Source organism: Aphelocoma coerulescens, chromosome 1, assembly GCF_041296385.1.
Source record: "Aphelocoma coerulescens isolate FSJ_1873_10779 chromosome 1, UR_Acoe_1.0, whole genome shotgun sequence".
In the NCBI taxonomy this organism is placed as follows: Eukaryota; Metazoa; Chordata; class Aves; order Passeriformes; family Corvidae; genus Aphelocoma; species Aphelocoma coerulescens.
In genome coordinates, this window is record NC_091013.1 from 26,063,606 (window position 1) to 26,135,694 (window position 72,089).

Genomic DNA, 72,089 nt, shown 5'->3' on the forward strand with positions numbered 1-72,089 from the left:
GTCTCTCTCATTTCTTTCATTTTTAAAAGGTGTTGAAAAGGAGAGAGTAGGCAATATCAAAATAACAGAGCACATAGAAATGAACAAGCAAGCAAGAAAGCAGCAGATATGGAGAGAAGAATGAATTAACATGAAAGTGGAAAGGAGGGAACATGTTACTGTAGTCTCTGCAGCTGCAAAGCAAGAGCAGTGCTGTGTTGAAGGAATGGAAATTCTGCCAAACTAAGTAGAAGAAGAGAGGGACTTTCTTGTTTAAAATTGTCCAAAAATGCTTAAGGGCCAAATGCCAGCCAAGAATAACCATGGCATTGTGTGGTCCTGCGTAAAGACAAGGAGGGAAGAAAAGAAGCATATCCTCTAGGCTGATGTTGGCATTGGAACATACACGTGTAGACTGCCCATGGAAGAAGTTTTTTTAACAATTATGATGTGTAACCATGAAAGCAATTCAATGGCAGATGGGTCTTCTAGTGAGATCAGTGGGAAGAGACAGCATTCATTGCTCTGAGGGTCAAGATCACAAAATCATAGAATATCTCAGGTTGGAAGGGACCCATAAGGATCATTAAGTCCAACTCTCTGCTCCTCACTGGACTAAAACTGTTTACCTGAAACTAAAACATATGTCTAAAGCATCCTCTGGATGCTCTTTGAATTATGAGTCAACTGAGGGAAGAAGATCCTTTAACACAACAGTATCAATAGAATGGATGCACCAACAATCTCTTTCAAAGTCTGTCCTCCAACAGCCTCCAAGTCCAGATGACAAGGTCCCCTTTGGGATAGCAGCTTTAAGCCCAGACCTGCACTCCAGAGCCCAGACTACATGTGCAGAGATTAAAAAAAACCTTAAATACAACTGCAAATTTAAATCATTAGCAAAGCTTGGTGAGTATCCCTTGAATGCTGAAATTACAGCTCTCCAAATCAGTTCCTATTAAAGGCCCAGTTCCACACTGTGTAGCAGGAAATCTCTGAGCATATGACATGTGAAAGAGGTATGTAGGAAGACAGCAGTGATCTCCCTCTGGTTTGATCCTCTCTGTAACTGTGGGTAGGCTGTAAGGACAAGACGGAATGCGCCTGCATCTCACTGAATCAGATAATTAAAACAATCAAAACTGCCACAGCCATAAAAGCAGTTCTAGAGAGAGTCTACAGAGATACTCCACAGCATATTAATTTGCAATGACTTGGAAGTTCCCTTTGTTGCTACTGAAATCAAAAAAATGTTGCTGTTTCAGGATTTTCACTCATTCAGAGACACTAACAAAGTGAAAAAGAAAACTTCCTGTCAATGTCAAGACAGATTACTCAAGATTACACAACAACGTCAAACACTCCATAGGATTATCAGCAATGCAGGATCTTCCCCTCTAACATATGGATTGCATGATTCCCTCCGGATAGGAGGAACATGAAGGCTGCAGATATGTATGAAAACACCATATAACAGTCTCTGTGGCAGTCTCTGATTTCATATTGGTTGGGGCAGCATTGGCTTCAGTAGCTACTTCAGTGATGTAGAAAACCACTGATCCCCTCCCCTCACATATAGTTCTTTATTTGGTGGTTGATATTAGCAATTAAGTGTTTGCAGTCACAGGATTCACCACTGAACATTGGAGTACGTCATTAGCTGGTAACAATACTGAGATCTTTGATGTAATTTTATTTTAATTGGCCTCTTATATCAGTGAGAATTGAAAAGGATGGATAAGACCTCTCAGATCATTGGGTCTACCTGTTGTCCTTTTCTGAAACATTTTTACTATTATAGAGGAAGAATAATAACTAATACTGATAGTGCCCATATAAGAAAAGAATCAAAATCAGAAGAATACAGACAAAACTCAGGAATATAAGCAAAAAGAGGATGCGATTGCCATACAAAATACAAATCTCAACAATAGCTGCAGTCAACTATCCATGACTTCTAGGAGAGAAGTCCTAGGGCAATGGTATGGATTCAGTGGCTTCAGAAGAGCAGCCTGATCATGAGACATCCTACACTAACCCAGCACCAGAAGCAAAGGATAAGAAGACCAGAATTTCTGTAATTCTACTGCACCCCAAAATCATAAGCAACTATCACAAATACCTGTTATCCACAGCTGCTGTTCAGAAATGAAAACTTAGAAGAACCACTGTGCCTGCCTCCCAACAGTGGAGTTGGTCATTTACTGGTCATGATACTAGTTTAGTACAGTCAAACATGCAGTACTCAAACAAACTTTAGTACAGACCAGCAGTCTAAGTTGCAGGTTCTATAACCCAGATTCTTCTAGTGAAAAATACTGGGCACATTGTATTGGAGCTGGGAGGAGGCCAAAGATTGACTTTGCCTCAACTACAGAATTTGTGAAGTCTTGTCAGCAGATTTGTTTCAAGGGATTGGCAGCCTGCTAAGAAGTTAATCTACTCCTTTTGATTTCAATTTAAAAGGCTTCCTCTTGAGAGTGATATGTCTAATTGTCCAGAAAGAAAATGACATCACAGCTGAATCCCCACCTCCCTTGCCCTGTGTCCAACCCCCTCCTGGGGCTGTCTCACTGCCTGAACGTTACCTCTTCTCTACAGTTTCATTCCTCTTACACCACGAAGTGCAATTGAACGGTCTGCGTCCATCCCCCCTGGGAAAGGCAGGTTACCCTGCAGGATAGCCCACTGGGAAGCACTGCTTTCACTGTCAGCACTGTCAGATGGCCAGAGGACAAACCTCTTAGTCTGGACCTGCAGGTCTGAAGCATCGCCCTCATGAATCAGAGCAGCTTCACCTGCATGGCCTGGAAGGTGCCTCTGTGTCCCAGGGGTTCAAGCAAAGTAAGGGCAAAGGACAAAAAAAGTCACAGATGCGGTTCATTTGAGAACAAATTTAATTAACAAATTCCACACAACTATAACCACAGTTAATACTAGCACCAAAGCCTTGTAATGGGTTTGTTTGCTAGAGAGATTTGCAAACCACTTGATCTCAGAACTGGAGCCTTCTCCTCACTTACCCTGCTCAAAAATTAATGTCTTTCTATTGCAAAAGGCAAAACAATTGTTTGAAAGAAAACTGTTTTTTTCTAAATTTGTACTTGTAAAACGTGATACATGGATGCTTCAATTACCTGACATAATGCCTTTTTTGCAAACAAACTCAGAAACTTTCCCTCCTGCAATATCTGGACAGAACTATATAAACATATAGCAGGAAAATAAACAAGGAAAGAGAAATAAAGTAAATCTCGATTACTCGAGATATATTCTAACATCAGTTTCTGAAAAGAAACAATACTTTCCTTTGACACCATTGGGGTTTAAACTTTAGGCCATAGGATACTTCATAAGCAGTAAGGTCATTCCTGATCTGCTTCTACAGCTCACTCCTGTACAGCAACCACAGAATTTCCTTACTAAATGACTACTATTTGTAATACTAACCTTGAAAACAAACACAGAAAAAATTCAAAGTATATAAGTTTGTTATAAATATATCACAGTATTGAAAGTTAGGATAATTAAATGGTTTATATAATTTCTTAAAAAGAACATTCGGTCTGAATCCAAAACTCTTGGCTATAACCAAAGTGATTTAAATTAGAACAAGAATTTATTAAAAATGATTTATGTTTTCTTGTTAAAAAAGGAAATGGTGCTTTCTATAAACAAAAGAACATGTGATTCCTTTGACACAGATATAAGTTACAGTGGAAAAAGCTCAGAAAGCTTCAAATAAAATTGGCGTTTGTTTAAAAGGATGACTTAACAAGTTGATTGCATGAGGTTCAATCAGCCCATACAGTCTGGTAATTCTAGAAACATCAGTGTAAAAAACCCTGCTTTTTTTGCTTTCTGCTAGACAGTGTCACACAATCACATGACTGAAAACATGTTGCCTGCAGCAGTGGCAGGCACCGATGGCACCGTCTGCTTGCACTGTCCCCACCGGCGGCCGTGCGTCCAGCGGGAGGTCCCGCCCCCTTCGGTGCCGCCCTCGGCAGCTGTGTCACACGTGAGAGCTGCGTCTGCCTCGTGTGCCCAGCGACACACGCAGCCGTGGCTCCCTGGCCTTGTAGTGCTCGTTGAAGTCCAGTCTAAAGCTCAGGAACCGAAGGCTCTCATCAGAACTGGTTGTCAGCATTTTTAACTTTCAATGCCTGCCATGAACATCAGAGTCTCCAGTGGAAGCAGCTTGGTCTTTTAAAGCATGTTCCCCTTTGCCACTGCCTTGGGACAGCATTCAGGATCCAACCTGTGCCAACAGGAGACCTCACCTTGAGCCCATGTTGCAGGTCCAGTGCCATCCAGGCCAGCATTAGAGCACTGTTTGCTTCACACAGACCCCTCTGGTGTGGGTTGTACAGCAGCACATGGCACCCCAGAACAGCAGAGGCTCTGCCCATCTGCCCCAGCCAGCTTCTAGCCATTTCAAGTAAAACCTAACTCTAGTCTAATAATTGGTAGAAGCTGTCCTAAAATTTGACCCAAGATTTCCCAGGGACGGAGATGTGCAACATTTTGACCCAGCCAGCAAATTTCTTACAGATTTAAAACCCCCATGCCAAAGGCTAGGATCACCAGAGCCTCCAGAAAGGGTCACCAGTATTTTTTATTGGGGGACACTGTTACCTTTTCCATTAGACCTCCACATGAAGCAGTGAGAGCCTTTTGGCAATGCAGCTGTTCATTCAGTGAGGCCATGGCTTAGCCAGATGGAAAGTAGAATTCTTAATGATAGAAAAAACTACAATATAATTAAAAATACATGGCTGATACAAGTCACAACCTTGTCTTGAAAAAGCACAGCCTATGAACAGCACACATTATTATTTTGTCTCCACTTTGAATCAGAATTCATAATTCGTATAAAAACCAAAGTATCCCGGATTATGAGGCCACAGCTGAAAATGCATCATTTGCAATTCTCCGCTGTCCTCTAAAGGCTGCTTCAGGAATTTCAGTCTCTGAGTTTGAAAAGCAAGCTGCTTCTGCTCTGTATCCATGTACTAGAGCACAGGTCAGTGGGTCCAAGAAATGTGAGAGGTTTATGAAGAGCTTCAGCTGCAGCTCTGCAAGTCACTGCAAAGGATTGGTCTGACATGGGACACAGAGTGATCACATCTGTGGCATGTGTGACACTGCACTGTCAGCATCACTGGCTATGGCAAGGTATGGGATCGGCAGGATTTCTATTCTTCTGCATTCTGATACAGTTAATTCTGCTGGTGAGGTTTGGAAGTCCCTCAGCATGGCCAGGTGCCTGTTACAAGTAATAACGTGCATCCAAATCAGCTTGCCAAAACTGAACCAAAAAACTGGATCTTGTTTGGTACCTTGCTACCCCTTTAAAGGTGATTTTGAGGAGTTCTTTATAAATAAAGGAGAAAGGACAAGCATAAAATAAGCCTGCAGTTATACAACTGCCCATTAAGAAACTCTCTAGTTTAAGCCACAAGCAGCTGTAAACTTCTTCTACACAGCTATTTCTTCTGAGTCACTTAGTGACTCAAGGACATGGTAACATTTATTGATTTTTTTTTGCTTCCTGGCTAGCATCCAATTACTCATTTTATTGTAATTATTTCCTACTCTGTTATTAATGTCTGTTTTGATCTTTTCATTTGAAGGAGATTTCTTTAGATTTCCAGAACATTTTGCCTGTGAAATACTGGAACTTGTGCACATATTCTAACTCTGGGTAAGTCTGGATCTGATTCTGGTTTTGTCTTAAACTTTAGTTGTGTTAATAAAGTTGCAATGAGTGGAAATTATTCTTTTCTCATTTATCAAATACCACTTTCACCCCACATTTTATGTTCTCTTTATGCTTTCTGGTCACCACTAAATGGTGCAATTTCACTTCTCTCCATCTGATGATTCAATTGCTTGTTGTCTAGAGAGTTTTAGTTTTTTCCTTTTTTACTCATCATAATATGCTCCTAATCTTATTTTTACACACTAGGTTGTTAAAGAAAAGCTCCCATTTGCCTTTTTAATTACTGTTGCAAGCCTGTCTGTAATTTCCCTGTTTCTTTATGCTCTTCAGCACAGTTCAACAAAAAAAAGAGGTAAAAGTCAGTACAAATATCCCTCTTTTAAGGAGTGAAAGCAGTGCCTTGTTAGAAAGAAAGGCAGAATACTATGTTCTTTGCCTCCCTCTTGGTAATTTTTGCAAAAGCTTTAAAGGGTGATGAAGTGGCCTTGAGCAGCTTTGGGAACGTTCCCATTGTAGAAGTGAGAGGCATCCTAGAGGCCTAACTACCTTGTTCTTCTGGCAGGTAACTCAAATGCAAATAATTAATTTTCATTTTCTGTGGCACTGGAAGAATTCATACATGGGGTAATCACCTTGTGACAGCTTTTTGCTATCATATCTTTTAATGTTCTGACTGATGATAATAATCATTCCAATTGCATTTTCTGTACCCAAATGTTTAGCTAACTTAATTGCTGTTCTGATAACTTCTGAAGGAAAACATTTAACATAATTTGCTCCACAAAGAGCTAAAGTAAATTAACTGCGCAGTGATAGAAATTTCACCTCCTACACTCCTCAGCTTTTCTTGGTATGTTTTTCTTTGTCTACTATTTCCTAAGCATCTCCTTGGCCACCATTTGATGCCTTTCAGGATTCCTGCTCTCTTCTCTGCTTTTCTCTCCTTTTGTGAATGAATATCCATCACTTTGGTTTCTTTAACTCTCCTGGCCTCTGTGTTCTCTCTGACCCCATACACCTCTGGTCAGCTTTGGCTTTTTACCTGCCCTTGAGTTTCTATTTCCACTCACGCAGCACTCAGGATTTAGTCCAATGATGTTATGAAAGAGTGTACAATATTGGGTAGTCAAAGTGTATTAGCAAAAAAGCTAACTTTGGAACAAAAAGAAAGAAAATAAATACTGACTGAGGTACCTTTCCTGCTCTTCCAGTGAAAGAGAGTAAGCACCAAGTTAATCCTTAGGAGCCATACTTACGGCTTAAAGACCAAGCTAACAAAAATAGTTAAAATACTACATCAGGGAGCCTGTTACTTTAGGGAGTCCGAGTGGTTCATACCTTAAATTCATAGTATTCCTTGTCAACATAAAAATAACATGTTTTCATTTATTTTAAAATTGTGGTTCAGCAAGCCCTCAGAATGATATATGATTTGTTAAATCAATGGCAGTAGAAACTTTTCACTCTGAACAACTACAGATTAAAAAAGTATTTTACTTGTAATTGTTTATTGTTACCCTTGGTATTGTAAGTAATTTTGTTTTGTTAAAAAGGGTAGAGCAGGCAATGGTTACAATGCCCTTGTAGAAACCAGACAGAATTAATTCCTCTGACTTCTGAAACAGCAGGTTCTTGTATCTGTCCCTGCTCTACTTGCCAGTATTTGCACATCTCATGCAGCTCTCCCAACTTTTTCCTCTCTCCAGTTAGCAGAATCTTATTAGAGGCAAGAGTGGCATTTTAGGTTTCAAGTAGTCAAAAGATGATTTTCAAAATTAATGAGGCACTTTGCAGAAGTCCCTGAGCACCCTTATGTGAGTGTGAAATATATTCTGTCATCTCTGAGGCTGCTTATTGAGGTGAAAGTTGAAATGAGTACAAATGTGCACACCCACAGCTTGTTTCTAAGGCCAGCTTTAGGAAACATTCATGCAAGATCACAGACAACTCCAATATTTAAGTCTAGAAGTTTAAAATAAAGCTTCAATTTTCTGTCCAAATACCTCCCTTTTTTTAATCACTTATTACCTTTCAACTCTTAATGTGTTTAAAAAGTTACATATGTACTTAAAGAGCATCCTCAATACTGAATGGAATGGTTAGATCTAGCATACTGGAAGTTATAGCTTCACAGTGACCAAAGATAACTGGCTATTCTTGATAGAAATGCTATTTTAAAAGGTTGAAAAAGTTCTTGTCCAAAACATTAACATCTTACATATGTGACAGGAAGAAGATAAAATCCTTCCACAACTAATTTTAACAGAATAAATCTTGTAGCTTCAGACTTTTTAAAAAAATAGTTTGCTCCTGTGTAAGGCTGAGAGACCTTGGCATTTATTCACTGCATCTGGTATAAGAGGAGAAAACACACAGGGCCTTGAGCAAAAAGAATCACTTAAATAAAACTGGATTATGATTCTATTCTGTCCTTGATCTCCTACCCTAAGCTTATAACTAATTCACTGGAAAATACATTATATCATGAGCTTCTGCATGTCCTAGTGGATGCTTCTAAAATACTAAGCTGCCTCATACTGTACCTTGGTGCAGTCAAGCTATTGTAACAGAGGGAGATCAAACTTTCAGGGGTTGTTTTTTAACTTTTTCTTCTTGAAAGTTCATACTGGTTAAGATATTATTTTCCTTCAGTTACCAGAACAATATCCCTTGTAGTTTAAAAGCATTAATATTTTCCAGCTCTTTTCCTTTTAAAGTATTTGTGATAGTGGTAGCACCCCATTGATAGCCCTTCACCCAGAAGAGTGTCCCATATTGTCTGGCATCCTAAGTTGGGTGACAGTTTTATTCCCAGTTTCTGCATTTCTACTTTTACTACAGTTTCTCCAAAATTTCTTCAGGCCTTGGAAAACCTGAAAAGGAAGGGGCTGAGGGTGCAGGCTGAGTTAGCAAAGGCCCTGGGACAGGATACAGTGACAAGGAGCTGGGTTTTTTCCAGCCTGGAAACATGGCTGGAGACACAGACCCACAGCACTATTTGTATTTCCAGACACTGTAACTCTAAGAGAAAAACACTGAAATTACCAGCCAGAAGTGTGCATTAAAAGTAAAGAACAGCCTTGTATAGTTAATGTGTTGCTAAGAATTATTCTTTAACAGTGACTGTAGTATATAACTTCAGTATTGAAAAGTAGAGGTGAAAATCTCATGTTTCTCCTCAGAGATATACCTTAATGGTGTTGCTGCCACCCACTACAAGGAAAGCCACTTGTGCAGTCACAGCAGCAGGAGCCTGTCACTATACCTGTTTATGTAGAATTCAATATTGGTCTTTGGGCACAAATGAATAAGATCATTTCTCTCCCGCTTTTTTTCGGAATTGCTGGATCCATTCGTCCAACAGAGGTGAGGTGGTCACAAGAAAACCCACATAGATTGAAATAAACATAACAGCTACCAGGTTCGAGGATAAGAGACTGGTGTCTCCCCACAAAAGAGCATGAGGACAATGGGGTCCCCACTGGTCCCCTCAGCCTGGCAGTCAGAGCAACTCCGGCAGCAGTGAAGACTTTTCCCAGATCAACAGCTTGCTGTAGAACCACCTCAAAATGATCATCCACAGCATGGCCACTACTGTGGGTTTCCTGGGTACTGCTGGATTCATTTTAGGAGCAAAGAGAATTTAACTTTCCTCTGGAACTTGTCCTCTAATTCCAACATTGGTGCTGCCTCTCTGGCCTCTGACTTGTCTAATGATGTGATCATGCAACACCTATCTCTCAACCCAACAGCCGAAAGAGTGCCCATGCAGCTAACTTTCTTCTGAGTTTTGGTCAAAACACAAATAATCTTTGCTGTTCTTCCAGACTTTCCAACAATATGCTCCTACCACACTGGCAAACATGGAGTTATTTCTGGCTGTCAAATGATCCATGACCTTATGATGCCAAGCTGAGCACCCTTCAACTTCCCCTTGGCTCACCAAGTAGCACTGGCTTCGGAGTCCATCCTTGCTCACAGCTGAAATGCTGCCTGCACACGACACCCCGTGACAGTACCTGCACCAGCAGGGCACAGGGTTAAAAGTCTCACATGTTTTAACAAAAGCAAGGATTCCAAGGCCTGCACAACAGGAATCCTGGTGTCCAGAGAGCAAAGCAGCTAGTCCAGGGCTGCAAGTCAGCACATGGTCCCCATCAGAGCTCACTGCCATGATCACTCAGAGCAGCCTTACCTGAATGGCCTGACAGGTGCCTCTGTCTCCCAAGGGTTCAAGCAGAGTAAGGGCAAAAGGCAAAAAAGGCCTCGGACCTGGTTGATCTGAGGGTAATTGTTAATTAATGAACTGCACACAACTCTCAGTAAGACTAGTACCACAATCCTGCAATGGGAAGGGATCTGTAAATCAATATGCTTCTGACTGGAAGATTCTCCTTTCCTAACCTGTGAAAAAATCATAAACTTCCAATTACAAAAAGCAACACACTTGTTTGAAAGATATTTGTGTTTTTATTTTTCTAAGCTTGCACTTGTGGAACATAATAAATGACCTGATATAATGACAACTTTGCAAAAGAAGAATCCCCCTCCTCTCCCCAACATCTGAACAGCAATATATAAATATTTACAATGAAAAAAATAGGAAAGAGAAGAGAATGAAGTTAACATTAGCCAAGTCAGTTTGTTTCTACATATCTGATTTTGAACACTAAGTATTCAAGCTTAACCAACACTTCCCTTCAGTACTGAGGCTCTAACCTCATTTTTAGATCTTATGCGCAACAGGTACACTCCTGACTCTGCTTCTATAGTTTGCTCCTGTACAGTAACCATAGAATTTCCCTACTAAATTTTTATTTCAGGTTTTTAACTTTGAAAACAACAAAAAAATTAAATATAAGTTTATGTCTCCTGATACGAAGTTTCTCACACAGTCAAACACATCACAACACTGAAAATCAGCATAACGAAATGCTGTATAGCTTCTTAACAAGGACAATAGGTCTGGGTCCTGATCTGTTGGCTTTAACAAAAGCTCTCTTCAAATAGAACAAGTACATATAGAAAAAATAACCTTCTTATTTTCTTGTTAAAAAAGGAAATGGTGCTTTCTATAAACAAAAGAACATGTGATTCCTTTGACACAGATATAAGTTACAGTGGAAAAAGCTCAGAAAGCTTCAAATAAAATTGGCGTTTGTTTAAAAGGATGACTTAACAAGTTGATTGCATGAGGTTCAATCAGCCCATACAGTCTGGTAATTCTAGAAACATCAGTGTAAAAAACCCTGCTTTTTTTGCTTTCTGCTAGACAGTGTCACACAATCACATGACTGAAAACATGTTGCCTGCAGCAGTGGCAGGCACCGATGGCACCGTCTGCTTGCACTGTCCCCACCGGCGGCCGTGCGTCCAGCGGGAGGTCCCGCCCCCTTCGGTGCCGCCCTCGGCAGCTGTGTCACACGTGAGAGCTGCGTCTGCCTCGTGTGCCCAGCGACACACGCAGCCGTGGCTCCCTGGCCTTGTAGTGCTCGTTGAAGTCCAGTCTAAAGCTCAGGAACCGAAGGCTCTCATCAGAACTGGTTGTCAGCAGGACCAAGAACTGCTGGACGATTCCCTGAGGGGGAAAGAAAAACCCAAGAGACAGCTAAGAAAACACCCCTGGTGCATTTTGCACAGGAACATCAGATGGTGCACAGACCTGGTAAAGAGGCAGAGAGAATCTGGGGAAAGGCAAGCACAAGGGTTCATATCCAACAGTTAACAAATCAGATATGCTGGATTCATACTTTCTGCAAAAACCCAGACCTTCATTTTTATTTTTCAAGTATCTGCTGTGCATGCCAGAGTCTCCAGTGCAAACAGCTCGGTCCTTTAAAGCTTGCTCCCCAATCCCTGTGCCCTGCTGGCACACTCCAAATGTCTGAAGACTCCCAGGCTGCAGAGCAGCTGCCTCTGTGTGCCACTGCCTCGGGACAGCATTCAGGATCCAACCTGTGCCAACAGGAGACCTCACCTTGAGTCCATGTTTCAGGTCCAATGCCATCCAGGCCAGCATTAGAGGACTGCTTGCTTCAAACATACCCATTTGATGTGGGTATTACAGCAGGACCTACACCCCAGAACAGCAAAGCATGTGCCCAGTAGGGCAGTCAGTGCTGCAGACCCAACGAGACTGTGCATTTGGAGTGATTTGATGGGGGATTTGCACTTGGCATGTGGGAAGCACACCTCTGCATCCCATCTTCCCATTCGGCCCTAGCCATGCCACTGCAAGAGTCCTGCAGGACACAGGAAAGCAGAGGACTTTGGGAGGATGGGAAGACTCACTTGAAGAGCTCATTCCTAATCTCCACTAAATATTAACATGAACACACCCACAACTAGAGCATTCCATTATCTCCAAAGATGACCAAGGCTGGCCAGGGGAAATCCTGTATGGAAAATCCATAGTAGGGCTCAGCATGAATACAGTCCAAGCGGGCAACACCTACATTGCCAACTTGTAGCAATCTTGTAGAGCACATAAACCACAATTTATTTATAACCTACACTTAAAGACTTAGGCTCATTTTTCTGGGGAATGGTAGCTTTTGCATCAGATATAATAAATTAAGACAAAGCCAGAGTAAACTACTTATAGCCTGCATATGTTCTCTCAAACATCTTATCCACTGCCCACCTCAGTGAGCTTAAAATTAAGTGTTAGGCCCTTAATAAGAAACTTTCTGCAGTATTTAATAACAATAACTTGCAAAGTGAGGAAAACATGGAATGCAGAAGGAATTCTATCTTTTTCCCCCTCAGACTACACCAGAAGAGAGATACTACTTTCACTACTGGAGGGAGAAGACAGCTTATATGAAATGACTCTTGTCCTTTGTCAGGGAACATAAATGATCATAAAACCTTTGACTACTAAGGAACAGTGAACACAGGCTTACAAGTAGAGAAGGAAAAAACAAAGATCTAGATCCACAAACTGCACACACAAGAACACAGAAGTTACACCTACTCAGTATTTGAAATTAATTTCTACACAAAGCTCAGCGTATTTTAGAAAAATATAATTTGAGAGGCACCTGGTAAAAGTGAGTGAGTATTCGCAGCTGTGAACACATTTTAGGTATTGAGTCTTGAAATTCTTTCATCCTCTTGTTCTCTTCTTCCTCTTCTGATGCAGTTACACCCCACTTGCCCTACATAGAAACCAAACAAGAGGTGAAACATCATATGATTCAAGTTGCTAACTGGGCCACCCTCTGCCCACCTACATCAGGTTTCTAAAAATCAACCATTGCCACAGAAAGACAAACATAGAGCCTCCAATATGGAAACTATCAGACCCCCCTTGGGGGTTGTACAGCACATGAAAGAAAGGTCAGCAAAGCAGGCAAGTCTCACACCAACACTGCATGTCACAGTCTTGCAGCAGGGAGGCAGACATGGAGTTATGGCAGTTTTTGCAAAAGAGTTCCATTTACTTCATCTAAGAGCCCTAAATTTCTCATCCTCCAAAGGCCACTAGAGAAATCAACTTAAATTTTGGGCAAGACAGAAATCAAAAACACCACTCATCAGTTTTCCTTGAAGTCACTAGCAACTGCTGCTGACTTTTACATCTGTCCCAACTACATTTTTCATTTTTGCTGTTATCTCTACATGGTATCTACAATCCTCCACATATAAAAGGCCTCAATTCATTTTCACATTCTAGTAATATCCTTATTGCACCTCAAGCTCACGCTGTTTTTTCCTCTCTTCAAATTGCAACCTCAGCTGCAGCTCCTCCAGAGCAGCTCTGTACATTGCATCTTGGGCATTCTGGAGCTCAATGATCTGGTCAAAAACTGCTCGAAGCTGGTTGAGAAGTACCTGTGAGACAGTCAACAAAACAATTGATTTTACTTAAACAGCTGCACAGCACAAGAGTTTTAGGTTACCACCTTTCTCCAGAATAGGAGTAAATAAAAACCCAATCTTTTTTATGCAGCCGGAGAGACTGTTTTGCAAAGCCCTAAGGCAGCTGTTGCATGATCACACAGCTTCTTAGGATGAAAAACTGGCCCACACTGCAGCAAGTTTTTTTATCAACATGTGTCACTATGTCTGGACAGTAGGTACAGAACCTACCATTATAAAATTATATATCAGAGGAATAAAAATGATTTTTCCCTTTGCTCCTACCATGTTAAAGAAGGTGGTTCCTAACATATATGCCAAGATCATAATGTTACAATTTCATGCAAAGGAGAAGACCTACCCTGGAATCACTATCCAGCAAGCACCGAGCTATGATTGTGTCCAGAAAAACTTCATGAGCTGCAATGATGTGATCCAAGTCCTGTGCTTGTTGGACCTTGTTCCAGAGTTCATCCCATGAACATTCAAGAACCTGGAGCAATGATACAGGATTGGGCCATTTTGATTTGCTAGATGACAAGCTCTTTGAAATTTAAGACACACAACACATACAGAATATTAAAAGTGCTTCATTTTCCAAGTAACTAATTGCATGGGTAGAGTATACCTCAAATGTAATGTAATACTGCATTTGATGAATGAAATGGACCATTTCTGATGCCAGAACGTGACACTGATGCAGCACCCCAGAAAGCTCTGTAAAAAATCCAAAGAGATGGCATGTTAAGGACTGCAAGGACAAGCACAGCCAACAAATCAGCTTGGTAAATTTTTTGTCACCAAATTGAATACTTCATAACACAGCCACTAATTTTAGATGGTAGCAGCAGTGACCTTCTGAGGCCAGGTGTCCTCTTCCACCCACCAAAACTTCTTAATTATAAAACAATAAACTTGAAAGTATTACTATGACCTAAAGAAGTGTAACTCTCAATAGGTATTTTTTACTGAAAGTAATGTAGATTGATTAAAAAAAAATTCAAGAGTGAACCAGTACAGATGCTCACAAATATGACTATATTCTCTAACTGAGAAATAGGATCAAAAAGTCCCAGTCCATGAAATATACACCAAAACCACTACATTTCAGAGCTTTCTTATTTCTTCTAAAATATCTTTCTCTTCTCAGCCTCTTCTGTTCTTAGCTGAACAAAAGCAAAGGGAGTAAGTGAAGGTAAAACTAGTAAATTCAGAACTGTGCATGTATGAGACTAAATAGTTAACAGACAGCACAAGAAAGAGGGAGACATGGGGTACAAATAGGAAGGCCTAAAGGAATATGAATATGAAGGGATGGAAGAGTTACAGTCTCACAACTGGGCCAGCATAAAGATACTTGTTTTAGTGCAACTTTTCAAGAAAGGGACCAAGGATTAAGTAAAACAACAAATAGGAAACTTCCATTTACAATAATGCTGTTTTACCTTCATCATCACCATTACCTACCCATTAAACAGCCAGCCAAGAGGAGCAACAAAATACAAAATTAATCTGTACATCATTCATCAGACCTTTTTTTCCCCTCTTAACACACATAAAATAAGATGCAGTCATCTAAATCCATTTTACAAGCATGTCATCCATCTGGACACCTCTCACCTGGCATACTTTTCAGAAGTTTTGCATTGCACATATGTCCTTTCCATATATCAGTAAGAATATACTCCATTCTCTTCGCTCTCCAAAGGAAATTAAATACTCTTAAGTAGTGGCTCATGCATTCACGTGTAAATACCTACAGAATAAAGAAACCATCAGTACAAATTAATAGACATACCATATGTCCTGAAGTACCAAGAACCTCTTCACAGTCCATCTGACCTGATCCATGCAGTTTATTGGTAAATATGGCAAAAAAAGAAAAAAGTTTCCTGGAACTCCCAGAGCTTTTGGAAAGATCCTCCCTTGAAGGCTGTACAATTACCTAGCATTTAAGTAGGCAGAGGGCACTGCTGGAAGCATAAAAAGGGGTGAACATAAAGCCTTAGCCTCTTTTAAAGTTGCACATGAAAATGCCTTCTGCTGGTCAGACTCACAGTTTGTCCTGCTTAAAAAAAAAGTTCTTTACAAGTTCTTTATCGAAGCTAAATACATTCTGATAAACAGTCCAACTACCTATCAAATGCCATTTAGACAGCATAAGTAAGTTCTCCACAAATACATTCTTCAGTTCCTTGCAAATTTTCCCAAATTAACATCTACAGACTAATAATTATCAAAGAATAGGAGCACTCAATTTGTTAAGTACTTCCTAAAACTGCTGGAACAAATGAATTACTGATTTTCAGTAATGATTGTTTTAAATGCAGCTTTTCAGCACTCACAGTTAACTGCTAAGAATTGAGATTTTTGCTTAACTGTTAATACACTGGGTACATCCTAGATGCCAAAAATACCATCTCTGATCTCACACTGCAAACAAAAAAAAAGGTTACCTCAATTTAAAAAAAAAAACACTTAGCAATTTAATTCAGCACCCAAGACACATTCAGAACCATTCAGAACCAGTGTATGACATTACCGTTGCTATTGGCCCATCAACATGATAGTCCAGGCTGAAGACATCCCATCCAGTGTCCCCAGGAGATACCTGGATTAAAAAGATATGCTATTGTCAGTGTATAATCAGAGCATACTAATGCTGAAGACCAACTCTTGCTTAACTCTTTCATTCTGAAAGGCCTATGAGCAAACAAGCATCCACATTGAGATACAGGAGGTTTTTGCTGAAAGTAGCAGATTTAGCAAAAATTAATCAAACCCTGTGATACAAGGGTGAGACTCATCTCACACAAATATTGATGTTTCTAATGTCAGTGTTTCTCCACTGAACACAATAAAGGAAAATAAAGGTAAGGAAAAAATTCTTTGGCATCTGAAATAGACTTATTTCAGATGCTATAGCTCATCACTAAAGTCTCACCTCTGAGAATGAAGCTTTCAAATTAATTAAAGTTTCTTACCACAGGTCTCTTTCATGAAATGTGCTTTCAATGCTTTTCTTTCTTTAACTAAAGGCAAAAAGAAGACACACACCCCAACCTGCCCCTTCCTGCTCCAATTCTTGTAACAGCAACAGCAGTAAGAGCTGTTTGGAGAACCTCAAATCAGGACCACCAGCATAAATTTCTGTTAGGCCCCAAACAGTCAACCTTGTACTATCAATGGCTGCAAACCCACATCTTGAAATACAAATAGACAACAGACAAGGAAAGAGAAAATAAGAAGACTTACTAAATGGCCTTTATATTATTCAAAGTACACTTCAGTGGTAAGGAAGGGGAGAAATGTACTCATATACACACACAAAATAGATGTCTGCATGTACACACACACACACACACACACACACACACAAAGGTGTGTTTCAGGTCAGTCACCACGATGCAACAGACCTCCAGAAGTCGAACATCCAATCTCTTGAGAATCTCAGGATTATCGAACTGGGCATTCGTTGCCCTCACTGCTGTTTCCAGTATTCCAGTTAGATTATGCTGGTATAAGGTGGTAGCTGGTCGTGCAAGCTCTGGCCTGGTGGTTATGAAACAGTCATAGCACATTACTGAAATACTCTGCAGCAGCAATTCAGTAGTTACTGCAGCACACAGCAAAACTCTTTTCTAAGAGACATTAAAAACTTCTCATATTATTCTTTCAGTCTTAATCATGAAGAAGATCAGTGAGCAAAATATTTGCAGAGAGTATGAGCAGAATATGTCTATTCATATGCAGCTATACTCCTGAACATTAGCATGAGGAGTAACTTAATCCTCATTTAATGCCAGTAATTTGAAGTTAGCAGGATTGCTAGTTTAGCTAGTCTGTAATTTGAGTTGCATTCATATCTAAAATGAGGCAGATTACATCATTAGCACATCAAACCAATAATTTCACTTCAGTTTTCAGAAACTTTCTGATCACCATCTTGCAGGCTCAGAAGTGCTGGAAGAAACACAGAAACCCACTCCCCCTCTATGTAACTTCAACTTTCCAAAGAGTTGCAACATGCAGCTCTTGTACTACCTCTCTCTTTCCCTCAGGATCAGTAGTGGAAAGCCTCTCACTCCTTCTGCCTCAAATGTAGTACTGACTCCACAAACCAACCTCATTCTGCTTCACATTAAAAAGCATGGTCATGTACAAACTGCCAGCAGACAATCTTGATTTTGAATTACAAACAAGTTAATGAAAGCTCTACTACAAAGCCTGACCTCTAGACCAAAGAAAAGCTTTGCAAACAACCCTTCTGACTGACTAAATTTCATCAGTAGCACCACCATGTAAAAGTGAGTTTGCAATACACTTTAAGAACTGGAATCAGTATTTGTGGGTGCACCTGGGTGCTTAAAACAGAAGCCAGTGAGGAATCAATTAGATTTTTTAAATTGCATTGAGGGATTTTGACACAATGTTTTGGACCAAACACCTCCAAAATACAGAGGCCTAACAATCCCAGCAGTGCTAACCAGCAGCATCAAGAGCAGCAGAACATTTCTGCTTAAATTTGCTGACAGAAGTAAGAGAAGTGCCAACATCCTCGAGGCTGTCACAGGGCTGGCATAAAGATATCTACGTTAGTGCAACTTTTCAAGACTTTGTGAAATGGTACTGTAAGTACACCTAATCAAAAAGGAAGAACAAATTTTAAGCCTCAGGGTCAAAGAAATTAAATCCAAAATAGAATTTAAAAGTTATTACTCAAAGGTTTAATTGAACAAGGTACTTGGAGGGTCCTCTTCAAAAAGCAAAAAAGTTCCTGTGCTGATCATGCACAGAATCATCAGAAATTCAACATAATTACCCTTCCTATTGTCTTACTTGAGCAAGTCCATTAAATGCCTGATAAAGTCTCCTTGACCAAGTAACAAGTAGCGCCTCATGGCCTGCATGTGTTCCAGCAAATTGTACTTCTTATTGAGAACATCCAGCAGGTATTTGCTGGTTTCAAAATAAGCTGCATCAATTTTCTCTTGAAATGCGTTTTCCAGATCTGTGAACAAATCAGCAGCTAAAAGAAAATAAAAATTAAAATTAAATTAGTAGTTTTCCAAAACTGAGGCAAACAAGGAGTTGAAACACACAAACAGAAAAACTGCCATTTCTTCTGATCCACTCAGCTATACATTTGCCATAGCCAAAGCAAAAGCAAGTCTAAAGCAGCCTATACTTCAACAATATTACTTTTAATCTGTGCCCAGTTTGTACTTTCCAGTAGAAGCTCATATTACGTCACTTTTACAGAAAAAGGTGGGGATTTTTAGGCTTGCTGAAATATTGCAGTTTAGACATTAAATAATTTATGGAGATCTAAAATCTCAGAGTTAGGAAAAACCTTTGTTGGGGAGAATCTAAATCAGAAGGCACTTCTAAGGATGTGGGGAAAAATAAATCAAAGAATCAGGATGTTAAAAAACTCAGAAGAGAGTTTCTATATATAAAAGAATGAGAGAAAAGGGAATATGCTTGATTTACCTGGGGGACAGCCAGCAACCTGATATTTTCTCTCCATCTTTAATGCAAGGCAATTTGGGGACAGAAAGCAGTAGAAAGTAGTAGGAAGCTTATTTCACTGTTTTCTATAACTCAGGTAAAGCTGTCACAAGATAGCAAGAACTGCAGCCTCTTCAGGCAACATGGAGCAATACTCCATATACTGGATTGCCAACTAGCACAAAAATCAGATCTTCAGCATTGAAGGATATACTCTCACTTTAATTACTCAATTAATAAAATGCTTACAAACTGAAGAATTAAGCAGTGGTTCTAATAAAGAAGTCACTCTTTAAAAAGGGAAAATTCAATGTCTGGTTTACTGACATTCCCAGAGGTTTCCAAACTATGATTCAGTAACCAGTGAAACTCTCCATAAGACACAAAAAGTGCAAGAGATGTCAACAAGATGACACTTTTATAATACATTGCTGTATTTAAAATCCTTACACAAGAGAAATACTACTTAGTCAAGTAACACACATCAACCTTGCAGATGTGAGAATTAATACAGCCTGCAGTAAGTGCAAGTGTCCTTCCTCAAGATGCTGCGAGCCTTACAGGCAAAACAAGAAAGGGAACAAGCCAATCCAGGGAGAGTTACCAGCCAGTATCTTCAGCCACAGAGGTTGGGCCTAGCACCAGCTCAAGGTGCAGACAAAGCCAGAAGGCAACTCCCTGGCTTGTCTGTAGCCAGCCCACCATGTCAGGCATGCTGGTCCTCACACAGGGGTGAGCATGTCTAAGGCAGTACCTCAGACACACAGACCAGTCTCAACTTCTTACTGTCTGAAGCAGAAAAAGCAGCCTTTCCCCTCTCCTTAGTACTGATCCCCTTCTCTTGAAGGAAGTGACCTGGCCACAGTCCTTCAACTCAGACTGGAAAGTTCAGTTTTACCAATGTAGTTGTAACACACCACCTCTGCATAGACACACGCCCCAGCACAGGCAAAACGCAGCATTCCTGTTTGCCATGCAAAACTGCTAAAAAGGTTGTTTACATCAACAAACAAGAGGCCTAGGCACAAGTTTTGAAAACTGTGCAAAATGATCTCAGAACACTGAAAAGCCAGAAATGGATAAAGAAAGGGTCAGACTAAAAGCACTGACAGGCAGGTCCATGAGCTGCTACTAAATGTAGTGTCATTCCTGGTCCAGAAGACCCCAAACTATGGACTACAACTAACCCCAAACTATGGGCTACAACTACATGTTGGGGCTGAGGTCACTTTATCTACCCTTTTTACTGTTCCTCTCTCCCAGAAGCTGCAAAATTCCCTGCCAGGCAAGATGACCAACTTCTACACAGTTATGTCAGACCTCTTGTTTTAATACATGTTCAGACAGTTTTCTACACCCTGATTACTTCAGCATCAAAAGGAAGCTGGAGAAACATGATCGTTAAGGTCCCAAAGCAAATGAAAGAAATAACACAGCCAAACCCATGAAATACTGAGATTTAAAATGAGAAACAGCATCCAGAACTCAGGCTGACATCCTAGCTTTCCATGATCTTAATAATAAGTAATTATCTAAAAGGACTTTCAGGATATTGTCAGATGGCACAAACAAGCATGAAAGGAAGCATTTCCAACATCTCTGACAGAGGATGTTCTTTCAGGATTAAATGGGTAAAATGCCCTAAACGCAAATGCAGTTTCATGCAAAATTAAAGCAACGCAATACCACGAGGTATTTAGGCTGCCAACCATAAGCTCAGCATGCCTTCAGCACACTGCAGATAGAGTAACATATTTCTAAAACTATGCTTCTGTCTCAGTTATTCTCAGCACTTAAGATAATGTAGGTGCTTTGAAGCTCTCATCCCCTACATAATAGGAAACCTGCATTTGCTCAGATCTTCCATTCAGTCAAGGAGAGAGAGAAACAAGTGCAAATTTAAAGTAATATTGGAAAAGCGTGGCCATAAATGCTGTATAAAGTGGTGAAAATAGTGCAGCCAAAGAATGTTTTTTCCTTTTTTCCAGGAGTAGCTGGCATGATGATTGTTTAAATGCATTTACAGCCCTTATTCACTTAACCCTGACCCCTCTCTGCACTTTAGGCTTATCTTTGACTAAGCAAGCACTGAACATGGTACAAGAATCACATTATTAGATGACTTATTCTTCCAGATGTGGGTGGGATTTTATTACTAGAACATTTTTCATGGAGGTACTCATGCCAGAAATCCATACTGTGAAGAGTTACTATTAAAACTAATCCAAGGTTATTTGGGGGGAAAAAAAACCCCAAAGCCAACAACCCCACATGCACAAGCTTTGAAGTTATTATATAAGTAATACTATGTTCTAAAGTGTAAAGAATAATATTCTTTGAAAACAAGAATTTGACAGAAAAATATTTAGATGATTAGCATCAGAAAACTTACAGCTCACTGGGATATCTTAACAGTTAGACTATCTTTGGTATATTAAACAAGTTATCAAAAGAAGTTACAGAGGCAAAATACCACTTTTACCAGAAGGAGGCAATCATTCCTTTCTCTGAGATGTAGCGGTATCCTACACATTTTTTGCTTAGTATTCAGACATAAAGCCTCTTTGGTTTAGATGCTTATTATTTGCTATCTTTGGTCATAACAATGTTAATTTCATTGCAACAAATATGCCACCAAAAAATAACTACAAATGATATACAAGTTCTCATTCATTAAAATTGAGATCTGTTTTAAATAAAATAAAATAACCTGAAGGAATTCTGATAGTTAAGTTTTGGTTCCATGTTCAACAGCCAGCAACCCCAGTTTTAAGTAATCTTCAAAAAGAATTTTACTAACCTTCCACATACTTAATTTTTTTTGACACATTGGTATGGTGCATTTACAGAAAGGCTAAAAAGGCTTCTGTCCTGTTTTTATTGCTCATTCTCTTATTTACAACCAATTGAGTATTTTTATTTTTCAACCACAAAATTAACTCAGTATTATTACGGAATTGTATGATGGAGTATATTCTTGTTGCAGCACTCAAGAATATCCCTGCTCCCACCCCAGCTGAGGCAGCTGAAGGCAAACTGTTTTTTAAAATGGTTTCATTCAGAAATTCAGTACATTAACAAACATCCAGCAAACCTATCAAATTAAGAAAATTATGCACATGCATCAACATACATCTTCTGTAAAAAAGAAGTATCCATTATATTATCTATATTTTAAGGCAGATGGGACTTTTGTACTCCTTTCCACCCCACCATCCATAAAGTCAGTTTACAGTCTAAAACACGTATTGTATGGGAGGTCAGTTCAAAGGGGAGACACTGAATAATATGAATACTGTACCATCTTTTGAAGACTCTGCAGATTTTGCAACAGCAATCATCTTTGTGGATGGAGTTTGATCATGACAAACTTGATGCAAGAAGTTTATGGATTTTCCTATTAGAAGAACCTGAACAAAACAGGATTTTTTAAGAAGTGATTTGCACATAAGAAAAAAAATAAAACACCAAATGAAGAAGCCGCCCACAACCACCAGGACAACAAGATATGCTGTCATCTTTCTGTGCTCTTAGTTTCACAATCCCAACCTCAGCAATCCAGAAGAGCAATGCTAACAGGAAAAGGTTTTAAACACAAAGTTCTTTTCCCCCAGTTTAAGAGTTAGAGAATGGAAAGGAAAAACAGTCCTACAGTCTTCCTCAGCAAACAATTCTAAAATTCCTGAGAGGATTATTCTTTGTTAAATTTGTCCTCTATTTTCTCAATAGAAATCTAAGCAGCAGCATAGGGCAAACAAATCACCAGAAGATGAACTTTTCGATTCATACCTTTTTTGATTGCTCCATTGTAATAAAAGAAGGGATCATTGACTTCCTCAAAGTATATTTGTCATGCCACAACCGATCAGTTTTAACTGTAGGATCTGAAGCTACAAAAAACTGAAGATTGAAATAAATATTAAAAGCAAAAGATTAATGTAAACTCTAACCTATAGTTTCACCTATTATTCCTACTGTTTTAACAGATGGAGAGGAAAAAAAACCCACAATCCCAAAAAATTTTGCAGTTGATTTGGTGATCAAATGCTATAGTCTCTCAACTCCACACAAGAGAATCCTCTCATTTGTAAAAAACTAAAACAACTTTATTAGTTTTGTTGAAGTGAATTTTGGATGTCCTCATCCTGAGGACATACACCCATTTTCTGGACACAAACTTTTTTCACTGCCTCCAAACACCATTTTCTCCAAGAATGGTCAATTGTCTTAGTTCAGAACTGTCTATCATAATAAAATTGTAGCTCTCAGTACAACACATCCAACAATAATTTTCAAGATTAAGAACACCCTTACAGTGCACATGCAGAGGTTAGAGCTAACAAAGACAAAACCTCGTATCTGGGAAGTAGCTGGGAAAAAAAGAATCTATTTTACACTTCTAAAAGAAGATTCATGGACATTTTACATAATGCTGACCTTAAAGACCAGCTGTTACTGTCACTCACTTAAATTTTAACCAAAATAAGGACATTCCAAAGAAACAGCATATTTCACTCTCAAGTAAAATTACTCAGATTTTCTCACAAGTGCTCAAATAATTTTAAAAAATGATTCTTTGCCTTCTTGGAAAAAATTTTTTTAAAAAAATCTAATCACTTTAACAAGACTGTAGTGATTGGAGACAGGAATGTGTTGAGAGAATTTAAAAAAGCATAAAAATATTTCCAAGAAGAAAAAGGACAATTACTGGAACTTGATGTTACAGAAGTCACAACAAATAACTCTGCAGAGTTTCTATTCTGGAATCATAAATCTCTTCTACCTAGTTTGACAGACTGAACTTACTTATCAAGGATAATAGCATGCACTCAGAGAAAGATGAGCTTCATTTCAAATACAAGGCTTACATTCTAAACTGTTACAAAGAACTCTGCATACATTACTGTTGTTACAGTAAGCAAGAAAAGATTTAGAGAAATTGTTTTGCCTTCAGAAACAAGAAGCTACTGTCAGTGCACCATTCTGACTCTACTAACCAGACCGAGGATATGATTTGTTGAAGACAACAAACTGCAACACTGCAACCTGCAGATATCAAATTCATGAAGAGAGTGATATTTCAGGTTGTTATTGTACGTATTGCTTACTCATGTTATACATTTTCATCACACCCTACTTTTCAAACTCTCCTCTAAATTCCCACAGATTATTATACCCCAAGGCAAAGAGATGAAGTATTTACTGTAGCACGTACATTACCTCATGGTATGTATCCTCCAGCTCTCCATCATAAATCCAGCGATAAAGGAAGTTCAGTACAGGATGGGATACTAGGCCAAGAATGTGCTGAACCAGAGATCTCATGTAGGGATCTCCTGTTTTAGTGTAGGCATGAACTGCTGAGGCTAGTTCACCACCTTTTCTCCCTGTAAGATCATAGGGGAGAGGAACAGAAACATTTGAAGGAAAACCATACACACCCCATTTCAATTTAGCAGCCATTGATTTTAGCTACCCTTGTGTCACAATGAGCTTGCTAAACAGCAATTCTAAAATGTAGCAAAAGTAGATTTTTTTTACTGCTAACAGGGAATTCCTAGGTTTTAAGGCATGAATTATTAATCTTACTAAAGCATTAAAAGCAGAGTTCTCTGTCTACTTTATGGTAGCTTAGAGGAATGCAAATTTCAAGGCATCAGATCACACACAGAAGTTGATATTATGCTTCCAGAGAAGCATTAAAGGAGCCTTAGAATGTTTTCTCTCTCTCCTGTTCCTGACACTCAGATATTCTGTGTGCATATATGCACACAAACACAGCTTTCCTGTTTCTTGGTTATAGTTGCCCCCATAGCTCCATTAGGTAGTATCTCCTGTCTTCTTGCAATTGAAAAGTAAGAGGCTGTCAAAAAAAAAAGTTTTTTAATAGACTGAATATTTGATTTTGCTGCTATCTCCACAGCTTACAGCTTCCTTGCAGAAGAGGCCATAAAACTCAAAATTTTCACGAATATCTTAAAAGTAAAGCCCACTTTTTAAAGAATTTGCTACCAATTTCAATAATCAAGGTAAAACAGGCTTTTTTTGGCTAAGATACTCTTTCTAAAGGGCTGCAATCTCAAATCTGAAGCACCCTCAGGGAAAAGCATCAGTTACTGGTCAGTTTAGTCAGTTACTAGCCAAAGTTCTGGTAAACTCTAACATTACACTCCCCACCACCTTCTTGTGGATTGCCAACAAAATCACATGATATTTGCAATTTGCAAAGTTTTGTTGTTTCACAGGAATCCACAGACAAATGGCAAACTCTTCTATGCCATCATATACAGAGAAATTGCATAATACTCATACATAGTGAAGAAACTAAGCCAGCCACTTCATAATATAATACTAGGGTTTTTTCAGTGTACCATTCTCTGCAAGATGATTGAGTAACTGAAAATAGCATGAAAAGTGCATACTTCAAATTGAATTTTTTGAGCACTTTCTAGTTTTAAAAAAGTAGGAAGTCTGAATGTATCAACATGGCACTATAATTTGTCATGCTTTGTTTAAACTAAAAGAGGGAGAATCCTCTGAATTACCTACTTAAAATTTTCTAAAAAAAAAAAGTCCAAACAAGCACTCATATTATTGATATCAATATCTAGCATGCACAACTACTCAAAGTTATGGAACTTCCCCAGAAATATTAAATCAATGTTAAACAGACCTTGACAGTGATCAACAAGTGCTGCAAGGGTCTTTAACCTTATTTTGGGATCGTATGTCCAGACTAGAAGACGGCGAAGTGTTAAACTGCTCTCAAGTCCCAAATTCACGCCCTGATCATCTTCCAGTTGCAACTGATCAAGTTAGAAACAGAAAGACATGTCAAAGAACACAACTGAGCAGGACTGAATCAGAACTCAGGTTTCATAGATTGTTCTAAAGTCAGATTTTTACTAATACACTTGAAATACCCTGTGTTATGTATTCTCTCATTAAATCACTGGGCCAAAACCTGAGAGTCAATTTTTAGTGGAAACAGAGAATTGAGCACAGGTGAAAGAACAGAGACAAGCAGAAGTGCAGTAAGGTTGACAAAGCACAAAGACCAAGAAAGTTAAAGACAGCAAGGTAATAGTCATGAAAAGAAGAGCAAAGGAAAAGATAAGAAATTCTGAAAGACAGCAAAAGATACTCAAAAAAGAGTAAAGAAAAACATCTAAAGTAAAAGCAGGCTGTAGGAGGTAAATTTTTTATTACTGAACATGCAGCTTATTTTAGTTCAACATGGGACAAATCCCATTCAATGTCTTCCTCCAGATGCCATCAGAACTTAAGTTTGCCTTACAGTGAGATTAAGGAATTGCTACATTGAAAGAAAAACACCAAACTTTAAAAGCTACAATAAGAAAACTCTATCATAATGTGACCACCATGAATCTTCCAACACCATGGAAAATAACAACCAAATATTTGCATCCAAGGTGCAAATGCAAATCTCTTACAAGTACAGATGGAATAACCAGGACAAGAACACAAGAATATAGAAGCAAGTTCCTAGAGCAGTACAAGCAGACAAACTCTTACAGAAGATGCTGTTTCTCGTATGTGACAACCAACCCACTCGGTGCTTTCCCATCTAGCACATTTTTTTAGCCAAGTGCAACACACTAGTTAAATTTAAGACTAGTGTCATCCACATTAAGTTCAGCCTTAAAGCCAGTTAAATTCATTTGCTTCCAAATGCTCCTGGGTCCATGTTTGGGATTTTTCTTTGGTGTTTTTGGAAATCAGCAATGGTAAGAGAGACACATGAGCAAAAGCCACCCTTTGGCTTTAGGGAAGACATGGTACATCTTCATCATGGAACTGCATTTTTAAATGGGCTGACAATGTGAAAAGAACCTGCAAGAAAAAGACCAGAGACACTTATGGAATAGTACACACTATGTTTAGGATTACTGTTTCAAGGGCAGAAACATGCTCGGGGGAAGCTCTGAAGACATAGTAAGTTATAAAGAGAGTATAAAATCCTTTACAAAGATTCTTGTTGTTCTATGCCTGTACTGCTCTCCAGAACTGCAGTTAACAACTCCTAAGCTGGCAGCCTGTACAATCTCCTGAATCTAAGAATGCTGCATACATTTAATTTCAAGTCAATTTTGTACATGTTTTCAGGAAGCTGAAAGGTACAGTTTTTCTCTCCATTCTGCAGTGAGACCTTCAATCCTTTCCACCCTGCAAGCCACAAAAGAATTTCTCCTCCACTGCTGGATCTCCTTCATTTCACACCTTTGGGAAGGAATGTTGCCAGGAGCTTCTGAAAATCCAAACATAACATGATTCGGGGACCCACTTCAGTTAGGTGCTGAGGGACCTAGATTCCCCAAAAACTCCAGTCTGCTGCTGCAGCAAAGCATTACAGACACTGTATTGACTGTTCTCTATGAAAATGCAATTAATCAACATGCTCCATGCACTCATGAACTCTAACACTGAAGATGAATCTGGCAAGGAACATGAAGAGCAACAAGAACAGCAGTAAAAGTAAGACTGGGAAAAATGTCTATCTAACTACTGAATGATGCTAGGAAAGGGCTGACAGGAAAAATGGAAAATGCTGAGGTACTTAATGCCCTTTTTGCCTTGGTATTTTGCTAAAATTTGCTGTTGGGGATACCAGATATCAAGATAAGAAGAAGAGTCTGGAACATGGAAGACTGAGTACAAAAGGATCGGGCTAGGGCCACCAAACAAACAGGATATGCTTAAGTCTGTGGGACCTAATGGGATGCACCAATAAGCGTTGAGGGACGCAGCTGGCCAATGTCACTGCAAGGCCACTCTCCATTATTTTTGCAACACCACAATTTGAGGCAGTTTCTGACGACCCTGAGAAAGCAAATATCACTCCTCTCTTCAAGCAGGAGGAGCCATACAGCTACACACCAGTGAGACTCACTTCATTCCTTGGGATAGCAACTAATCCTGGAAAACCGCTTCCAAGCTTATGGAGGACAAAGAGCTTTCTCAGGGAAAAAAAAGCTCAGGGAAAGGAGAAGCAAGTAGGAACATTTGTGGTGATGGAGTTTTTTTTCCCAAGCAAGTGTTAAGCATCCGGAGACCCTGCTTGCCAGAAGCAGCTGGACATCTGCCTGCTGATGGAAAGTAGTGAATGAACTCCCTACTTTGCTTTGCTTGCACGCACAGATTTTGCCTTCCCTTCTAAACCATCACTAACTTGATTGACTTGCCTTTTTGTCTTCCTTCTATTTTCTCCCCATTCCTCAAGAGACAGGGGGGAGCAAGAGGCTGGGTGGGTGCTTTACTGCTGCCCAGGGTCAGCCCACCACAAAGGCAAACGCAGTTTGAAAATAAGTAACCCCAGAACTTTCTTTTCATTTTCTCCTTACAGGCTTTCCCTCCCACCATACTCATCTCTTCTTTTGAAAGATTTGGTGGAGCAGGAAAGGTAGACAAAACTCCATTTCAAAGTAGTCAAATATTTTCATGGTCAAGAAGTTTTAGAAGTTAGAATAAATTAAAGCTTCAGCAAACCAAGAGAGAAAACATATTTTGGACAGAGCAAGAAGTAACTACAAAAGGAATAACTGGATAATAGCCAGGAAAAACAAGCAAAAAGTATATATAACAGGCATTCCAAAAGTCAAGAACATTCAAGAACTGCAAGTGAGTTAAAAGGAACAAATGCTTTGAAAACATTTACAAAAGCCTATGACAAGCTATAAAGATCTTATTGAAGTTAGAATTTTTAAAAGGCAGTTTAATTTAGCTTTAAGTCAATTCTCAGAATAAATTTTTCACCAATACAAGTAAATGAACCCCTTAAAAACCCTTTAAAAAAGGCAAGCAGAAGAAAAATGTTTATTTTACTTTAATTTGATACAGTATCTAGATGCACTTATCTACAAACATTTGTGGACAAACTGCAAGATTATCAGCACTGAGTTGGTCTATATGTTACAGAAAAATAGTAAAACACTGAAACACCTGCAGAACAGATGTCTTTACTCTCAGAAAACAAAGGGACAAAAAAGATGAACAAACTGCCCCACACAGAAAAAAAAGTTGCAACTGTTATTACTAGCTGCTGAATCATGCACTGCTTGAAATAAAGATTGTTTTTTTCTCCCCTCAAGGATGTGTCACATTGTTTGGGATTTCAATGATAAAGATATTATGCAAGATGAAACTGACAAAAAGAATGCAAAATAGGGACAGAGACTTAGAAATACACATTGTATTCCTCGCTTATGTAACATATCAAATACCAGTGAATTCCTAAGAGAAAAAGATTCAAGGGCACATACATTCAAAGAGTATGAAGTGTGCAAGTTACAGAGAATTGTCTTCACTGTCAACAGAAACTGCTGTAGATCCTTCACATTCTAGAATAGGTAGGTATACCTTTTTAGGAGCTATTTAGATAATGTAGAACAAAACAGTAAAGTTGAATACGTACCACTTAACTCACCTGAGAATGTAAAACAGACAGAAGTCGATAATATTCTTTAAGTTCCTGATGCAAGGCTGCACAAAAACTCTGTAAGAGAAGGGGGAAAAAAAAGAAAAAAAAAAGGAAAAGTAATGAGGAGAAATCTTTCTGATTTGATTCTACCACCACACTTCCAACATAGTCAGAAAATTCCTGAAGGCAATCATTCTACAAGTTTCAGCATAAAAGCCAATTCTTTGAGAAATGGCCAACATGTAAGTGCTTCCCTAAGAGCTGCATACACTTTTTCCAAGAATATATATACAGTATCAAGTGACCTTGTTTCTCGCTGTCAACTATATCAACAGATTAAACTATGACAAGTGTAACTCTTCAAGTAGATGTATCATCTCAGCGATGGCATTAATAATTAGCACAGGGATGTACAAATTATAACATGACCCAGTTGAAGATTTTTTTTAATAATCACATAAGATACACTACACAGTGAAGTAATAGAGTTTACCTTTCAGGAAGGCCTCTAACAGCAGAACACAGAAGTTAGGCAATTATTTTTATATTTACAGTATAGACTATATGACATGAACAAGAAAACACAATGCTCAAAAAAAATACTCCCAGTAAGTGCTGCCGGATCAAGTACTCTAAATTTTTGCCCTTTTATCAATTCAGAGTTACATATGAGTCTTCACTTGACATGGAAGAAATGAACATTACAAAGTTTATCTTAAGAAATCTGTAAAATGGGCAGAAGTTAATTCAGGCCTGAACTAAAGCAAAAACCCTTCTTTGTAAAACAATTCTAGGCACAGCTATCTTAGGTTGTTTAAAACTCAAGATAAATTTTAAAAGCAATTCCTGAAATAATATTTGTTTAGTGATAAATATTTTCTACAGTTTAGGGGGGGTCTTGCTTTGGTTTTGTAATGATCTTAACTAACACATAGACTAAAAAATTGCCTGCAACACATTTTTCAAAACAGAACTAAAAACATGGCTCATTAATTTGGGACTATGTTAAAAAGACTTTTAAACCCCCCAGAAAGTGCCTAAAGTTTTTTGTTTGGTTACTTGGAAGAATACTCCCATGCACACACACAAATTCTTCAAAATTTTCTAACCAATTCTGAGCTAATGAATTTGTTATCTATTTTAATGGATTTTTTTTTAATGGGAAATTTCCCAGCACTTTTCCTTCAAGATCTTTTAGAATTACAGTCAAAACAATTTTGAAAAAATAAGGAAAACTTCACAGAAAGAACCCAAGAACTTGAAGTAAAATATTTATTCATTAGAATATGTAAAAGGCAGAAATCATATCTAGAAGCACAAGGAGAAAATAAATCTTCTTTCCTGCTAAGCAGCTAAGAAGCCTAGGAAAAAAAAAAAGTCATTAATCTTGCCATTGTATCCTTTTTAGGGAAAGGAGGTTCCTTTCTTCAACTTGACATTATAAATTACAAAGAAATTTGACATTCATTTTATTCCAGAGGATACTGAAGGGCAAAAAGAAATCCCTTTATGTGTAACTCCACTTTTCATTTCTTCTCACTTGCTTCTTCAGTAGATTTTTGAACCTATTAAAGTGGCACTTGCCAAGATAGAGGGTAGAGCAGAGCCTCCAAGAAAACAATCAAAGGCACTGTTTTGCTCAAAAAGGAAGAACAGCAATCATTGACTTTAATGATTTAGTAGCCAGGATCCAACTGGTCACCAATTTTTCAGAGAAGCTTTACAAATTAAAATTTACATCCAGTACCAATTCCTGCATCACAAACCAGAGACTTTTGCTTCCCAAACTGTTACAGAAAAACTGGACATTATCCTAGAATTCTGATTTGGTCTGCAGCAAAAGAGAATTGAGGAAGTAAACAGAAAAAAATTAAAATGCCCACTGGCTCAACTGGATCTAAATGGGCAAAATGCCAAAGAACAAGGCAAATTATAATTAACTGCCGATTATTTTTATTTTCTGAGGACAAAGTAGAACTTAGATACTAATCAGCAAAGTCAGAAAAACATGAAGTGTAATATATTGTTATATCTCTACTTCTAATGTTAATACCTGACATTTTGTGTGGTAAAAACAGTCACCAGAATCATAACAAAAGAGGTGACAGACATCTTATTCTACACCTGGTTTGAACAGGGGTTTATACAATCATTCTTTTAGAACATTAGGCAAAAGATGCTTTATAACACAACATATATTCTTGTGCTAAATTCCTTAATGCACAGTGTGCAGCACCTGAAATTCTCAGCTATAAAAGCTATGAAGAGCATGAAGGCATACTCTGTGCCCAGATACTGACAGCAAGAGTGGAATATAAGTTTTTATTTGTACGATTATGTCCTAGAAATATACACAAGTGCTTGCCTCAAGCAAGATTAGCAGCACTAGAGCTATGCAGATTCAGGTAACTTAACTGCACAGCCTTCTGCACAGGATCTGAAACCTGCATACAGAAACCAAGATACTGCACATTTAAAGTCACTGAAGAATTAAAGTTCTCCCCTTATTGTAAACTTGAAGATTAAAGCCAGAGACAGTAAAAATAAGCACAAGCAGGAAGCTGCTAGATAAAGAACCAGATTTCACCCAGATATAAAGGGGAGAGTCCAAAGAAAATGCATACACAGTAGCACTACCATACAAAACATGGAAATCAGCATTGGATCAGTAGAAAAATAATTATTTATATGTAACTAGAAAGGTTACTTAGAATAAGAGACAGAATGGAACAGAATAAAACAGTAGAAAAGTAGGAAGCACTACAGTGTCTCTACTGACCTCTTAAGAAAAATTAGATTGAAGGGAGAAGCACTTCAATTTCTTGGCAGATTAGGTAGGATGTTATGGCTAGAGGCAAGGATAACATTTCTGTCGACTCAGAAGGGATAATATCCAGTTTTACAGAGGGAGCAAGTGAGAGGAAACGGGAATGTCTTAGCAGTAAATGTGGTTTTGGGTATTACAGCAGCAGTGAAGTTACTGTAGACTATAAATCATGATGATGAAACCTATAAAAACAAAAATTAATATTCTTTTGATGCTGTATTCAAAAGAAAGGGCAGAAGATAATGGACTATTTGCATTTTATGTAAGCTAGTGCAGTACTAACACATGAACATCAACAATAGCTGACAAGAATGTCTCTTGCACACGTCACTAACAACTGAATTGTTGATTAATTACCTCAGGGATGACACCATCCCATTTAAGAAATATTTTTGTTTATGAACATGCATGAATAATTTTAAGATATTATTTTTAAAAAAAAGATTAGGAAAAGGAATTTATGAGAGTTTCCAGATACAAATTACAGGGGCAAATCCTTTAAGACCAGCATGAGCAAATGCCTTTTCCTTGCCTTCCGACTATGACCCATATCAAATGCAGCATCCACAAAAGGAGTAAATCAGATGATGAATGATCCAAGCTCCAAAGTTTATGCATCACTCTAGCACTGCATTTACTCAGTAGTTTCTTAGCAAAACAAGACCAAATATTGTAGTTAGAACATTTTTTTTTTTTAGCTGACTCACCTGTCCCACAAGTCCAAATGCACGATCCAAACTCCTCTGGTCTGTATATTTTCTTATTTTATTATGTAGCCACCCCAACTCTGCAAGTCTACTTGTAGTATCTCGGAGAGATTTGGACAAGCTCACCTATAAAGTAAACAGAAACAACAGTTTGCAATTAAGTCAAATCTGTCATGCCAATACTGGTTTCTTCACAAAGGTCCCTCTGTCTCATAAAAAAAAAGCCAGATCAAGAAACAATCATTTTACATTCTAGCGCAAAAAAAGCAGACAACCATGTAATTAGCATTGAATTTGTACACACATGTTGAAAAGGCAGCAGCACCAAACTACTGGCAATTTTGAGACCTTCTCTTTTAGAAATCTTATTGTAATAGTATTCATACGCTCTTTTTACATTAGGCAACTATGGCAGCAACAAAATGGTCATCAGAAGGAAGAGATCTGCAGTTTCGTGTTGTAGAATCAGACTTTATCTTATCCTGGCAACCAGCAGGACTGAAAATATGAGAGTTCTAGCAGAGGTGTTAATGAATGAAACTAATGAAAAAGCTTTGACAAAATAATCAGTTATTGCTACATGTGAAAGAAACCTTTGATAGAAAATAAATGACCCAATGCCTGACTAGGCATCAGGAACAAACTTGCAGAACCCAACTTCCAAGCTGAAGTCCAGCTTTTATAAGTTATTTAATCATATATCCTTCTGAACTCTTCTAGTGTGTTTCTGGTTTTCTTCTAGTATCTCACTCACCTTGCAAGCCCATCTTAGTCTCAACACTATATTTAGCTACCACTATTTTCATCTGAATGAAATGCGCATTTCTTCCTCTAAATTACCAACAGATAAGACACTGCTCCTACTTGAGATATTCTTCTACCACATTTCACCATATTACTTAAGAACACTATCATCAAGTATTTAAAATTTCATTGAATAAAAAACCCTGAACAATCTGACTGATAAAATAGACCAAGAGGCAGACACTAACTCTTACCCACAGCAACTGGACCTATCCCACCCCTACAGACAATTTTACCGTTGACAGCCAGCTTGGAACAGTTGAAACCAAAGCAAGGAAGTGTTGTAAGAAGTTAAGCTGCCAAAGAACTAGAAATCAATCTCATTCATTAAACCTTTTAGTTAACAGTACAGGCATTCTCCAAGATAACAATTAGTGTCAGAGTGTGTTAACCACACCAGTGTGGGCTTGAACCAGGCTGCAGCATTCGCTTGTAAGACCAGAGTTCAGTCCCTAGCCCTCTTGTTTACCCACAGAGGTACAGCTTTAACTTCTTGAACAACTTCTGTAGGGTAAATTCCAGCCCAAACAAGCATAATTGGACACAGAAACCCTGCCCGCAGCTAAAACCCAAAGAGATGACATAAGAACTATTTAGAATTCTACAAGTGCAGAGTACTTGGCAAACACTGAGCACAACACACATCCGCTGGAATTAAATGAGGAACAAGCAAAATTGGCTTGGTCTTATTACATTTGTATGTCTTAGATCAAATCAGAGGCTGCTATCTTATACAGTGCTGAATGTCACCACCAGACCTAATATTAACACTAAGATTAGGAAACATTTCAGCAAGAATAGTACCTTACAAAATGTGTTTCTTTCTGGAAAAAAACCCCAACAGCCCAGACTGTGTATAATGAGATTTTCTTTGTCAGCTGAGGAAGAACTACATGCTTTGACTACTATTTTGCCTAATGTGCAGTCAATACAGCTAAAGGAGGTATGATCTTGGTCCTCCTTGTTTGTCAGAAGTGGTTCCAGCTGCAGCTCTGGTGAGTCAGATAATCTCATCTTCACTGGGTCCAGTAGCTCAGTCCAAGTGCCAATAAGGAAGAATGGAAGACAACTGACCTCACTAAAATAACTGAAGACAAAGTTCTTAGGCAAAGCTTATTCAGCCAGCTTGTGGTCAGTAATTAAACTCCCTGAATTACAAGTTCCAAGTAAAACAGCTTCTGACCTCAAACCAGCCTACTGGATATGAAAGCTACACAGGAAAACAATGAAACCCATTGCCAATTTTGTAATTGCTAACTAAGTTTTCTTCACATTCCTCTAGAAAAATATATTATGCTACCCTTCTTTTGCCAGATATAAATTTACATATGGAATATAATTAACTCAGTGAAGGTGTTGAGGAATTACAAACTTTGCATCATCTACGGGTAGATGTTTATTAAGAATCTGCTTAATTAATAAGATTTAACTTATTTAACAAGAGTTGAGTTTTTCATTTTTCCCTCCATTAAGCAGCTGTAAATGTCATTGTAAAGTAATGGTGAACAACTATACATTTCACTTTTTGCAACTATTATGAAGGAAAAAAGGAAATTAACTCAGGTAACAACATTAAGACCTGTCTAAACATGCTCTTGGCACATGAAATGGACCAAAAGTAATTTCCCCACCATTGAAGGACTATGTAATACTGTCACAGAAAGTTTTTAATACAAGTAAAAATTGAAAGCAGCGTCTTTCCATCTGAGCAAGAATATGAAAACCAATTAGCAGAAACTGAACACTGAAGCTGTACTGTCTAAATACTGAATATGAAGATGCTAAAGCAACTAGAGCCATTTTTTTTTCTTTGCTCAGCTGACCCAATCTCACTCTAGGGTTTTTTTGAATTGCAAATAGGCTTAACATCTCACCACCTTAAAGCAAAGTCTCTCAGGCATCTCTCCTATTCTTTTGTCCCCTATTTGATGTCTTCATTCAAATTCACATCAGGCCTTTCTTCAGTTCTACCACCAGTCCTTCCTTTCTTAGGTAATCTGCATCTGATCACTTATAATTGTAATCAGGCCCATAACATCAAGTGGCTAGCATCCATTCTACATCTCAAGCTGTTAAACTTAATTCAATAATAACGCAGTCAAATGCCTGCATCTGCTTTATATTAATTCTTATACACTAGAGAGGGGAAATGTTGACAGAAGTCCTCAAAGCTGTAACTTATGAATCCTTCTACTGGATTAAGAGCTGGGAGGCTATTCATATCTTGTGAAATGCGACAGTTTCTTTCTGGCACCTAATCTACCCAGTAGATTTTCAACTACTGCTGTTGAAACTACTCTGTTGTATTAACAAAAGAACTCACAAAAACAAAACAAATAAAACCAACCAACACCAGCACAAAGGGGAAAAAAAAGGCTGGTAGAGGGAATAAAGATTTGTAATAATATTTTAACTTTTTTACATGTTTCTCATGGCTATTTTTCCCTCTATATACTTCTCTGCACATATATGAAATACAAGTCACCATACAGTACCTTTCCTTCCACTTTGTAGCAATTTTCAGAATTGCACATTTTGATGTTTTTGCCATCTATTCCCTGGAAGACATATAAAACATCTCTTACAAGATTTGCTTCTGTTATTTCAACGGAACCTAGAAAAGAAAAAATCAAAAACAAAATAAGTATTTAGATTTGTTGAGAAAATTAGTTTTGATTACAACTTTGAAGAACTATTTAGAATAGCCAAAAAAACCCCAAACTATAACAACTATAAAGCCTGTGCTTGTAACCCGCAAAGAAGTGTTTTAGGTCCTCTTAATTTGACAGGAAAGCCCAAGATTGCCTTTACCTGCCTCTAATGCTACCTGTGGTTCTCTCAAAGCAATCAGCTTGTATGGCACAAGGCATGCCCTATTTTAACCAACACATCAGCCAGTTCTTAAACTTGTTATCTCTCCTGATCCAACACCAGTGCAAGTTCTGAGGCAAGCACCAGAGCAACTTTTATCTTTCTTTGAGCAAAGAGATTAAGTTGTTAAATTAGACTGTAGACTTACAGAATAACCTCTTCTACATTCACCTAGGAAAAGGACAGTTAATCCAGAAGGAAGAGCTGCTTGTTTCATAATGGCTTTCAATTACATATGCCACTGCTCAGTGAGAAGACTGATCAAATTAGACTGCATATTAGCCACGGAGCTGGAAAACATTTAAGCGTAAACACTGTCTGAAGATAAGTACATCTTTGATTTAGTAAAGCTTTTGCTATTGTAGCATACAGTTTGCTTCTGTTTCCTATCTCTAGTTAGAGGTTAGACTGTGTTAGAGATGTAAGATATTTATGGATTTAAAGGAAACATAAGATCAAAAAAGGCACTGTGCAGGCCATTGAAACTATCCCCACCTTTTCTGGGCAGACCATCACCATGTGCTTTTGTAACTTCATTTAAGATTTCAAGAGTTAAACAATTTTAACAACAAATATCCAGAAATTGAGATGCTACAACATGCTTCTCCCAATTTAGACAGCACTCTTACTCTTGTCAGTTTGCCTCCCCAACAATCCACTTCCCCAGAAAAAAAGAAAACTAAGAAAAATTAAATTCTACTCTTATTTCAGCAAAAGTAGTCTTCACTTCACAATCCATTTAAATCTCAGTCTGCCCTCGTAACATTAAGATGTGCATGAGAGTAGGCTGTCCCTCTTAGGAACTCGTAGTGAAATGGTAAAAGATCCAAGTGTGTATTTCTTTTAATTGATATGGTACAAAAGTATTAACATCAGCCATACAATGTGCCTTTTTATACTCTGTGTGTAGATGTAGCAGTAAGAAAACTTCAAATAAAAGCAAGTAACTTTAAAAGAAAACAATTAATTACAAGAATTTATTATTCATAGAAATGTATCTTCTTGATAACAGACTTCTATATTCTGAATGCAGTCCTACTTCTATTTCTACACCAGCAAGTGACTACATTTAAGACAACTGTCAGTCTTTATACCCATCCCACATAGGAACCAAAGTCACAGCTGCTGGCTGACTCAACGGAAGAAGAATTGTTTTTTATAGCAATCAGTATCATAAATTAAGAGGCAGTGCTAGATTTTATATGTCTTTCTATTTCTTTTTCCTATGCTTTTTTCTATTCCTTTTTCTATTTTTTCTTTTTTTTTTTTTTCCTATTTTGGTATATATTAAATCTACCACATATATAAAACACATATTTACATTATATATACACACACATCTTGCACATCAGTGGTCTTGTTAATTAGGTTCTAAATGCCAAATGTTGCCCTCAGATACACCAGTACAACTCTGATCTATAAGCCACTGCTTTGTACACTGCTACTCCAAAATGCAGAGGCTGGCAGACAGGCTATATTTTAGTTCCTTAATATCCACGCTTACTTGTATAGAAGGTAATAAAAGCCAAAACAAAAAACCACAAACAAAAGCCTGCATCTCTTATCTTTCTTTGCCAGAGAATAATGGGATGACTACATCTGCCATCAGCTCATTTATTCAGAAAAGTTTGCCACTTTTACAGTAAAGGAGTTGTCACAGAGATCACCTGTTAAACAATTCCTCCTTAGTTACACTTGTGTAAATTCAGAAAGATCCTCTAGGCATCAGCTTCAAGTTTACAGCCACTTAATCATGGAAGTAAATTAGCAATACTAGGAATTTAGGAAGAAATTCTCTACTGTGAGGGCTGATGAGGCACTGGAACAGGGTGCCCAGAGAAGTCATGGATGTCCCACCCCTGGAAGTGTTCAAGGATAGACTGGATGGCTCCCTGAGCAACCTGGTCTAGTGGAAGGTGCCCCTCTCCATGACAGGGGAGTTGGAACAAGATGACTTTAAGGTACCTTCCAACTCAAACCATTCTATTATTTTACTAGTCTATAGTCATATTTATTTTATTGACAATATTTTATGTCACTTGCTCTAATTACAACCACTGTAAACAGTATGCTAATTTAAAGAAGAAATAGGTTTAAGAGCTCTATATTCCAGTTCACATTTCCAAGTTCTGAAAGACACAGAACCACAAACAGATGAGTATTTCAACAAGTTCTATTTACTGAGCTCTCTTTCTAACTCTAAAAACAGTAGCATCTTCTGATCATCAAAAGAATGATCATTGCTCACATGTCACAATCACTTAACTCTGACAAACACTGGAATGAAGTCAGTCTTTTAAGAGGACCAGATCACAATCAAACTAACCAATGGAAAAGAGAAATTAACAACCAGCCAAAGAGACTGTGGCTAAATATACTAGTCTTGCATATTTGCTTCTATCCTTCTACTAAACACATTCTAGAAAAACACTCTTCAAAAAATCAACATATTTGATTCCAAAATAATTGAAAAGATAATGGAGGATATAGATAACTGTGAAAAAAATTATCTTTAACAAAGATATCTTTGCTCACCACTTGTATCCCCTTCTCGCCTAGACCTTGGCACACCACGAGAGACAGCATTTGAAAAGCCTTTTGAGGTAGTGCTTTGTAAAGAAGGCTGGCTCGCAGTTAAAGTCCACGCAAGACGTGATCCTAGCTGCTGACGGAGGCAATCTCCAACGCCCGGAGCTTGATAGGATTGTCTACAAGGACAAAAGGAAGAAATGTCTTTAAAAACTTTGACTCTATAGCCACTACATGGTGTGAAGTGATGCAAATTTTCAGAAATGCCCCAAGTTTTCTGTGGATGTTTCATTGGGGGTGGGGGGAAGGGGTGGTTTAATAAAGGAACCTGAAAAAAAGGGTACAGAACATACAAGTGATTTATTTCTTCCTATAAGACTACACTTTCAAAAAACCGCCCAACCTGTAGAAAAGGGAAGTTTGACATACATGATTTCATATCAAAGATTAACTTTGATGAAACATAATTATGCTGAAATAGGTTAAAAGTGAAGGTACTATAACAATAATAAACAGTCATAGTAGAAAAATCTAAATATTTAAGTTTTGTTATTACCTGAAGCTGTAGTTACATGCCAAAGAACTAAAGGAAAATAGAGAAAGAGGAAAAAGTTCACTTTCCAGCTAGTCTACTCTTTCAGATAACTTGTATCAAGTGCCTGAAATTGTAATCAAGAAGGGAATATCCAGACAAGTTCCAATTTCCCTTCCAACTTGTCAGTTCTTCTCACAAAGGAAGTCTTAAACATGAAAAAATGTCACCTTGGCCAAGCACCAATCATCCAGAACCTCCCTGGTTAGTCAGGACTGATAAAATGATGGAGAGTGTCTTGGTGAGCTCTTCCACCAACTCCCTCATCACTCTAGGACAAATCCCATCAAGTCCCTCACACTTGTGAGCATCTAGGTTGGTCAGCAGGCCAGTAACTTCTGCCCCCCAGATTAGAGTGGGTCCATTCTGCTCCCTGTCCATATCTACCAGCTCAGGAGGCAACCCATCCTGGGAACAACTGGTCTCAGTGTTGAAAACTGAGCTCTGTTGTGTTTAACATTAGTAACACCTCAGAGTATAACACTGAATTTTGGCTGTTCAGAAGAATGTACTCCAGAAGAAAGAAAAACAGGTATAAAGAGAAGTTCAGGAGGAACAAAGTTCACAAAGATTTTATTTGGGTTGTTCAGCTCACAGACTACAGGACTAAAGAGCACAGTGAAACTGCTATAAAATGGAACAGCATGAACAGGTCAGACCAAGAATATGCCAGAAAGAGGGTAGGTTCTGCTGATATTTTTAAGCAAGCAGATATATGAAATAGCCTCATTGACAGATCTTTCTATATTGTATCAGGATTATATAATGGTTGAGGCTAGAAGGGACCTCTGGAGATCACCTCCTACAACCCTTCTCATCAAAGCAGGATCAGCTAGAGAAGGTTACCTGGTGCATTGTTCAAGTCATACTTTTAATATTTTCAAGCATAAGAGACTACACAACCTCTCTGGGCAACCCATTTCAGTGTTCCACAGTATGTCCCCACCCTCAAACATGCAGCCCATCTTAATGCAAGAAGGTTTTTTTTCCCCTTTTGATTAACTGCGATTCACAAGCTCACAAATTTTGCCAGTTACCTCCTGTTCTTTCTCTGACCCAAACCAGTCTGGTTCAGTCTTCTCTATGCCCCTCATCATACCATTACAGAGGTAAGAGCCCAAGATTTTTCTTCTCCAGGATGAAGAACTCCAGGTCTCACTCAGCTTCCCCTCGTACATCAGATGCTCCAACCCCTTAAATGGTTTTGGGCTTCCTTCTCCAGACTCCTTCCAGCCCGCCTGTATCTTTTCTTTGTACGATAACTGGACCCAGCATTTCAGATATGTCCTCACCAGTACTGAGCAGTGAGAAGTCTTATTTGCCTCACCCTCCTGGGGATGTCCTTCATAAAACAACCCAGGAGGTTCTTAGCCTCCTTCACCACACATTGCACACTCGTGTTCAATTTGGTGTCTACCAGGAATCCCAGGACATTTTCTGCAAAGCTGCTTTGCAATCAGTCAGCACGGAGCTACTCCTCCCCAGGAACAGGACTTTGAACTTCAGCAGGCTCCTGTGAGCCTGTTTCTGGAGCCCACTGAGCTCCCTCTGAGAAACAAGTTAAAGACCTCCTTTAACAACCACTCCTCCCAGCTTTGTATCATCTGCAAAGATGCCAAAGATTGACTCTGTGCCATCAGGTGGGAAGAAGGATACAGCTTCTGGTTACACCATTAGGGATTGGGCTCCAACTGGACTTTGTGCAACTGATCATAATCCTTTTGAGTCTAACAGGTTCAGGTCACCTCACTGTCAAGTTATCTAGTCCACATTTTACCAGGTCTGTCAGTAAGGCTGTCACCGGTAGACAGCATCAAAAGTCTTAGTAAGGTTGAAATAAACAACAATTATTGCTTTCCTCTTGTTCACCAAGTCAGTCATCTCATCACAGAAGGCCATAAGATTGGTCAAGCATGTCTTTTTTTTTCTTTTCTTAAGTCTGGGCTGACTACTCCTACTGCTCCCCCTTCTTGTCCATCACATCTGGACATGCCTTCCAGAGCAACAAAGACTTTCCCAAGGGTCTTTACCAGCACAAAGGCAAAGCAAGCACGAAGTACCTCAGCTTTTTCCACATCTGTCACCACATTCCATGCCCCTTCAACAGGGGCCCATGTTTTCTCTAGTCTTCCCTTACTGCTTACGTAGCTGCAGAACTATCTGCTGTTTCCCTTCATGTCCCTTGACAGATTAAGCTCTAGGTCAGTCTAGGATTTCACTGCAGTCACTCTGACCCTGGATGCTCCTTGGCACCTGGCCCTGCTTTCTTCTTTTGTACATCTTTCTATATCTGAGTTTTGTCAGAAACAACTTGCTCATCCATGCAGGCCTCCTGCCACTCTAAATTCCTCCTTGCCCATTTCTTTCATAAGCTTGCAGGAGGTGATCCTTGAGTATCAACCAGCTCTCTAGTCCAATAGTTGAACCAGATGATCATTGTAGGTCACTTCAAACAGAACTATCCTATTCTGTTCCCTCCTTAATCCCTCTTTCCTCCAAGGCAGCCTCTCAGGGGATCTTTCCAAGAAGATCCCAGAAGAGCCCCAAGTCTCCTACCCTGAAGTCCAGGGATGGAATACTGCTTTTTACTGTGCTTCCACTTCCACAATCCTGAACTACATCACCTTATCACTACTGTAGTATTTGTATTATAAAATCCAGTTCTGTCAGCACTAATTACTTCCATAATATGAATTTAGTAACTCATGTCAAATACATTTTCAGAAAGGACCAAAGCTTTTTTTTTTTTGCGTTGAAGATATATTTTTTTAGTAGAGTGTATCTTGTGATTTTGTGTTTGTTTCACAACTCTTGGGAGTGGGAAGGAAAATGAAAAGACAAGATAGTGATTAAAAATGAACACATTTGGGCAGCCATTTATGGCTTCATATGGTCATATGCCAGCAGCTGATACTCTGAACTGTTCAGCTCAGCAACTCTTTCTCTGCACCTAAAGCAGAACTTCCAATGGCATGCAAAAGCAGAGAGTGGAGGAGAAAAAAAAAAAAAAAAAGGCAAGTCTTCTCCAAACCTATCAGTAAGGTGAAGTTTACCCTGGAATGAGTGATTGTGGAGTTGGTGTTGGCCCATTTAGGGCATACAGGCTGATGCTGCTGATCCCACTGCTCCCCATGCTGCAGGAACTCTGGGCAGACTGAGCACTGCGGTCTTGGTAATTCAGTGGAAGGGTCTGAGGCCTGGCATAGTAATAAGGGGTTGAGTGAGCATCCCGTGGCAATGCTTGAGCAAAAAGCGTGGCGTAACTTGACACCTGAAAAGATAAGGATTTGAAGAGGGAGGAATAACTTAAAAAAAAGATGTGGGAATTGCTTTAAGTCACATCTTCAGTTAACAGGAGTGTAATATCAAGAACACAAGAAATAACTGAACATCACGTATATGCAAAGAAAACTTTGTTGATGCAATTATGATGGAAAAAAGTGCCTTACAGTGAGCAACAGTACTTTTAGCAATACAACTTCTTTTTGCCTGCAAATTGTCATTAGCAATAGCTGCAAAAAGCACTTTAGTGCTAGCAGAGCTGCAACTGCATTGTGCTTTCCCTAACTCCATTTAAAACTCATTATCACATGAGCAGACATCACACCCCCAAGCAGAAGGCAAACATAAAAAACACCCATCTAATACAGTCACAACTTCAGCTACACGTGTTGGACAGCTCATATTTTTACATTTACATAGCGTAAGAAAACTACACCAAATATTACAGATACTTAAGTGTTTTCTTCCTTTCAGTCTCACACGGATACCAGGAAAACAACCTGAGGTATTGGTTAAGTCTGGATAATGATTCTTGAAGACATCTAAAATAAGTGACACACACCTTTACTATCTCTCAGAAGCAACAAAAGACTCCTCACCTACCTTGTTAGACTGTTTACGTGGATCTTCACTAAGGCTAAGCAGGAGGTAGAGTATTGACCATTTGTTTTTCAAAATGCCCTTCAAAAAAAGATGAAAACAAACATAAATAAGCTTAACTCTTGATAATAACAGAATTCTTTTTAATTATCCAACTTCCTAATATATATGCATATAAATAAACTTTCCAAATAAATGAGACTAACTCAGAACCACATTCTTGAATAAACTAGGAATGTGCTGTGCAGCCTCTGTATTGTTAATTTTATGAATTTTTTCCACTGTGTTCAAATCATGAATTCTCACCTGCTCTGAGATCAGCAAGCAGGCTCAATTTAAAATTCATAGCTACTAAGAATGAGGTTTATACAGAGCTGAACTGTTACCAGCATTCCCACACACTCTCACCACTTAAAACATCTCATTTGCAGCCATTAATTTAACCCAAACATGAAGAAGGAAAACTCTTGGTGAAGTTCTAAGCAAGGAACTGTCTTTTCTCCTTTTTCCCCTCCACTCTCCTTTACAGAGGCCTTAAAAGCGAGGGTTTAAATTTCTATTACTTTAAATGCCATTTAACAGAGCTACCGAAATTTTCACAGGGTAAGATAGAGACACTGTCAATATGAAACTTGAGAAAGACACAATACAGTCTTTAGCAAACAGACACATACAGACTGTTAGAATAAGACTGTCAGCAGTTTTAGATCTCAGCGGAAAGCTTCAGCTAAAGCCCAAGCTACAAACAGAATACTTTAAAGTAAAGGAAAGTAAAAAAACGATTTATTTTAAATATGCATGTTTCTAGATATGTTACTCCATAGTTCTGTGACACTAACACTTGTACCTGAATTTGCCAGGGGCATAGAACCTTATGATGGACATTAAGTTGAGTCAAAGAAACTCATACAAATTCTCTCACAATATTGATCAGGCTATGATCTGCAATACTAAGCAATGTTGAATATAAAGCAAACTTGAGTCATATCAAGATTCAACACAGACTCTATCCCGTATGAAGCAACATAACTCAGTGCTATCAGTCTTGCAAAAAGCACTTTCAAGGTCACTTTGAAATTTTCTTCTTTAAACATTTTCATTTTCTCAATTTTCTGATTTTCCTACCTCCTGCAAATTAGGCATTTAGTGCCTATGTATTATATGGTCTAAGAATTTTGAACATGAAGCATTCCTTTCTTCATGACAGAGCCCACTAATCAAACCTACTTTGTTATAGAAGAGTAAAAGGGGACATTCTATATTATTATGTAGAGCATAAGTTGACTATCTTCTGCTTTGATCTCAAAACCAAGCAAATTGTAGAGGTATTGCATCTGTTGCAGGTAACTAATAGAGCAACTAATTAACAAGTGGTAAAGAAGGAGCAGCAACATTACTGGTTCTTCTACTGGCCAGGATAGAGTAAATCCAAGTGCTCCAAGAAGTGCAGTTTACTCAACTGGCAGGCTGCCATAAAAATAAGCACTGACCTCCTTTTCTGTTTGGAGTAATAGATGAAACAAAGTTAAAACAGATTCACACATGCTTTTTTTTTCTCCTAACTGCTTTCAAGGGAATTGTTGGAAGAAGAAAATCTCATTGATTCAGAAAACGTGTATCCCTTTATGCCCTTCCCTATGCTTGCAGGAAAAAAAAATGATTGCACAGCTTTAGTAATAAACCTAACAGCAGATTGAACAATAATTGTAGTGTGAATTTTAAAGAAGTCATGATACCATTTCACATACACAAGATACTAGCAGAGGGGGAAAAAAAGGGTTAAAGGAACCTTCAATGTTTGAGGAGGCAGTAAAATACCAGGAGATAGCCTGCATTACATTCAGAAGAATATCCAAACATGTAACACAGGCAAGGCATTTTGTTCCAAAGATTAGTCATCATGCTCTGCAGCACTTTGCTTGCCAAATGGCAGTGCAGTACATAAGCTACAGAAACATGTTACAGAAAGTCTGTATTAAGAATCATCTGCAAATCAGTGCTCTGCTGTACAAACCAGTGCAAATAACACACAAACACACAGGATACCGAAACCAGGAAGACTTACTCAGTAACTTGATCTCCAAACACTAACAAAGTAATGGGTAAGTCAAGTATGGAAGAAGGCAGCAGGAGAACCAAGTTCTGAGTAGTGATACTCTCCACAGAATACCTTTTTTGAAATCTTAATCTTAGCATTATCATGTCAAACTCAGGTTTTCTACATGCTAACATCTTTTTTCAGAATATTGGCATGCCATATTCTTTGATTAACACTGGTGTTAGAGCCACCCAAGTCAGCAAACCCTTACCCTTCAACATTAAAGACTTGGAGCACTTAAAAATTCAGATGCATGAGAACACTAGACTAGTAAAATCAATACACTGCAAGACATTTCTGTAAAATAAATGATGAGAAAATTCATCAGTTTTATATATTAAATGAACACTTGAATTTACAGAATTCCTTTCTTCATATGAAGTACCCCTTCATATAACTGGAATCAAATACTAAAAATATAGGGTTGAAAGGCATCTCTAAACACTGTCTGGTCCAAACCCCATTTAAAGCATGGTCATCTACAGCAGGTTACCCATGACTGTGTCCAGTCAGGTTTTGACTGTCTCCAAGGATGGAGACTCCACAACTTTCCTAGGCAAGCTGTTCCAGTACTTGACCATCCTGCCAGAAAAAATATTGTTCATGACCTGAGCACTCTCCAAAACAACTCTAACATCAGAAGGATGCTTATGACTGCTTTCAGTTTCTTTACTCTTTACACGCTTATTAAACTACCTGTGAACCGAGTTTTCTGTAGAGTTCTGAAAACAAAGCAGCATCTGCTTCCCTTCTTTGTCGCACAACTATTAAAAAAACAAAGAAACATAGATTAAAAATTTGAAAGAAGTGTAACAGTCACATCTTAACAGACACTTGTGGTAAATTATAAAAGGCAGCCAAGAAAGCCTAATGATGCTAGACTGTTCCATTGTATTTACTTAAACACTTTGCCTGTTCTTATCTTATCTGCATTCCAGACCTGAGAATTCTTGCAAGTGGAAGTGATTCGATGTGAGTACTGGCTTGTCTTAGGTCAATCAAAATATGCATTTTCTAATTAAGTGTCCTTTTAAATTCTAGGCTGCCATTCAGTAGGTTTAGGGAGCTAAGGGACTGAAGACACAACTGAAATCAGATATGCATTAAAAAAAAGTTATAAAAACCACATGTGATTGCTCCAAAACTAGAGTGCAATTGTTTCTATTTTAGGCAATAAAATGAAGGAAAAGTAGTAATGCCATTTGCTGCAAGTCAGGCAGAACTCCAGGGTCACACAATTTTTATGTATTACAAAAAATAATAGTCTCAAATCAATGCCAGTTACAGAAGTTTCTTCTCAGAGGAGACACCTCTTCCAAGTACGATTTCTTAAAAAGCTGTATTACATCAGAAAGAGCCATGTTAAAAGAAAACCAAGGTGATAAAAACATCTGAAGAAACTTCAGTGATACAAAAAATAGCTATTAAATGTTAGAAATGTTAATTAACATCAAATGTCACTGGTAAGTACACTTTGACAACTAAGTCACTTCTTGCGTGGTATCTCCAAAATAAATGTAAAGTTCGAAGGATATGTATCCAGTCACTTGTTACATGACCACTAGCACAAGCCTAAAAGATGAAGTTGGGGAGAAGGAGGATGAGGGAGACAGTCGTCAACAGGTCCAAAGAATACATGCCGTGCTGGCTACAAGTAGCCAAAGCATGGCAGAAAGTATATATTGTAGATTCCAGTGTTTTGGAGCTGTAGATAGAGGAATTTTAATGGGCTTATGTGTCTATCAGCAAGTCATGGAAGCTCTGCATTAGCAAAAAATACACATGGACCTTAAAACAGTTACAGCCGCTGACGTCAATTATCCTAATTCAATCTCTCAATATTCAAAGCTCAAATATGAAGCTTTAATTTCATTTGCACAATTCCAGTAATTGTTTCTGGACATGCTACTGTGCAGCAGAACCTGCTGAAAGCAGTATTTGGCTTTTCAAGAAGAATTCATCACATCCCCTCCGGATACACACAGTGCCACACTTGACTCAGAGCAGCACAGAACACAATGGAATGGAACTGCAACACCCCTTACAAAGTCATGGTCTATGATTTTAGTTTTAAGAAGGTGGTTGAAGAAAACTCAGAACTGAAGGCAAGTAGCATCAGGTAAGTCACAAACTATTCCATCAGTTCCCAGGACACTCATTCAGCAAGTTTCACACAGGTGCTCATTAAGTTAATTGTGCCAAGGTGTAATATTCCTGAAGTGCACATCTCAAAAATATCAGTCTTTTAGTCTTCTAAAAAAACCTATGAATTCATAAATTACAAGTCCTAAGGTGAAAGGAGTGCAGTTTTAATTTTAATTTGTCTTCATAGTGGCTAAGATACAAAGTAGCAAGGAAAGTCTAAGCTGAATATTCAGAAAAACCTGAGCTGTGAATACAATCACTCAGGAATATTTACTAGGAAATTAATGGAATTTACACCATGAGATATTCAGGAAGTAAGCATTAATAATATCTGTGAGGCAGAGTTATCCCCTTTTCAGAGAAATAATCAGGTTAACTTCGTAAGAACTTTGTATTTCTAAGAAAGGAAAAGGATACACTTACGTTCTTTCTTGATTTTCTCCGCTACAAGAAATTCATCACGCTCAACAGTGGGAGCAAAATTGCTTCCAATGACTCTCACTGCATACTGAAACTGTTGGGCTGCATCAGCTGAAAGAAAAAGACAACTCAGTTAAGGAGAATGCTAAAGTTCTATTAAAACTAATTAAAAAAAAAGTGAGACATGAGATTACATTGCTATGTCTGAAAGCAGCATAAACATACCTGGCTTAGATTTGATAATGCTGTGCTGTAATTCTTAAACACACTTCTAACCAGAGGGCAGTAAAGTCCAGTTTACCCAGTTTAGCACAGTATCAATGTGATATTTCAAACATACCTGTACACACTCCACAAATAACTGCACCAAAATTTGTGAATAAGTCTTTCCTATTCTGTGCTGAAAGAGACACTTAGGTCTACCCAGTTATTAGAGAGCATTTGCACACTTAGCTGGCTCTGCCCATCCTCACAGACAGAAATGCTGTGGGACTTGGCACACAGTCACACGGTTCAGTTCACACACCACAGCAATAGTCACCTTCACCACCGACCTGTGGATCTTCACTCAGATATCCACAATAGTGGTTTTATCCGTTTGCATCTTGCTTTTAGGTTTGGTTTTGTTTCAAACAGTTTGCATGGTTTCATCCTTTAGTTCAAAGCCAGCTCAGAGATATCAGCATCACATCCCAATGCATAATGTGGACACTAACACAGAGGTCACAAGTCAGTGACCTCCTTCCACTGCATCTTCCTCATGCAATAATTCTATTTTTAATCTTGTTGGTGAAAAGCACTGTTTTAGTGCAAGTATCTTGCTTTCTGGGAAAACTAACAGTCTGGTAACACTAAGATAGGGCCAGGTCACTATTAATGCCTCTACAGCATAGTCATATTCCCTCCCATGTATTGACCTGAAAAATCAAACAATAAGCCTACAGACATGTCAAGTGCCCTTTTAAAAGGTCAGACACATTTTTATTCCTTATATAGAAACAACTGTAGTAACACAAGGAAAAAGGTACAGAAGAAATCCAAGTGTGTTTGTCCCATATTTGAATCTTTTTACTTCAGGAAAAAAAAAACATCTAAGCAATTTTGCACATTGTCTGTTCTGTATATAACATTATGTGTGCAAATGCATCAGGTCCTCATGTGTTTTATTTAGCCAGTTGAGCAGACAGCCTTCAGGGAAAATTGCCAAGTAATGCAGCAAAGGTTGGGCCAAGGAAAAACCATGGATGCTGGTCAGGACAAATACATACAAAAGGAACAAAAAAATGAAATAAGGTGAAGGACCACTAGAAGGAGAAATATTTTATGCATTTATCATGTCTTAAATTAACTAGTATTTACTATTTAAAAAAAAAATCACCAGGGAGATACTAAGAGTCAAAAAATCACCAAAAAATTATGGAAAATGTTTGAAATTTGAAAATCACAATGCCCTAGATTGTCTTTGAATGCCCTACATTCTTTTTGAATGTGCATTTTATACGGTCTTGTACTATAAATATCACCCATTGGTCCTACTCTACCAGAATACAACTGTAGAACAGCAAGCATTAACCAATTCACATAAATACCTCACACAATCAGGAAAACAGTCTGCTCAGACAAAATCACTAACATTTAACAGTATTTGACAATACTGGCCTACAGAAGGAGCAAGAGTATTGTTCTATTGTCAGAGAAGAAAATGCCAATATCCAGACTACTGTAAGGTCACAAATCTCTATGACTTAAATGCCTCCTCTACTGTTAGACTAAGCAACCTTTCAATTGCAATAATGTCTTGAAAATACAAATATAAAAATTTAACAGTGCAGCTACGGAGGAGCCAGGTGTGAAGAGTTAAATATGAGGAAGTATTTCTGTGTAAGTCTTAAGTTTAATGCACGTCATAACAGAACTAAAGATTTCAAAAAATATTCTGCATGGTCAATTAAAGTCAAATACTGGCACTAAGTTATCCCAAACAACATATGTTCTGTTAATTCCTCAACTGTGTACTTGGCAGCAGATAGGAAAGGGGCAAGTTCTTCCTGTAATGGGGCAGTTTTAATGAAAATGTATTACCTTCTGTAACAACCTTCTATTTCAACAGCACCCATAGCAACACTAGTTAAAGCACTGAAACTTAGTATAGTCTTTTCCATACTGCCCTACCGAAGCATCTGAGAAAGATCTCTAGTTGGAAGACTACAATTCCATCCAACAAATCCTGCTTTTTAAACTTGTTACACTACTGACAACATGGAAAAAGTGATCTGCTCTTTATAAATTGTTGATTTGCACCAGCAATTCAACAGTTCTGTAGCAAGACAGGTTTTCTATTTTATTTAATTCAGATTTTAATGTTTTATTCATATCAAGTCCAGCTTCTCTTTTACAAAAAAAATTCCCTACTGTGGGTGTTTCTTCAGCAGATTATTTCTCATGAATCCATAAAATAACTTCAGTACCTAAAGTGATTAAACATAGCTTAATACAGGTATGTGTCAATACAATAAAAATTCACATCACTTATAACTAATAGGCACATTTACTTGCTTCCCTCCTCAAAGAATCATCATTACGACAGCAGACGTACTTTAAATATACAGCCATCTATCTATTTGAACATCCTTCATCAGAAAATGATTACAGCATGGCTCTGTTACATAACAGGAAGCTCAATATATCTGATGCAGCTGTCTGAGAGCTGAAGGGGGGGAAATAACATTGATCATGACTTGATTTCCAGAGGTCCGATCACAGCAGAGAATGCAGATAGAGACAGCCACATCTCCTCAGACTATAGCCCTTAAGTAATACACACACAATTAACAATACTGATAAGCAGCCACACAGCTGAATAGAGAACTGGCACTTGTGAATCACAAGAAAAAAAAATGAAAACTTAAAAACTGTCTCCTTTGAACAAAGCAACTCACCAATACTTCAAAGATCTATACTCCACACAGCCATTCCTACACACAATGCAGTATTAGAATTTGACTACTTCAAAAGGCAGATAACAGCACTTTAAAGCTGAAAAAAATACAAGTGTAGCACATGAAAAAAAAATATAGAAGCAATGCACAGAAAGATTCTGGTTATGCAGATAGCAAGGAGAAATAGGACCAAAGATAATATTTAAAGGAAAAGATTGGGAGACAAAGCGATAATTAGCCAATACACTTGCAAGAGGACAGTACTTCAGAGGACATACTGAAATTCAGAAAGACTTTTGCCATAAAGAAGCTTCTAACATTGCCTGTAGTTTTAAGGAAGTGAACTGAAATTCACTTTATATTCTTACACATTTCTTTAAACAAGGTTGGTTATAGATCAATTAAGTTTCCAAAAGGGGGCGGGGGAAGTCCTGAAAAACCTAAGTAGTAATTGAAACTGGTTTTCCAAATATTAATGTATCATTGTGAGAAACCTTGTTTCCTGGAAAGAAGACATTTGGTTATTTAAATAGGTCTATAAACAATTTCTAAACTACAGGACCATGCCAAAGAAAGTGTAGCTAAACCAAACAGTAATCACTTTCTTGAAGGACTTCAAAGATTAGCAAACTCTCCAGTCAGCTGTCCATCATCCCAGACAACTATTTTCCTTAAACACAATACAAAATAATCGTAAAACAATTACGCTTTAAACTGCATTCAGTGCTGTAGGAGTGCCAGTGACCAGGTAAAAATTATTGCTGCAAACTACTCAGATACAGATGCTGCCAAAAACACCTGCTGAAGAAAAAAATCCCAAGCAACTAACTTCTTTCCGGTAACAAAGTGTTTACAAAATGCCTAATGTGCTATTGTTGCAAAACTAAGCTGGGAAGAAAAGCTGTAAAACTTTTCACCTTCTCACATACACCATGAGTACATATTATGTTTGTCAAGACAGTAATGCTGCTGTATGTCCTCTGTTTTACCCATATCAATGTTCTACATTACTATGAAGTATTACCTGGGCGAAAAGCAATTGCATTAACATGGCATACAGTGATAAACTGGAAGACTAGCATCAAATGCCATTAGCATTACTATTTTGTTCTTGATGAGAATCTACATGCACTGTGAGCTTGTTCCCATAGAAAACACTGGGTTTGAATCGTGCAATTTTAGGACCAGCCTGGTTATGACATGCAAGATGCTGCACTGGGCTGAGGCAATCCCAGACAACTGCAGACCAGCAGAACCCATTGAGAGCAGCCCCGCAGAGAAGGACTTGGGAGTTCTCACGGATGAAGAGCAGGACATGATGCAGCAATGTGTGCTCGCAGATCAAAAGGCCCAAATACATCTTGGGCTGCATCAAAAGAGGAGTGGCCAGGAGGTCAAGGGAGGTGGTTCTCTCCTTTACTGCGACCTTGTGAGACCCCACCTGCACTGCTGCATCCAGCTCTGGGGTCCCCAGCACCAGAAAGACGTGGACCTGCTAAGAGCAGGTCCACAGGAGGCCACAAAGATGGTCAAAGGGCTGGAGCACCTCTCCTGTGAAGCCAGGCTGAAAGAGCTGGGGTTGTTCAACCTGGAGAAGAGAAGGCTCTGTGCAGAGACCTTATTGTGGCCTTTCAGTACTTAAAGGGGGTTATAAAAAAAGAGGGAGAGCAACTTTTTACATAGGCAGATAGTAACGGGACAAGGGGGAATGATTTTAAAATAAAAGAGGAGACATTTAGACAACATGCTGGGAAGAAATTCTTTATGGTGAGGATGGTGAGATACTACAACACATTGCCAAGAGAAGTTGTGGATGTCCTATCCTGGAAGTGTTCAAGGCCATGTTGGATGGGTTTTGAGCAACCTGGTATAGTGGAAGGTGTCCCATCCCATGGCAGCAGAGTTGGAACTAGATGATCTTTAGGGTACCTTCCAAGTGAAGCCTTTCTATGATTCTATGAAGTATACCTGAAAAAAAATTAATTTTACATCAGTCTTCTGATTCAGTCAACTACCTTAGACTTCTTTTCTGCTGATGCAACTTTTTAGTTGAAGCATTTTAAATTTATTCTTAATTAACTGTTTTTCTAGTCTCCAGACTCCTTTCCTACGAGGAAATTAAACCAACATAAGCACAAAATAAAGCCCAAGTCACACACACTCCCATACCTTTCCTCACTTGGAAGTTGTCCACAAACTTTGAAGCACAGCACAGGAAACATTAAGTATTCTTTAATTCTGTTAGTATGGCTGGCTCTTGTTGCACTGTTAGCAAACAGATTTATTCGAGGACTGTCCCGCTGGACTACCAGCAAACTCTGTGTCACTATCTTTTCAGAACTTTCCCTCACTGTGAATTTTTGCCTCTTTTGTCTACTCACATCTGCTCTGTTATTAGCAGCGGTAAAACTCCCTCCATTATCACCTTTTGAATGAACTCTATGCTTTTCCCTCGACATGAATCTTTAACATCTACTCCAATAATTCAGAGTTTAAAAAAGCAAAATCAAACAGCAATAACAAAACTGCCACTGACTCTGGAGATTAAATTGAGGCCATAGTGTGGACTTCAGGCAGCAAACTACTCCCTAAAGACTGAAATACTAACTTTACTTTCTAGAGTATGCATACCTCCAATAGTACTTTGGCATACAAAAATCTTTTTAGGATTCAAGCTCAAATAGATTTAGCTTGAATATTTACAGCAATACCATTTGTTTCCATTGGAGGCACTAAGAGTTCTTAGAGTTTTAAGATTACCAGGAGGTTTGTGAAAGACAGCTAAGAACAAGAAATCCTTAGTCAGAAGGACTAAAATCACTGTCCAAAGAGAGGCATGCAACCCTGTATAACTGCTGGAGTCCACAAACATAGGGGGGAAAAAATAAAAATTATAGAAATTACAGCATAGCTAAGCAAGCTCCCTGGATGATCAAGCGCAAGTATAAAAGTGAGGTAGACAGCCTGGAAAAACACAGAAGACTGGTAATACAAAGCCAGCCCAGTAATTCTTAGACACTATAAGAACATGTGGAAGAGAGAGGTCAGCAACAGCTCCAACTGCAAAGGCAGAGACCCCAAACTAACCACAGTGGCTGAATGCAGACATACAGCACCATGGAAAGCTTTAAGCCTCTTCTTGACGACTGGCTAGAGGACAGTAAAACAGAGAGCTTTCAAACCTTAGTTCTAGGAAAAGAAAAGAAGTTTAGGCAGATAATTTTAAAACAAACAAAAAACCAAACAACTAAACAGAATTCTTCCACATAACTCAGTGGATTTCTCAGAGGCAGAGCTGTTTGCAAGAAAGTAAAAAATCCCAGTAACTGGGCCTATGCAGCTGACTGGTTCTGGAAACAAAGCAAGCCATCTACTCAGGGGATGATCCCAAAAGGGGGAAGAGAGAGAAGATGGCTCCATCACTGAGAGCCCTGAAGTCACGTTCCATCAAACCACAAATTAACTTCAACATAAATCTTTAACAAGCAGAGAAGGTGGAACCCTTCTAAGGCCATCATGGACAGAAGCAAAAAAATCCTTGATGAGGGCTTACAGAAGACTTCAGGCAGGGGATTGTACAATGTAGACTTGGAAGGAAAGTAATCCCACCTTAGCCTTAAGTGCACAATCATCATACAGACATTACATAAAAAGAACCCTTCAGCTCCTCCTGAAGCTGTAGCTTCCTCACAAACATAACACACAAGTGCTGAGAAGGAACAAAGGGAGAACAAAAATTCTCAAGTAGAAACTCAGGGAATGCACAGGCAGGAACAACCAGTAAATCATCGAACCTCAATTCCTTTACTATTTACCCATTAAATTTCACCCAATTACAGCAGCACTTTGTACTTCACATTCACAGCAGGTTTAAGATGGATGTTTTCAGCTTCTTGTTTTGAATTGTTAGTAGCAGAGGAGCTGCACGCACACCACTAACCACACACTAATACCTTACGTCAGACTTAGCCTGTGCTGAAAGGAACAAGAATTGCAAGCCTGAAAAACAGCAAGATGCTAAATAACTTGTCCAGTGGGTTCCTTACCACCTACGGATACATGCATCTTCCTCGACACAGAGGACGCTAGTGCTAACAAAATTCCTTTATTGTCTTTATGTATTCCTTGGACATAGATATTAGGAGGTGGGGGGGAAAAAACCAGCACACATTTCATGACTGAGACTTTCACAGAATTTTTGATTTATCAGTCTGTATGGATCTGAAATCTATAGTTGAGCTAAAACATGTACTACAGTTGACTGCTTCAAGGGAAATCCTGTCTCAGAAGGGTGAGGTTTCAGTGCTAGCATCCCTCATAACACAGGAATAAAGAGCAGGGTAAGAATGGGCTTCCCATCTGTCACATGCATAAAAACATGGATGATAAAGGTGGCAGACAACCTACTTTTTTTTTAATCTGTCACTTCAAAGAAGTCCTCAGATAATCCTCAAGTGCGCAGACAAGCAGGCTACAGGTTACATGCAGAAAATTACTGTGATTTTGGCCAAAATTTCCACTTTCATTAGTCAAACACAGAAGGTATTTTAGTTACATTATCAGAATCCCAACACACAGGAACAGGTTCAACATTTATTTAAAAAATAACAAAAACCAGTTCTCTTGCATGTTTTTGCACATACTGCTTATAAATAAAATTATTATTCCAGTCAGAAGATACAGCGATGTATCAAAACTGTAACTTCAAAAATAGCTGGATCCTAAGTTGCTAGAAGTGAGCCACCTCAATGCTCATATTTCAGTTGATAAACAGAGGTTTCCATTTCTGTTCTCATGCTCTGTTTAACTTTTGTAAGTATCCTTATCTAAGACCTAGATAACACTAAGAAACAAGCTTAGATTGAGTTTAGATTGCACTCCAAATCTAAGAAAAAAGAGTCATGAAGAAAACATGACTAGGCAATACAGAAATGATGTCCTCAAAAAGGCATCCGCTATTCCAATAAAGTAAGACAATCTATTTTCCATATTTTAAATTTATTTTTGGAAACAGAACTAGCAACTAGCACAATAATTTGAGATTTCTAGTAGCAAATGTTTGAAGTACTCTTAAACAAGAACACATACCAATTGTATCAGAAAAAAAGTTTCCGAAGAATGTTAAAGGCAAGAAACGGCTTTAAAAACAGAGCTATAAGAGCTTGGAATTATAGGTGATGTGAAGCACCCTTTAAAATACAGTTAAAACCCTTGCTAAAAGAAACATGGTTACAGAAGAACACAAGAGGCATTAAACAGTTCAGAAGCTACTGCTGATTTGGTGGAGACAGGGGAAGAGTAGAAACCTGCCGCATCCTGATACAATCTTACAACAGGAATTCCTGTCACAGAAATACTACAGATTCTGGAAAAATGTAGATTTATTGCCTTGCAGAAGACTTAAAAATGCAATAGAGAAGGAAAAGATTTTGAGAAACAAAATACAGCAATCAACAGCTGTTGATCATAGAATTATTTAGGTTGAAAAAGACCCTTAAGACCTTTGAGTTATATAGAATTTTTTTATGAAGGAGTCCCTACTCAACAGTTCAGTGAAGACAAAGATTCCAACTTCCTACCAATTTTACCAAGGTTCTCGGATGAATCACAATCACAGAATGGTTTGGGCTGGACAGGACCTTCAAAGACCATCTAATCCACTTCCCCTGACATGGGCAGGGACATCTTCCACTAGATCATGTTGCTCAAAGACCCATTCAGTCTTGTCTTGAACACTTCCAGGGATGGGGCCTTCACAACTCCTCTGGGCAACCTGCTCCAGAGCCTCACAACACTGACTGTAAAAACTTCCTTCCTTGAGTCCAATCTAAACATACCCTATAACTATTTAAAGCCATCACTCCTTGTTCTGTTGCTTTAGGCCTTGATAAAAAGTGTCTTTCTTATAAGCCCTCTCTAAGCACCAAAAGGCTGTAATGAGATCTCTGAGCAGAGCCTTGTCCAGGCTCAACAACCCCAACTCTCTCACACTTGCTTCGTAGGAGAGGTGCTCCATGCTGTTTTCATGGCCCTCCTCTGGACCTGCTCTCACACAGCCATATCTTTTCAGTACTGGGGACCCCAGAGCTGAACACAGTACTGCAGATGGGGTCTCACAAAAGCAGAGCAGTGAGGGAAGACTCATCTCTCTCTACTTGCTGTCCATGCTTCTTTTTAAGGAACTCAGGATATGGTTGACTTTCTCGGATGCACACCTGCTGCCTCATGTCAAATTTTTCATCCACTCCCCAAGTCCTTCTATGCAGGGCTGTCCTCAATCCACACATCCCCCACTCTCCACAGCTGCTGGGGATTGCCCAGACCCAGGTGCAGAACCCTGAGGTTCACATGGGCCTGCTCCTCAAGCCTGTCAAGTCCCTCTGCATGGCACTCCCTTACCTCCAACACATCAGCTGCACTGCTCAGCTTGGTGTCATCTGCAAGTCTTCCAAAGGCACACTCAAGTCCACTGTCTGTGTTACTAATAAAGATACTGACCATCATCAGTCCCAATACAGGCCTCTGAGGAACACCACTTGCTAGTGATCTTCATTTTGACATTGAGACAGTGACTACAACTCCTTGGATGTGGCCATGCTGCCAGTTTCAGCGCCTTATTCACCAAACAGTTAATCCATTAAACCCATATCTCTCCAACAGAGAGACAAAGATGGGTTATGAGACCACAACATGCTGTCTGCAACAGATGAACACAAAGCTTGAGAGACAGAAAACATGTATATCTGTATCTTGTTACTCACTTTCTAGATTTCTAAGATAGCAACAATTCACATGTAGGCCACATTTTAGTAATTTTTTACAACAGGTGAATGCTCAAAAGTTTTAGTTACTGTCCTAGAAATATCTAAAGGGACTTGTCAGAAGAGAAGGGCACGGAGAGAGAAAAGAATACAAAAAAGACTTGACAGCCATTACTAATAAGGGAGAAAGTCATCTCTCATACAAGAAAACAGATGCAATAAGAGCTTTTGGATGAGTTTCTCTAGTGAGCCATGCTTACAAAGAGAGCACTTAAAAAGGAGACTCAGCAGATGCATGCCTTCCTTTCCACCCCTCCAACTGCTTACTAAAAACAGTCTTTGCTTGACTGCAAGGGAGAAACTTACGCAAACAGACGAGATTCATTCCCCTGCTGGAGACTCACAGCAGCATCAAGACACCGAGGACCTGTAGCGGACCTGGCGCACGTCAATGGCTCCACTCGAGCAGGCACCGGCGGGAGGCGGTACACGAGCCCCCTTTCGCCCAAACACCCCGGCACCGGTGCCCGGCTCCCCGAAGAGGAAGGAGCCTTCACGAGCCGGCCAAACGCTCCGGGGGAGCCGGAGGAGGAGGGCACGAAGCCGCCTCCAGCCGCCTCCTGCCGCAGGGCTCCGGCTCACGGGGCCGCTGCCATACCCGGCCGGCACCTCAGCATCGCCCGGGCTGCCACCCCCGGGCCGGGAGACCGCCAACACTCCCGGCTGAGGGGGCCGGCACCTCTCCAGCCCTGCGGGGGCAGCCCCCGCGGGCTCCAAGCGCTGCTGCCGGGGGAATGGCGGGGGGACACCGTTACCTTCGCTCTTGCCCAGGATGCGGCAGCAGAGGCTCTGCAGCAGAACGTTGGGGGATTTTTGGTCCGGAGTCGCCATCGCCGCGCGGGAGGCAGGAGGTGACGCGGCGGCTTGGGAGCGGGCGGCAGAGCCGGAGCACAGCAGAATGGCGGAGGGAAGGAGGGAGGCGAGGACGCGCCACCCGGTCGGCAGCGCAGGGAGCCGGCAACACCTCCCGCTCCCGCCACCGCCTACGGCGCCATTTTAACGGGACCCGCCGAAAGCCGCAGCGGCGGCCGCACACCCACAATGCCCCGCGCGGCGGGAGCGCCCCGCGCGGCGGTTCCGGGGCAGGCGCCGCCCCGCGCGCGCGGGCAGGAGCCGGGGCGGGAACGCCCCGCGGGCCCCGCAGTTGGAGCGGGACGGGCCCCGTCCGAGGCACCGTTCCGGCCTTGGAAAACGCCTCTCACCTACCCCTCAAAACCTCTGAAGCCACGCTCCATCAAAGCACAGATTCACTTCAACACAGATCTTCTAACGAGTGCGGGAGATGGAGGCCTTCTCAGGCCATCACGGGCAGGAGCGAAAAAGTCCTTGATGGAGCGTTTGCGAGGACTTCAGGCGTGGGATTGCAGAATGCACACACGGATGCAGAGCAATCCTGTTGCCAAAATAGGTTCTTTCACCCTGTGTGCAAGAGGCCAATCCACACACAGTCGAGGTATTTGATTTATTTGCAGTTCTGCACTGAAAGGGGTGCTGGGTGGCAGATCCACAATAGCACCCCAGCTACCAAAACTTCTTACTATTTATACATTTTAGCAAACGAGTGAGTTAGTGTTTATTGGCTACAAGTTATGTAGTTCTCTTCTTAATTAGTATTCTATCTTCTATTAATGATTCCCTTGCTTCTCATTCTAATTAGTCCACATTCTCAGTCTTTCTCTTCTTTTGAGTCGGTGGGTTTCTTGCATTGGTGGCCGTGAGTCGGTGGTCACAATCTCGTCCTGCTGGAATTACCTTTTATCCAGTCAGAGCTGATTTCAGCACAGTTGCTGAGTTGGCTTTATTAGTCTTCTTTTTCTTGGAAGTTCTGCCAGATGTCCTTGTGGCCCAAAATTCTGCATTCGTTGTGTCCACCATCAGTGGTATGTCCTTCTTCCCAAGCTTTGTTAACCTCCCTCAGGTCGGAGATCACTGAAACATCAAGCCCTAAACCTTAACAAGGCAATTCTTCCAACAGCTAATTTGTCTTTCTAAGACCTGGACATCACTTACTGCTTCTTAGCTGCTCTGTTTCACAGATTAAATCTTTTGTTGTTGTTGTTTAGGCTTGAAAGTATACAAAGATCAAACATCAGAGAACACACTTTCTTCAGAAAATCTAACATATTCCACATTTTGAAACAATCCCACATTAGCCCTGATACATAAAGAAATTATGTAGCTTTCTCACAAACATAACAACAGACAAGAGCTCAGAAGGAACACAGCCAGGGAGAACAAAAATTCTGAAGTACAAATTGAGGGAATATACAGGCAGGAACAACCATTAGATTGTTGAAACTCAACTCTTTTCTATTATTTACCCATTAAATTTCTCCCAATTGCATCACTGCCTTGCACTTTACATTTACAGAAGGCCAACTACACAAATGGTTTAAGATGGATATGTATTTGCACCTTCTTGTTAGGAATTTTTACTGGAAATTTCCCTACTAAATTTAAAGATGTCTTAGGTATCTCAGGTTTTTGCCCCCAAACTCTGTCGAAGTAATTGAACACTGTGGATTACTTATGGGGAGATCAGGTTCACGTATTCCCCCTCAGAGAAGAGCAAGCCGTGAGGTGGCTGCACTTCCTGTGATTTGGTGCCTTGGGGATCAAGGCACATTAGTGGCTTTTCCACACACAGTAATTACCAGTCAGGTTGGGTCTGGAGAAATGTGTGAGGATCCTGGACAGTTGTCTCCATGCCCCGCTGTGCCGTGCAGCTGAGTGTCCCCAGTCCCGCTGCCGGCCAGCGTGGGGACCAGGGACAGCACGCTCATGGCTGGTCTGCGCTGCTCCCTGGGACCTGCTCCTCAGGCTGCTCACCCCTAGCTAGCACAGACATTGACATCACAAGATGTTTGAACTTCCATCTCTTCAGTAAATTCATGCTGTGTCCAGCCCAAAATACATACTTAGGAATAATTATTGCTCTTGTGCTGCAGGAGTCCTGCGTAACCCAAAAGAGGTGATTGGAAATGCTGCAGCAGCAGCCAGGTGAGCTTGGTGTACTGCTGGCTGTGAACAAATTCATTCCTGCATGCAACACATGGCTTTCTGACAGCCCCCGCTGGCTTCATTGTTTCTGTGCAGCCACAGTTTTGTGTGGGTGCTTTCTACAGGCACGTACACGTGGCCTTTCATTATGGGAACATTACAGATGTAAACATCAGCTCATTGCTAGCATTACTGCTAGAAACAAATCACAATGGCAAGCCAAGAACTGGAACACATTGAGGACGTATGGGGGTTTGTTGCTTGGAATATTCTAGTAGGAACATCCGTAGTCTCATCACTCACACTATAGCTCTTCATTCAGTGATACATTCTTTAGATTCTTTTGAGAAGTAAAATAAGACCCAAAACTAATAAAGTTACCAGAACTTTATCCCATGTAAGTAAGGGTTGTAAGCTTCATTTCCAATAATTCTGAAGTAAAGACTTCAAAGATGGTGTGACCATTTTTTTTTTGTACTGAGCGGCAAAAGAATCTCTGTTCCATTTTCTGCCTAAAGCAAACACAGTTGTGCTGCAAAGAGCTGGTGACTCACCACTGCTGCTAGTCGCTTCAGATTTAGGTTCCTCCATGGAAGGTGTTAATCTGGCAAGCAGCAAATATGGTTGCTCACACGAGGCAAAAAAATAACTGGCAATTTTATCTTGAAGTGGTGTTCCTTTACAAAACCTTTACATTCCAAGGGAATCCAGTCACTCACAAATATCCTGTTACTGCGTTTAAGTAGACATTACTAATTCTTTCTGCTCACATTAGTCATTTTAACTAAAGCAATTGTGCCACTGGTCTGAAATCAGAACACATTATGGAGCAGCACAATGAGAACATGCCACTGAAATGGGCTCACTCAGGGCTCCTGCAAGCAGCAGTACAAATACAAACCTAAGCTTTTCAACTTCAGCACAACCACATCCTATGTTATGCTTCTGAAGTAGTGTGATAGCCAACCATTCTGTTACATTACTGAGAATGTATTCTTTCATTTCTAGCCTCTTTTTCCTAAGGAAATGAGATTTAATGCAGTTATTCTGTATGGCAGTGCTTCCTCGTAACTGCTGAATCTCATCACCAATTTTAAACAAATTTAGAAGAGGGATAGTTTTCTTAAGGATATTAGTAAAATTTAATGGAATTCAGCAGCTGAGAGTACTGAGGCCTAAGTCAGTGCCCCCTTGAAAAGAAAGGTAAGGAGAATTTACTTCTCCCTACTGTGTTTGCCCTTAGCAAAGCAGCTGATTGGTGTGCATGCCCTGGACAGGTAGGCACATATCCTAGCTCCAAGCCACCTACAGTACCAGCTCTTCTTGCCCAGCCTGGTGGATGGATGATTTAACAGAGAACTCTGGAAATAATGTGGAAAATAGTCAGAAAGAGACAAGAGAGATGGAAAATAGAGGGAAACTAGGCTTCATTAGTGTCACTCCTCACAGATCTTGATTTTTTCTTAATGGAAAGAATGAGTCCTGCAATCCTGTTTAGAAATGCTAATTCTGATAAAGCAGGTTGCTAGCACTTGCAGTTTATTGTGGTTTTACCAACTCCAGTACAGCTATGATTGCTTAAATCAGCTTTAAAAATCTCATTTAAAAGGAGAAAGAAAAAATTTAAACTATTTTCTTACTGTGTAACCATAAGCTTAATTCACCTTGCTGCTTGGTCTCTCAGCATTGGACAATAAAAAAAAAGTAATTGCTGCTCAGATTTTTCACAGTACAGAAAGTTCATCAGTTAGCAGAGTTAAATATGTGCTTTTAAAATTAGGACAGTGTCTTATAAGAAAATCAGCTCATCCTTAGAAGGTTAAAGAGGCTGGTGATTTGGGCTGGGCATACCCCACAGGTTAAAGAGACTGGTGATTTAGATCTGCTGCTTAAAGATCATATTTCTGATAGTAAATAGTTTTATAACAAAAGAACATGCAATGAGATCCATCAGGAGGTGGAAGCTGAAGCTTGCCAAAATAAGGCTAGAAACAAATGACAGTTTTAATTCAATAAGGATATTCACTCACTGGTGAGAGATGTTTAAAGGGTGGCACTTTCTCCATATTGGAAACATTTTAAATCAGCCTTCTGGTACAGGCCTAGTGACCAGGTATGAACTGGCAGGGGAGCTACTGAGTTGTGTTTATGTTCTGCACAAGATCAGTCTGGAGGGTATCATTGTCCCTTTTAGTCTTAAATTGTCTAAATCTTATCAATAGCTATGTGAAAAAGATCTTATCCTTACAAAAAAACCCTAAGGATTAATTATACTGGTTTTGTGAACTCTTCTTTGGTTATGTCTACAGAGTACGATACCTTACATAGCTCTGGCTGTTCATGAGGCACACCAAAAGCAGTAGGGAATCAGGCTAACACCTCCAGCATTTCACTGTGTTGGACAGACTTTTTTTATGTGTCATGTAGCCAGTGTTAAGAATTACAGTGCCTGGAAATAGGGATGGATACTGTCTGTGCCTTAGTTAGCATATGGCAGCCCTGGAAGTACAGCAGCTGGTCCTCTTCTGGCTCCAGCACCATGTGGCTTCTGTCCCTAAGCATATATTTTCCACATAGGCAACCTCATAATGGCCTAGGGCCCTGCTATGCTGAGTCTGCAGCATTAAAAGGTTATTAAACTGATCTAATTTTTGAAAGGGCATATGTTTTGGGATGATGTTCTGTGACTCGGTTTTAGATAGATGTCCCTGTGCACAAGTGGGGCTCAGATAAAGAGAGAGTTTTATCCAGTTTAACCCTCCTGCTCATGTTAGTTCTGCATCACAGCCTATTTGTTGTGACTTTCATAATATTACTGCCACCTCTCCATTTTAAAACTCTTCACTTCAGCTGTTCCTCTGTTGACTGAGAAGCCTAAAGTATGTTCTGTTCCATAATGCCATATACTTACAGAAAGTCTACTGAATTAGTGTTAGTATATCAAAAAAGAAACCTGTGTTTCCCAATACTTAAAGAGATACCAGAAACTATGATTTCAGCTATATAAGTGCAAAACTAAGGACATTTTCATTTTTTTATTTGGGATTTTTATTCAATATTTACAATAAAATAACAGTTTTGGATCACAGAGTCACAGGTCACGGTGGAAGGATCCATAGCAGATCATCTGGTCCTATCTTCCTGCTCAAGCAGGGCCATCCCAGAGCACTTGACACAGGATTGTGTGCAGACAGTTCTTCAATATCTCCTGTGAGGAAGACTCCACAACCTCTCTGGGCAACCTGTTCCAGTGCATGGTCACCCATGCTGTAAAGAAGTTCTTCCTCATGTTCAGGTCGAGCTTTCTTTGCATCAGTTTCTGCCCATCACCTCTTGTCCTGTTGCTTGGCACCACTGAGCAGAGCCTGGCTCCATCCTTTTGACATCCCGCTTCAGATACCGATAGACATTGATGAGGTTCCCCTCTCAGTTGTCTCTTCTTGAGGCTGAACAGGCCCAGCTCCCTCAGCCTTTCCTCATAAGAGAGATGCTCCCGTCCCTTAACCATCTCTGTAGCCCTCCACTGGACCTGCTCCAGAAGATCCACGTCTCTCTAGTTCTGAGGAGTCCAGAACTGGACATAGCACTCCCGATGTGCTATGTGCTACGGCTGAGTATTCATCTAGATCCTGAGGGGCAGGATCTAGATGAATAACATTAACTATCTAGATGAATAATATATGCTACAAACTGGAAGTAGTACTGATGTTTTGCATCTCGGGACAGTTGTCTTTCTTCTGCTGGTGCCTTGGCTATCTGAGAAGTTTCATTCTTTTCTAGTAGTCTTTAGTCATAAACAGAATTGCCTTCCAACAGGAAGATACACAGACAGTTGCACATTGAAGCCCACTCCACATTAAATGCTATTGATCACACAAGGGTGGACACCATTATGTATCTTTCTAAAGAACAGTGTAGCTGCAGCCAGCAAACAGATTCCAACAAGCTCAGTAAAACTACATGACATTTTCTTAGTTCCTGTGCTCTCCATCATATCAGTCATGTTACATATATGGAGTTTCAGTAAAAAAATCACATCAAATCATTTTCTGCCAGCAATTCCATGAAAATATTTTGCAAGAACACTTCTATTTTGTCATAACTCCCTAAAATACTGTCAAAATATTTTTGAAAGTTAAAGCAACTTTTTGATAACTATTTTAATTTTAAAAAGCAGAGCAATAATTTTGGAAGGAAGCCTGGAATGAAGCCCTGTAATAAAACTGAGTTAATATTTCTAAATATATATATATTTCATTTTGAACAGAACATCACCTTTCCTATAGGAGTTTTGACCATATGTGGCTTCAGTATTTAAGAGCAAAGACTTTTGATCTTTATCAGTGTCTTGGGGTGACGTTATGATGTGTATCCCATATCGCTGCCTATGCCCAGGAATTAATTTTTGTGACTTTCTGTGCCTCTAAACTGAGCCTGAGAGGGAGAAGAAAAAAACTGAGCAAAACTTTCTCAAAGCAGTTTGCAGCTTGTTCAAGGTCACTTAAAGATAGGAGGTTTTTTTTCTTCCCAGCCGCGGCAGGGGAGTGAGGAAGCACCCAGCTTGGTGTTCCAGTCAGCTTTTGGCCAGTTGTTTCAGTTTCTGGTTCTCCGGAGAGAGACTGAGAGCTGGACTTTGCTTTTCCTTCTCTGGAATTCCGGATTTTTCTCCCTTTGCTACTGGACTGCTTTTCAGCCTCAGAGCACATCGGGAGGACTTTCCACCGGGCACAGAGGGCCTGGCCCTGGCCCAAGCCCCGGCTTCGAGGAGACCAAAGGAAGGACTCTAACGCTTTCCCAGGTTTTTCCTCCACAGCAAAAGATTTTACCATTTAACCTCATTTTCCTTTCCCGTGTGTTTGTTAAATAAATAGTTTTATCTTCTTCACTTTCCTTCGAGGAAAATTTATTTTTTTTCCCGAACCTGGTGGGGGAGGGGTGGTTGTGCCTTCTCTCAGAGTATATATTTCTAAATTTGGCCAAACCGGTACAATCAGCCCTAGACAAAGGGGTGTGTGGGGAAACTATCCAAATAAGTCACTGAATAAAAAAATAGCATGTAGCAAACTAATCAAGAAAGATGTGCTAATATATTTGTAAGGAAATTATTTCTATAAATGTGATAATATCACTAGGCAAACATAACTCTTTAAATACAGCATAAGTCAATAATAAAGCTCTATAAAGCATTGCGATATTCTGCAAGCAGGAATGACGAAATAATTGGAGTTTTCTGATTTTTTTTTTTTTTGGTGGTATTGTTTTATCTGATTTCACTATAAAGCAATAAAGTCAGGGTTAGGGTTTTTACAGTATTACCTTATTTTAAGACCCTCACTTTGTTTACTCATTTCCCGAGGCACATATTTCTCATTCCAGTAGCAACTCTCATGTCTATGTGAGCTGAAAGCCTCTAGGTCAAGGTCTGGGTTTTTCCTTACATCACACGGAAGAAGAGACAGCAACCAGTTGGCAAAGGAGGAACCAATTCCCCCCATGCTTTTGTTTTAAATGTCAAAAGTATTCCTGAACTGATAAGCAAATGCCATCTTGTGATTGTACTTGAGCTAGCTGTATTTAGGCAGTTTTCTGACAGTGTACTCTTCAAGGGGTCAGTCTGAAGATTTCACTCTGTAATGCTTTTTAGAGTGTTTTTGATTTTTCTGCTCTCCTCCCAGTGTTTGGAGAGTTTATCCTGATGCTCATTTTTTCCTTTCCAATGAATTAGTCAAGAAAATTATGTACTAGCTGTGTCCCTAGCTGTGTTACATGTGTAGGGTAAACAGTTTTAAAAATAGAAGGAAACATTTTAATTTTCTTTCCTGCAGGTTTATTTTGAGTACAGCAATTAGTCATTTTGTAGCAATGTGTACCATACTTACAGACAAAAATGACTGTCAAGGTGAAAATATCCCCTGCAGAACACATCTTGAGCTTCATCTTCCTACAAATATTGGAAGACAAATTGCTATTCACTTTAGAGAACTCTTCGTATTTATGAAGCTGATTATCTGTCTCCTCAAGTCTACTTCATACCAGCCTGAGCTTTTTCCATTAGAGTTCTTGAAGATTACTGACTTCATTCACACTATTAGGAGGAGTCTGTGTATATTACTATATATTTGTAAGGAAAAACAAACAAATTTCAATCCATAGCCTTCTTAAGAAAATAAGAACAATTCCTAGTGTTCCTGTCTGCCACATTCTAGTCTGATGGTTATTATCCCATGTATCTACATTAGTGAATATGGCATTTTTCTCTGTTTTCTGCATTAAACTATGGACTCATTTTTCTATGCCTGGTTAAAAAACCACAATATTTGATTAGGTTAAGAGGTGCAATAAATAGGTCTAACCAAGTGACTTTTAAGACTTGAATTTATAAAGGCATGTAGGAATACATGCCCCTATGGCTGTTAAAGCATTGGTGGGGTTTAGGCTTGCAAATGTCTGTGGATCCAAGCCTACATTACATGCTCCCAGATGCTCGGATTAGAGGAAGCTGTAGAATTTCCAAATGCAGCTTATTATTACCACTGTTACATTGCTATGGATGGACAAAAGGAGTAGCATTGGAGCTGCAAACGTTTGCCAATTTTTAGGTCTGTGCTTTAGCAGGGGAACCATTTGGTTCCTACATGCAGGAGCATTTCATTGTCCTGAGGCAGAGTAGTTTTTGTATAGGTAACTTCTTATGTGTTATACTGTTCAAAGATTTCTTAAATACGGTATCTGGTGGACTAGAAACTAATCTCAACCCTTCCTTCCTCCTGAAGAGCTGCAGCAGTTAAAGCATATTCTAGGAGAATTAGGCTCCCAGAGACAGATATAAATACGCACAAGCGATACAATCAGGTAGTAACTGGAGCCTTTGAGAATGAGTGTTGTTGACTCTATTTCTTGGGTTTCCTCTGTGTGATTAGATCAGCTCTAAACTGAAAACCTGTGTAGCCATATCCTGTGTTTCCATTTATAATGTCAGATAACACCTTCCATCTCAGGATGTCTGTCCCCACACACATATTTTTAGTATTCTCTGAGGGAGAAAAGGGTTATAATCCCCATTTTATACAGAATAAAATATGGAGATGTAGACAGGCAGAGATGAAGCATTTTTGCCCAAGGTTATAAAGAAAAAATCTGCCCATTTGAGGAATATAACCCAGATATTCTCTTTTTCTTATACTTTAACCATGGAACCATCATTCCCTCCTACTTAGAATGCTCTCAGTGTTTTTAAATGCTGCAATTATCCTTTGACTGCTTTCTATTTAAAGACAGGGATATATACTCAGCACTTCTCTAGAAGGCACAACAGCAGCATATATTTGTTAAGAACAGATTGTTCAGGTTTCTCAAGTCTCCTGAAGAAAGAAGTCATTATTATCTTTCTCGGGCAAATACAGAGTTAAAAGCCAGAAAACCCTCTTATCCTCAGTATAAGAAAAAATAGTGAACACTACATTCCTGATAATTTAGAAAGAATAGTTCTTTTCATGAAGATTGGGATTCTCTGGATTATGATTACAGTTATCACTGTTTCTTTATCAGGAAGAGAGTATAATAACAGTGGCATAATCTCTGTGTAAAAGTCTTCTAATAATCTTGTTTAGTAACATCTTTTCTCCAAAATGCGTTGCTGGCAATCTGAAGAAATGAAATTTTCCTTCCGTTGTTTCTGGTTTCTTACAGAACTGCATGGTGAGGATTATTGTCCTGCTTTATAGGGACACTATGAGACAACTAAATATGTGATCAAATAGCAAACAAAGCAGAGTCCAGTCCAGGAAACTGTGCAGGTTCATTTCATTTCCCAGTCACTTCCTCTGCTGGACACAAACACAACACAAACCAGACAGAGCTGTTTATCAAACCATTAAGATGGAAAACATCACACTGAGTCATTCCAACACAGTCTGCTTCACTGAATAGAGAAAGAATTTCAGCAACAAACCTTATACAAGCTAATACTTGAGAAATCCGTGTTAGATGAAAATCATAAGTTTTCCTCAATTGTCTGATGTGATGTGAGGCATCTGAATTCAGTTATGGGCACCTTAGTATTCGAGATGCCTAGTTATATTTGCTTAAGAGAAAAGTAGTCGTGTGGGAGGACTTCAGACTATCGGAATCTATTGGGCAAAATAGAAAGCCTGTGACTGTGTAATTATAGACTACAGCATGTGTGAGGCAGGAATACTGCCATACATTCAACCTCAGCTCAGGGGTCTCCATTTCCATTTGCTCTTTCTGTGTAAGGCCCTAGGTTGCAGGGAGCTATAGCCATTCTTTAACAAAGTCAGTACAACACCACCACTGCATTTATCTGGCTCATACTTACTACCTGTGTTGCACTGGTGTTGACTCTTTAAAAGGTGAGGTAAATAGGAGAAAATACATGTTTCTTCCTGATGTACCCCAGTATTACAGCCTTAGTGTAATACTGCAGCCTATCCATTGGCATTTGCTGCAGCAGAACTGTAGAGCCTACTGCTGGCAGACCAGGGAGTGATGTTTGCTTGGGGGTGCAGCATTGCTCACAGGTGGCCCCCACATGTCTTCCTCTGCATGGAAAGAGGGGCATAAGGAGGAAGCTACTGGGTGCCCAGGGGTTGTTGCAGTATGAGGTTGGGAAACTTGGAGGCTTATGCTTGTCAGAAGTAACTCTGGGTGTTGTAGTTCTAATACCAGATGACAGACTCCACATGTCTTCATGTAAAATTAATGTAATAAGGGAACTATCTATGTTAATAAGTACCGGCTCAGCTAATATATTGTGTGCATCTGGTAATCATAAATTTTCTCTCATTTTAATCCCCTATTCCATTTTAAGGATAAATTACTTATTGTTTGGAAGTGGGCAAAGTTGTCTAGAGAAAGTTAACATTTTTACAACTCTCAGCTGAAAATGATCAAAAGAGCAAATAATCAGCAAACTCTGGATTTCTGATAAAACCACGTTGGTCTCCTACAAAGTTAATTTAATTTTAAAAATGAGGTAATTTGGCTGCATAGTAAGACCAAGCTATAGACTGTTGGGAGAGATCTCTCCCGGTGAGTTTTCCAGGTTATATTTCTAGCCGTGTTTGCTTCAGGAGATGCAGCCGAACAACTGCAACCTGAGAACACAAGAGTACCACAGCAGAAATGAGACAAGTAAAACACAAGTGCTGAGACATGACATTTAGTAAAACAAGCACCAGAATCTGAATCTAATATTCTGCTGCTATGAAGAGCAGAACAACACTAAAACAAATCAGAGCTCAAGTTTGATCTCAGAGCCCTTTTCTCTGCTTGACACAGCATCATAGGTAAGCTGTGTTATAAACCTGCTACTGCTGCTAGGCAGCATGAAACAGTAAGTTGGTAGTGTTGCTATTAGTTTTGCTAAGGAGAATGGCATACGAGCATGAAATCAGGTTTATTTGGAATATCCAACTGAAGTTATCAGTCCAGTGACCGTTCTTTTGGGTCTTCAAAAGACTTAGATGCAGAAGATCAGAGCGCTTTGTAAAAAAGGAGCGTTTGCAGTCCATCCCCATGCTGACGGCAGGTGTCACTGCAGAAGGCACAGAAAGTGCAGTCGCTGTTCCAAAGCCGCGCTCGCTCCGGCGCCCTGTGAGTGCCCCGCCGGGCTCCGCCGCGACAGCCTGGCCATGGGCTGGGTGGCTCTGCCCTGCGGCGGCCGTCATCAGCTACCTTATCAGCTAACTGCAGTGATAACTGCATATCAGCAGAAACGAAAAGAAGAGCACGTACCCCCTAGTTAATAAAGGGCCTGTATAGTATTATTTGAATGCAGACTGAAGCTCTCACTTGGGAGAAGAGGGCTGTTCAGTTCTGCCTTGCTGTCTCAGGATGCATTAACTGTTCAACACATATTCCTGGTTTCTGCCCGCTGTCTGAGACTGCTGTTGTTTGTGCACTCTCTAGAGACAGTCCAGACTTGCCAAGAAACCAAACTAACTTCCCTATGCACACCGCAGTGCATGGGCTCTTCCCAAAGCTTTTCCACTTCTGCTCAGGCAAACGCCACAGCAGTAGTTCAGTTCTGCAGGTTCACACTTAATCATCTCAGCTGTTAAAAAAATGTGTGGTGCAGCACACAGATGCCTTTTTTTCCTTACTACTACTGTTCATCTAAGGGAGGAATACATGTCATCCCCTCATGACTGGCCCAGAAGCTAAGCCCCGTTCTTTTCTCACAGTCAGTGAAGCTAGCCAGACAGAACAGACTGAGGTCCCGGGGAAGTTCAGTGAGACTGCTTCAAAGGCTGGAAAGGAGTATATTGGAAGGGGGAAAGATCTTCCACCTGTACAGCTTGCTCGGGGTTCTGCATTACCCGGTGCCACCAGCCAAATTGCTGCTTTTAAGACAAAAGACAGATTTTGTGGAGATTGCTGAACAACACACCACCACCTGGGATAAGTGATATATGAAGAAGCAGGTCATTATACCAAGTGTGCTACTCTCAGTGTCTCTGTAAATGAGAACAGAGATCACATGAGGTACATCTTTTAAGATCTAAACCAGCTAGGATCTAGTTTTTGTACTGTTAGTGCCCCTCCATATTATCATCTCCCAGAGAAACAGGAGGTGATGGTATCCCTTTTCACATCTTCTCATCCAAAACTTCCCCAGCCTTCTGAGCAAAATCTCTGACTTATGAAATATCAGATCGAATGCTTCATAAATTCACATGAGAATAATAAGCTTTCTTGCACCAGAGGAGTGTGGGTTTGAGCTGTTCTGTCTCTGTGATTCTCACCCTTGGAGCTCTAGCTTCCCATATTTCTGAGGGTTTGCCTTGACAGACTGCTGTTGGACCACACATGTGCTCTGCACGCCCTTGTGTTCTTCCCCCTGAAGGCATTAAATATGGAGCAGCCCCATCTGCCGTTCTGTTCTTTTGCCATTTATACTCCAGATAACCAGGACTC

The 72,089-nt window shown here is 39.5% G+C and overlaps 1 protein-coding gene across 1 annotated transcript; it reads right to left on the reverse strand.

The window, feature by feature from the left end:
* Nucleotides 1-10,151: 10,151 nt before the first annotated feature.
* On the reverse strand, nt 10,152-59,185 carry TUBGCP3 (tubulin gamma complex component 3). The gene is made up of 22 exons (XM_069004241.1): nt 58,907-59,185; nt 48,395-48,502; nt 46,523-46,590; nt 43,732-43,809; nt 42,900-43,117; nt 39,261-39,433; nt 36,350-36,468; nt 33,051-33,176; nt 29,523-29,591; nt 25,752-25,884; nt 24,299-24,465; nt 22,868-22,978; nt 22,380-22,488; nt 18,407-18,596; nt 16,984-17,119; nt 16,110-16,178; nt 15,188-15,323; nt 14,196-14,284; nt 13,929-14,060; nt 13,400-13,540; nt 12,748-12,864; nt 10,152-11,282 (listed from the first exon to the last, which is right to left on the reverse strand). The coding sequence occupies exons 1-22, from the start codon at nt 58,980-58,982 to the stop codon at nt 11,124-11,126; spliced, it is 2,724 nt and encodes a 907-aa protein (XP_068860342.1). The 5' UTR covers nt 58,983-59,185; the 3' UTR covers nt 10,152-11,123.
* Between the last annotated feature and the right edge of the window lie 12,904 nt (nt 59,186-72,089).

Bases quoted from the DNA above. Each gene is read 5' to 3' on its own strand.
- TUBGCP3 (XM_069004241.1), bottom strand. From the start codon at position 58,982: ATGGCGACTCCGGACCAAAAATCCCCCAACGTTCTGCTGCAGAGCCTC. The intron at 29,592-33,050 runs GTGAGTCAGCTA...CTTCTCTTACAG, and splicing joins CATTTGGACTTGTGGGACAG to AGTTTTTGTGCAGCCTTGCA. The intron at 14,061-14,195 runs GTATACTCTACC...TCATTGCTCCAG, and splicing joins AGTATTACATTACATTTGAG to GTTCTTGAATGTTCATGGGA.